The sequence below is a fragment of the Triticum aestivum genome, chromosome 3A (genome assembly GCF_018294505.1).
Source record: "Triticum aestivum cultivar Chinese Spring chromosome 3A, IWGSC CS RefSeq v2.1, whole genome shotgun sequence".
NCBI classification, from domain to species: Eukaryota; Viridiplantae; Streptophyta; class Magnoliopsida; order Poales; family Poaceae; genus Triticum; species Triticum aestivum.
The window spans coordinates 518,806,226-518,877,971 of NC_057800.1; the positions used below are offsets into that span (position 1 = coordinate 518,806,226).

Sequence of the window (71,746 nt, forward strand, 5' to 3'; positions counted from 1 at the left end):
AACTTATATCTTTTGGCTTCGATACTATGAATATGTGTATCACTACTATCAAGATTTAGTAAAAATAGACCACTCATCAAGGGTGCATGACCATAAAAGATATTACTCATATAAATAAAATTACCATTATTCTCTTATTTAAATGAATAACCGTCTCGCATCAAACAAGATCCAGATATAATGTTCATGCTTAACGCTGGCACCAAATAACAATTATTCAGGTCTAAAACTAATCCCGAAGGTAGATGTAGAGGTAGCGTGCCGACGGCGATCACATCGACTTTGGAACCATTTCCCACGCGCATCATCACCTCGTCCTTAGCCAATCTTCACTTAATCCGCAGCCCCTGTTTCGAGTTGTAAACATTAGCAACAGAACCAATATCAAATACCCAGGCGCTACTGCGAGCATTATTAAGGTACACATCAATAACATGTATATCAAATATGCCTTTCACTTTGCCATCCTTCTTATCCACCAAATACTTGGGGCAGTTCCGTTCCAGTGACCAGGCCCTTTGCAGTAAATGCACTCGGTCTTAGGCTTAGGTCCAGACTTGGGTTTCTTCACTTGAGCAGCAACTTGCTTGTCATTCTTCTTGAAGTTCCTCTTCTTCCCTTGGCCATTCTTCTCGAAACTGGTGGTCTTATTGACCATCAACACTTGATGCTCCTTCTTGATTTCTACCTCTGCAGCTTTTAGCATCGCGAAGAGCTCGGGAATTGTCTTATCCATCCCTTGCATATTATAGTTCATCACGAAGCTTTTGTAGCTTGGTGGCAGTGATTGAAGAACTCCGTCAATGACGCTATCAACCGGAAGATTAACTCCCAGCCGAGTCAAGTGATTGTGGTACCTAGACATTCTGAGTATGTGTTCACTGACAGAACTATTCTCCTCCATCTTAAAGCTGTAGAACTTATTGGAGACTTCATATCTCTCAATCCGGGCATTTGCTTGAAATATTAACTTCAACTCCTGGAACATCTCATATGCTCCATGAAATTCAAAATGTCGTTGAAGTCCCGGTTCTAAGCCGTAAAGCATGGCACACTAAACTATCGAGTAGTCATCATCTTTGCTCTGCCAGACATTCATAACATCTGGAGTTTCTCCTGCAGCGGGTTTGGCACCTAGCGGTGCTTCCAGGACGTAATTCTTCTGTGCAGCAATGAGGATAATTCTCAAGTTACGGACCCAGCGTGTAGTTGCTACCATCATCTTTCAACTTAGCTTTCTCTAGGAACGCATTAAAATTCAATGGAACAACAACACGGGCCATTTATCTACAACAACATAGACATGCAAAAATACTATCAGGTACTAAGTTCATAATAAATTAAAGTTCAATTAATCATATTACTTAAGAACTCCCAATTAGATAGACATCCTTCTAATCATCTAAGTGGTCACGTGATCCATATCAACTAAACCATGTCCGATCATCATGTGAGATGGAGTAGTTTTCAATGGTGAACATCACTATGTTGATCATATCTACTATATGATTCACGCTCGACCTTTCGGTCTCAGTGTTCCGAGGCCATATCTTCATATGCTAGGCTCGTCAAGTTTAACCCGAGTATTCTGCTTGTGCAAAACTGGCTTGCACCTGTTGTATGTGAATGTAGAGCTTATCACACCCGATCATCACGTGGTGTCTCGGTACGACTAATAGTAGCAACGGTGCATACTTAGAGAGAACACTTATACCTTGAAATTTAGTGAGAGATTATCTTATAATGCTACCGACATACTAAGCAAAATAAGATGCATAAAGGATAAACATCACATGCAATCAATATAAATGATATGATATGGCCATCATCATCTTGTGCCTTTGATCTCCATCTCCAAAGTATCGTCATGATCACCATCGTTACCGGCTTGACACCTTGATCTCCATCGTAGCATCATTGTCGTCTCGCCAACTACATGGTGATTGCATTTCATATAATAAAGCGACAACCATATGGCTCCTGCCAGTTGCCGATAACTGTGTTACAAAATATGATCATCTCATACAACAATTTATATAATCACGTCTTGATCATATCACATCACAACATGCCCTGCAAAAACAAGTTAGATGTCCTCCACTTTGTTGTTGCAAGTTTTACGTGGCTACTACGGGCTTAGCAAGAACTGTTCTTACCTACGCATCACAAACCACAACACGGTATAGTGATTGCTTTTTGATCTTCAGAAAGAACCCTGTTCATTGAATCCGATTCAACTAAAGTTGGAGAAACTGACATCCGCCAGCCACCTATGTGCAAAGCATGTCGGTAGAACCAGTCTCATGAACGCGGTCATGTAATGTCGGTCCGGGCCGCTTCATCCAACAATACCGCCGAATCAAGAAACAACTAGTGACGACAAGCAATATGTATATACCCACACCCACAACTCCTTTGTGTTCTACTCGTGCATATAACATCTACGCGTACACCTGGCTCGAATGCCACTATCGGGGAACGCAGTATTTCAAAAAAATTCCTACGATCACGCAAGATCTATCTAGGAGATGCATAGCAACGAGAGGGAGAGAGTGTGTCTACGTACCCTCGTAGACCGAAAGCGGAAGCATTTAGTAACGCGGTTGATGTAGTCGAACGTCTTCGCGATCCAACCGATCAAGTACCGAACGCACGACACCTCCGTGATCTACACACGTTCAGCTCAGTGACGTCCTCCGAACTCTAGATCCAGCTGAGGTCGAGGGAGAGTTTCTCAGCACGACGACGTGATGACGGTGATGATGAAGTTACCGACGCAGGGCTTCGCCTAAGCACTACGACAATATGACCGAGGTGGAAATCTGTGGAGGGGGGCACCACACACGGCTAAGAAATCAACTTGTGTGTCTATGGGGTGCCCCCCTCCCCCGTATATAAAGGAGTGGAGGAGTTGAGGGCTGGCCTCTTATGGCGCGCCCTAAGGGGGGGTTCCTACTCCTCGTAGGAGTAGGTTTCCCCCCTTCCCTAGTTGGAGTAGGAGAAGAAGGAAGAGGGAGAGGGAGGGAAGGAAAGGGGGGTCGGCCCCCCTCCCAATTCGGATTGGGCTTGGGGGGCGCCCGCCTCCCACTTGGCCGCCTCCTCCTCTCTCCCACCATGGCCCATTAAGGCCCATTAACTCCCCGGGGGGTTCTGGTAACCCCCCGGTACTCCGGTAAATACTCGATACACCTCGAAACCATTTCGGTGTCCGAATATAGTCATCCAATATATCAATCTTCATGTCTCGACCATTTCGAGACTCCTTGTCATGTACATGATCTCATCCGGGACTCCGAACTACCTTCGGTACATCAAAACTCATAAACTCATAATACCGATCGTCATCGAACGTTAAGCGTGCGGACCCTACGGGTTCGAGAACTATGTAGACATGACCGAGACTCATCTATGGTCAATAACCAATAGCGGAACCTGGATGCTCATTTTGATTCCTACATATTCTACGAAGATCTTTATCGGTCAAACCGCATAACGACATAAGTTGTTCCCTTTGTCATCGGTATGTTACTTGCCCGAGATTCGATCATCGGTATCATCATACCTAGTTCAATCTCATTATCGGCAAGTCTCTTTACTCATTCCGTAATGCAACATCCCGCAACTAACTCATTAGTCACATTGCTTGCAAGGCTTATAGTGATGTGCATTATCGAGAGGGCTCAGAGATACCTCTCCGACAATCGGAGTGACAAATCCTAATCTCGATCTATGCCAACTCAACAAGCACCATCGGAGACACCTGTAGAGCATCTTTATAATCACCCAGTTATGTTGTGACATTTGATAGCACACTAAGTGTTCCTCCGGTATTCGGGAGTTGCATAATCTCATAGTCATAGGAACATGTATAAGTTATGGAGAAAGCAATAGCAATAAACTAAATGATCATAGTGCTAAGCTAACGGATGGGTCATGTCAATCACATCATTCTCTAATGATGTGATCCCGTTTATCAAATGACAACTCATGTCTGTGGTTAGGAAACTTAGCCATATTTGATTAACGAGCTAGTCAAGTAGAGGCATACTAGTGACACTTTGTTTGTCTATGTATTCACACATGTACTAAGTTTCTGGTTAATACAATTCTAGCATGAATAATCAACATTTATCATGATATAAGGAAATATAAACAACAACTTTATTATTGCCTCTAGGGCATATTTCCTTCAACATCGTGGTTCATCCAATGAGATCATCGTGGAACATGTGGGAGCCAACATGGGTATCCGGATCCCGCTATCGTTTATTGCCGGAGAGATGTCTCGGTCATGTATGCATGGTTCCCGAACCCGTAGGGTCTACGCACTTAAGGTTCGGTGACGCTAGAGTTGTTATGGGAAATTGTATGTGGTTACTGAAGGTTGTTCAGAGTCCCGGATGAGATCCCGAAGTCACGACGAGTTCCGGAATGGTCCGGAGGTGAAGATTTATATATGGGAAGTCCAGTTTCAGTCGCCGGAATAGTTTACGGGGTTATCAGTATTGTACCGGGACACCGAAAGGTGTCCGGGGGTCCACCGGGCGGGCGGGACCACCTGCCCCGGGGGACTTAATGGGCTGAATATGGGAGGGAACCAACCCCCAGTGGGCTGGTGCGCCCCCAAGGGCCGAAGGCGCCTAGGGTTGTAAACCCTAGGGGGAGGGGGCGCCTCCCACCTTGCTTGGGGGGCAAGTCTCCCCCTAGCCGCCGCTACCCTCTGGATGTATCTAGGGGGCCAGCCCCCTCTTCCCTTCCCCCTATAAATAGTGGGGGGGAGGACAGCCGCACCCCTTTCCCTGGCGCAACCCTCCCCTCCTCCTCCTCCTCCTCCTCCTCCTCCGTAGTGCTTAGCGAAGCCCTGCCGGAGAACCACGAGCTCCACCGCCACCACGCCATCGTGTTGCCGGAGTTCTCCCTCGACTTCTCCTCTCCCCTTGCTGGATCAAGAAGGAGGAGACGTCCCCGGGCTTTACGTGTGTTGAACACGGAGGCGTCGTCCGTTCGACGCTTGGATCGGATCTTCCGTGATTTGAATTGCCGCGAGTACGACTCCATCAACCGCGTTCTTGTAACGCTTCCGCTTAGCGATCTTCAAGGGTATGAAGATGCACTCCTTCTCTCTCATTGCTAGCATCTCCTAGATTGATCTTGGTGACACGTAGGAAATTTTGAATTATTACTACGTTCCCCAACAGAGTATCTTTGCAATCCTACTATTACGATTTGCTTCATTTCTTTCTTGAAATGTTTTATGAACAGTTTGAATTTATTCTTTTGGAAGGCACACAGCTGCTTAAGTAAACACGTCAGGCTTCTCTCTCCATCCCCTCTTCTAGTTATTTTTTGTCATGTCCCTTAGCATCACATAGGTGCTATGATATTAAATTATGGTTATTTAATAAATGATAAAACATGTAAACAATTTGATTAGCTTAGATTGGATGCCAAGTTTAGCAGTGGTGCTGTTTTTTCTTAACCTTTAGCATATATTCCCAACAAAAACATGGAATTGAAGTAGGATGGTGAGGGGGAAGAAGTGGGAGATAGATAGAGCTACATGTAATGAAACAACCAGCTAAATGTTGTCCTCGAGGGCAGAGCTCCTTTTCAACAAAAACGTGGAATTGAAAAAAAAGGGACATTAGGGAGGAGAAGAAAAAGGAAAGGTACAACTCTACTTGTATGTCTAAAGGAAGAGGATGGACTTCGAGAAAAACAAGGTGGGTCAAGGTTGATACTTGACATGGAGAGGATGTAGATGGAGATGTTGAAGGCATGAGAGCATATGAAGCTTGAGAAGATGAAGGCGAGGGACAACATTGAGTTTGAGAGAGAGAGAGAAGGTGAGGATCGCATGGATCACTGAGGAGTCGAGGACATGTTGGCTGATACTAGCCTCATGGATAACGATGTCGTGGATCACCATCATGCGCAAAGACATCAATGTGTGCAAGAAAGAAATCCTTGATTCATTTGTTTTATCAGCTATGTATGAATTATTGAATTAGCTGTCGCCGATCACATTTGTTGTTGGGTTGTTTGACTTGTTAGTTATTTAATTGTTGAACTGTTGTGTGCAATATTTATTGTTGAATGTGTAGTGAATATGATGAAAATATCATTTTAAAGGGAAGTATACTTTTTCTCCCTCAACTTTTGACGGGGTCTAGATTCGGTCTCTCAGCTCCGAAACCGGACAACTTACACCCCCAATTACTAAAAATGGACAAGGTTCGTCCTTGGTCTCGGTTTTGGTGCTGACTCACCCCGGTTTAGACCTATGCTGACTAAAATTCGCATAATTTTTCAAACCCATGAACCTTTTAAAATTCACATACTCTTTTCAAATCTGCGTAGGTTTTTCAAGTTCATGTATTTTAAAAAAAAACATACTTTTTCTCAAATTCGTAAACTTTTCAAAAATTTGCGTACTTTTTTCAAATCCACTTATTTTTTTCTAAGTTGTAACCTTTTCAAATCCGAGTACTTTTTCCAAATCCATGAATTGTTTTTGAAACACACATACTTGTTTTAAATCCGCATACTTTTTCAAAACATTACGCGGACTTGGAAAAAGTACGTGAATTTGAGTCGGCACGGTCAAAACTGGGGTGAGAGAACACCAAAACTGGTCAAAATTGTGACCACTGACATATCTTGTCTGATTTCAGTAGTCGACGATGCAATTTGCCCGCTTGCAAAGTTAAGATATCAAATCTAGACTCCGTCTGTTTCGGGGAAAAAAAAACTAGACTCCGCCAAAAATTGAGAAACAAACAATATGCTTTTCTCTTAAGAAAATAACGCGAATAAATGAAAATAGAGGAAATGGGAGCAGACAAATGAAGAGGCACGAAATGAGGATGCCGTTGTAGTGACAGATAAATGGGGCTTGAAGCTTGATGGGGCTTAAATTAGGCATTTGCCTTTGGAGATGCTCTGCAAAGATATGATTGTGTCACGTATCTTCCCCATTTAATCCAAAAAGCAATTAAAAAGAAACTTTAATAAGTAGGAGTAGATGCCAGGCATTATCTCGATTATATACTATATCACTAAGCTCCCTAGAAATGAAGGCATCTCATTCAATTAAGGTCATCAATTTGGAATTGGGTCACCAATTTTGACCAGATCAATAATCTCTCACATAATTCTTTTAATTCACTATGCTCTCTAATTTTGGAGCTCTCTCATTGCTTTGCATTGAGAAATTCAATTGGATTTGATTCATGATTTTAATTGGGTAAAGATTTTTCCAAATCAATCGGAAGCAACCGGCATATAAAATCATATCAATCCCAGACACCCTCTTATCACCTAGAAAAAAGAAGGCTCAACATGTGATACTTTAGCACCAATATAGTACTTGCAACCATCATCAATTTTTTTTCCACATAAGTATGAGTTGATCAGCAGACAACACAAAATCACACCGCGAAAAGCCTACCAAAACATCACGTTATATGAATAAAAAAAATCTCTACAAAGATTTATATTTAAAAACCCGAGGGAAGTAGTATAATATTTATTATTCCCACTATGATCAACCAATGCAGCCACAGCCGTCTGTCTACCTGAGAAACAAGACACGATTTCATTCACTCACCTTAAATAATTGACGCATAAACCATTTCCATCTCCGTTTCATCACCACGAATTCCCAGCAGAAAAAGCATCACACCGAAAAGTCCCGAGCCTTCTCCTCCTTCTCCCTCTTTCCCCTTCTCCACGCTTCGCCGCTTGCCGAATATTTTAAACCTCCATCCGACCAGCTCGCCCGTCGGCTTCTGCCTTTCCGGCGAGAGGAAACGGTTTTCTTAAACGCGCGAGCGAGACCGGTCCACCCACCGACTCCGTCAGCTTTCCAGCGCCGGGAGCTCTCCGATGGCGTCCCACATCATTCTCCCCAAGGAGGAGGAGGAGGAGGAGGAGGTGGAGGAGGGGCTGGGCGTGGCGGTGGAGGCGGACCACGACTCGCCGGAGCCGCCGCGGTACCGGCACTTGCAGCCGGCCCAGAAGGCGCTCCCGTTCTCGGCCACGTGCGTGCGGATCTCCCGCGACTCCTACCCCAACCTCCGCGCCCTGCGCAACGCCTCCGCCACCAGCCTCCGCGACGACGACGCCGCCTTCGCCAAGCTCGACGAGGGCGACTACGGCTACGTCCTCGACGACGTCCAGCACCTCACCGATTACCTCCCCGAACTCCCCGTGAGCGCCGCCACCCACTCCCCCTCCCCTCCCCTGCTCCCGCTTTGCTCCGCTGCCGGATTCGGTGGCCCCGCTACCGCGGTGGAGCTTTTCTAGAACTGCGTTGTTGCTTGTCAGGGAGAGGACGTGATTTTGCTTCTGGATGCGCGTATATCTCTTATGCTTTGCTTTGGTTCTGCCATTTGTGGCGAGCTTCGCCGTCACTGATTACGCAGCATTTGATAATTTAGGCGCCCCCTTACATTTTCCAAGTTTTTGGGTGGCAGTTTGTAGATTGGTTGTGCGTGAGATCCGTTTTGGGACACTTACATAGTGCTGATCTGATGATATTTGGCGAGTGACCCCATTAGCTGGATATATGATCCGATAACATAGTAGTAGAACACTTGGAGATTGTAGATTCCTGCCTAAATCGACGCTGTTTTGTTGATATCTTGTTTCCCGACGTCTTTGTTCATAGGCGACGCTTGTTAGATTTGCTGTTTCATACTTGTGGATGCCTGGATCTGAGTTTTGATCCGATCCGGGCTGAATGGAGTGTGGCTTCACTTTACAAATATTCGATTGCCTTTCCCTTGCTCCTGTAGACCACCTGCGTATGCATTCATGGAATGCAGGGTACATAGCAATTCATTATTTATTTTTGGCTTCAATAACATGTTAAAATGAAGTGAATCGATTTCAAGGTGACATCATGAGAATTAAGCTGACGGTTTCCTTTTTTGTCCTTCCTGACAGACTTTTCCTAACCCATTGCAAGATCACCCTGCCTATTCAACTGTCAAGTAAGGATTTACCATCAGTTTGCTGTTGTTGTCACCTGCGCAAAATCTCTTGTGCTCATTACATATCTGATAAGCTAAATAAACGCTCTCTTCACATATTTACCAGGCAATATTTTGTCAATGCAGATGATACCGTACCTGAAAAGGTAAAAAAAAAAGTTAAAGCAGATTTTTCATACGATAATAATTGTTTAAGGTGGTAATTGGTGAAATGACATGTTATTTGTGCCACAACAGGTGGTTGTTCAGAAGAACAGTCCATGTGGAGTTCACTTCCGTCGTGCCGGGCCTCGCCAGAGGGTATGATGCCTTAAATATGCGCCTATATCATTTAAGGGCAATGCATTGTCTACATATATCTGGTATAAATTTCGAGCCTTATCAGGTCTACTTCGAGCCAGAAGATGTGAAAGCATGCATTGTGACGTGTGGTGGCCTTTGCCCTGGGCTCAATACTGTCATTAGAGAGTTGGTGTGTGGCTTATCCCACATGTACAATGTCAACGATGTCTTCGGAATACAGGTTTGTATTGTTGCTATCCCAGACGACTGGTCCATGTCGTATCTTTGTTTGGAAAAGAAGACCACATGTTCCTTGATCCTTGGCCTGTTAAACATTTCCCAGGAATTAATAGACATTTGCATTTGCATTTCATGCCAGTGCGGAAGGAGCAAAACCCCTGTCATTTTACTTCAGATTTAGTTAGGAAATTATTTCCACTGTACTACACTTATAATAACTGCATGTTCTGAAGTCCATGAACTTCATTATGTCACATGAGTCTAGAATTTGTTCGATTACATGGGAACTTTGTGCCACCTAGTGTTTTTGCCATGACAGTGAGTAAGCATTGTAGTGCAGTGTAAGGGGGCCTCCCCACAATATTGTATCGTTCGGCCATGTACTCTGGTTCGTTGCTTTATTTATAAAGTGGGGCGAAAGCCTATTTCGAAGGAAGCATTGTAGTGCAGTGGTGTAAAGCAATTTCTAAACTGTAGCTATTAAATCTATATCTATGCATGGTTCTTTAACTTCGAAAGCATGGTTCATTTTCTATTACTTATGTCGTAAGCAATTTTGTAGAATGGATACAAAGGCTTCTATTCGAGCAATTATCTTCCCATGACACCAAAAAGTGTCAATGATATCCACAAAAGGGGTGGTACAGTTCTTGGAAGTTCACGTGGTGGTCATGATACCCATAAGATTGTCGACAACATTCAAGATCGTGGAATTAATCAGGTATGTGTCTGTTGTAAGCGTTGTTTATACGATCTACCTTATTTCAAAGTTGAGCAAGTTCTGCATGTGTACCTTATCTAGGTTTACATTATTGGAGGAGATGGAACTCAGAAGGGAGCATATGAGATATTCAAGGTAATCACTATCAACAGTATATCGACCACATTTATGTAGATATCGTCTCAAAGGCTCATATTTTAGAAGTCATTAATACATTATTATAATATTTTTTAGTGAAAATATAATTGGAGTATCGACTGAGATGTTCACATTTCTTGACTCAGTTTCTAACTTTTGGAATTGCTGATAGGAAATCCGGAGACGTGGTCTAAAAGTCGCCGTTGCTGGTATCCCCAAGACTATTGATAATGATATAGCGGTAATATATGACTGCTTGCTTTTCTACAACAAAGATGCTTTTACTGAATACCGGTTGATTTGGGAGATCAGTATGCAGGGGATGTGAATTGATACTGATTATTGTAATATATTAATTCTTAGGTTATAGACAAGTCCTTTGGTTTTGACACTGCTGTAGAAGAGGCCCAACGTGCCATTGATGCCGCTCATGTGGAAGCTTCAAGTGCTGAGAACGGAATAGGCTTGGTGAAACTGATGGGTCGCTATAGTGGTTAGTTCTCTTAGTTCCTAGCCCATCCTAATATGGGTCCTTGCTGCTGCTGACTGCTGAGTTCTTGAATCATTTGCCACCTTGCCCCCTTGCTGTTTCTTCCTTCAAGGGTAGAAGAGCAGGCCAAAAAGGAGTTACCTTATCTTTCGCTGATCTGCTCCAATTAACTAAAAAATGTTTAGTGGAATGTTCATTAAGTACTTATCCCTTGTGCGTCACAATGGATTTTTCTTTATTTATTTATTTTTAGCTATTGCATTATGCGGTTCTTAGTCCTCAATGTGATGATTCCTTGCTAATGCAGGGTTTATTGCAATGTATGCTACGCTGGCAAGCAGAGATGTGGTGAGTTAGTGCCTTCTATGCATATCTGAGCTATTCCAAACAGCACTCAGTTGTTTTTTTAAGCCTTATATTTTTCTTTTCTTTTTACTTTGACTGTGTTAGACCAGACGCATCACCAATGTTCAGATGTGTCATTCTTCTTCTCCATAATTTGTGTTACTATTAGCTGGATAACCTGGATTTTTTTCTGTCTTCTGTAGGACTGCTGCTTAATTCCTGAATCTCCGTTTTATTTGGAGGGGGAGGGTGGACTCTTTGAGTATATAGAAAGGAGGCTGAAAGAGAACAACCACATGGTCATTGTAGTGGCTGAGGGAGCAGGACAGGATCTCATTGCCAAAAGTATACCTGTAGCAGATCAGCTAGATGCATCTGGAAATAAGCTGCTTCTTGATGTTGGTCTCTGGTTGACTCACAAGATTAAGGTGAATATAATTTCTTTTATAAAACGAGTTTACATGATATTACTTCATTTCCATTTCACCCTCTGCTGATATGCTACTTTGCGTGTATTTTGTGCATATACATTTTCTGTTGACACTAGAACTGCTAGTACGTGCACTAACGGATGTGTCACTTGAGGTTGCCTTTGGAACATGTATACCATAGGAAGGGTTGAACCAGGCCTTGGATTGGGAAATCACGTGAAATATTTTTGTGAGGTTATGGCGCTTTGCAAAAGCCGTGTTATATGTTTAGTGTGAACTTCACTAGTTAAGTAAGATAAATTAGTTTATCTGAATATCCACATACTATTTCAATCTAATATGGTATTAATGTCTCAGTGAACCGACATGTTTATCATTGTTGTTCCCAGTCGTATGAATTACTATGGTGCCGATAGCAAAGCTAATATCACAGTGAACCTTCATATTTGTCATTTTTGCTTTCAGTCTTGCTTCATACGGATTATTAGTATGGTGATATCAAAGCAGGCTTTTTCTTGGACCTCACTTAAGAATTCTCTAATGTATACTTTGTCATTTCCTTGTAGGATCATTGCAAGAGCAAAAAGATGGAGATGACCATTAAATACATAGGTAACAATCTTTTGTTTGCGTCTCTACATCAGATTGTACAGTGGTATATCATTTTGTTGAGTGTGACATCAGCAGCCGGTTATTATTACTGACAGATCCAACCTACATGATCCGAGCCATTCCAAGCAATGCTTCGGACAATGTGTACTGCACACTGCTGGCACACAGTGCCATTCATGGTGCAATGGCAGGATATAGCTTCACAGTGGGAATGGTCAACGGCAGGCATGCATACATACCATTTCATGTAAGTATAACTTTCATATGCCCCTATCAAGTTACTTTTGACTATGGTGTAGTATGGGACTCTCGCTTCATCATGGAAAATGGGGGTATTTGCTTCAGGGCCATCAATATTTCATATGGCGAGTCATAGTTTCTGTCACGGTTTAATTCTGGCATTCACAAATTGTGAAACGATGTGGCAAATGGCGATTTTTTCTCCGCTTGCATATCATTCCATTGATAGAAGAGCGAAAAAAATTTGAGCGAGAGTATAACTTGACCTTGAACCCTGCAATCATCATAGGTGGTAGCATAGTCCAAAACACAAGAGTATAACTTGGTCGCAGTGCCTTCCATTTAGCTGAAATCTGCAACTCAGAAAGCACCAGTCAAAACGCAAATGTCGTGCACTTTGTTTGCAACTTTACATCCACGCTGCTGTATTAAGTTGGCCGACCTTGGATTGAAGTTCAACTCGAAATTTTTCTTTATCTTTGGTCTCCCTAAGATATTCGTGGACTCGGTGTGTGGGATACGAGAGGAATGGGAAGTTTGGAGAGATCCACACCTCTTAGAATTATTCTGAATGGAGCATAATGTTCTCAACATTTTTCACCTCTGATGCACACTGGATATTACTTGATCAATTAGAATAACTTGAAATTTCATCTGGACAACAGAGGGTAACATCAACACGGAACAAGGTCAAGATCACGGACAGGATGTGGGCAAGGCTGCTGTCTTCAACAAACCAGCCAAGCTTCCTGAGCAAGGAGGATATCATGGAGGCACGAGAGGCCGAAAGGTTGGCCAACAGGCTACCTGTGCCTGCGGGCAGCAGCGAGCATACGAAGAAACACTCTGCGTCGGTACTGTCAAACGGTGAGAAATAGACAATAGCGGCACGAGTTTTTTTAAAACTTCGGGAAATTTTCTATGGTTCTTGTTGTGCACAGTAGTAGCTGTAGTCGCGGTCTGAGCCCTTGTTTCACCCGGTTCTGCCCCGATGTGTTTGACATGAATGCTGCTGATGTAGAGTGGGTAATAAACGCACGCTGCTATGGTATTTTCATCATCAAAACATGTGTCGTGTTCGAGTTACCCGTTGTGGACGTCAATCTGCCCTAGCTAGCTAGTTTTCTCTTTCTTGAAGCAAGTTCCTACCCATTCTTCGGTCGTTCTGAGAGATGGTGCAGGTGGCATGCTCTTCGTGTCAGTCGGTTTGCATATACTGGGGCAGTAGTTCCCAAGAAGCAACGATCGGCGCACGTTCCGTTCCTGCATCTCTTACCTGTGATGGCGATGTCACGGGAGGATTGCTTCTTTCAATGAGTTCGCTCGCGTCGACCGTCAGCACTTTTTTTTTTTTTGAGGGTAATACCGTCAGCACTTCAATGGGTTCTGCTTCGAGCTCTTGACGTGTTTACCGTCAGCGGGTCTGTATGATTCACTTCTGGATGGTTTTCTCCTGTTTGATACCCTCTACGTTTTGCATGCAAGAAGCCTCCGGCGATGTCCAAGGAGCGCCCACGTTGACGTTGTCACAGCTGCACCAGCCTGCCACCGCCGTTACGGTTCCTGCACCACCGCCATCCGCGACGGCTGGCACGGCCAGCGTGACAGTGATCGACCCCGACGACGATAGCGGCGCAACCGGACCTCGGGAAGAGACGCCGGAACGAGAGACCGGATCATGGCAAGAGGCCGAGGAAACTGGCCGGACACGGGACGAGAGGCCTATGCAGCCGGAGACGCCGGAGCGCATGGCGCCGCCGCCGGGAAACGCGTTGCACGCACGTGCCGACGAGACGGCAGCACAGGCGGCGCAGGACGTAGACGCGTTCAAACCTGACGACGGCTGCACCACGCCACCGCCGGCGCACGGCTCGGATGACGACCGCGTGGCGGCGAGCACGAGCGGCAAGCGGGCGGGCGTGGCCGCCGCCAGGTCGAGGCTGCTCGCGTTCCGGTCGTTCGCGCGGGGCAAGAAGGGCAACAGGTCTGGGGACGCGCCGTCGCCGGGAGAACACCTGCCGGCGCACGGTAAGGCGTGGGAGGAGGCCGGTGCGGATGACAAGGACAAGGGCCAGGCGAGGTGGAAAAGGTTTTGGAAGTGAACGTGCCGTGCTGTCGGTGTCGCGGTGGGTTTTCATTGGTTTGTCTCCCATTGTAAATATAAGGGCTTGTGGCATATCATATTGTTTGTTCATTCTTTTTCATGCAGATATTTTTTCTTTTCTTTTGCGAAAAGACACAGATATATTACAGGTCCTTTCCTCCCATGAATTGATGACATGGTTGGTGTAATACACTACTACTACTAGATGGTATCCTGCACATGCTGCAAGGGTCTGTGGAGGAGAGTTGATGCACCAGACAAATATTGGAAGTCATGAAAACTGAAACATATATATGTTTATCAGAAACGCGTCCAGTCAACTGTTTGACCGGACGCTATCCACCGCATCGTCCGTGCGCCATGTGCTCCTGATCGAACCGTCTGCAAGATGTCATTTGTTGCAAGACGCGTGAGTACAACACAAACTACATAGCAGACCACACCCGAAAAAAATGTTTGGGGTCGCAACAAGGGGCTTGTTGCAAAGGATCGACGAGCAGATCGAACACAAAAAAAAATGTTAGGGGGATTTGCAACAAGGCTCATTTTGCACAGTGTTGAACATAACAAGAGACTCTGCAAGCAGATTGGCCACAGAAAGGGAACGTCCAAGGAATTTGCAACAAGGTCCATGTTGCAAAGCGCTGAGCACAATATGAGGCTTGTTGGTAAGGCCCAGCGTGATTTGCAACAAGGATCATGTTGTAAAGCGCTCAGCGTAACACGAGGCTTGTTACAAAGACTTGCCAATGGCTGCCACATTGAAATAAATGTTGTTTGAGGATTGCAACAAGACTCCTATTGCAAAGTGCCGAACGCAACACGACGCTTGTTACAAAGACTTACTAATGGCTGCCGCCTGCCGTGCAGAAAAAAAGTTGTTCGAGGGTTGCAACAAGACTCATGTTGCAAAGTGCCGAACGCAACACGAAGTTGTTGCAAAGGTTCAGCGAGCAGATCAGGCATAGAAAAAAAATGGGAGTGCCTAGGACTCATCTAGATGAGATATAATTTGGTCCCATTCACCTGAAAACAAAAACAGATAGAAATGGTACTACAAACCACGTCAGCACACACGCATCTTATAGTATCAATCCAATGGCTATAAAAGTGAATGAGACATAACTAAAACTCAGCTAGATGAGTTCTAGCAAAGCCGGAAAAAAATTGTTCAAGGCACTCCAACAAGGCTAATGTTGCGAAGCACTGAGCGCAACACGAGGCTTGTTGCAAAGGTACATCAAGCAGAATTGGACGACTAGCATACAACATAAAAAAAGCTGTTCAGGGTTGCAACAAAGCTCGTGTTGCAAAGCATTGAGCGCAATGAGACTTGTTGCAAAGGCCCAGCGGCTCACGAAAAGGGAGCAGACAGAAGGCGCACCCGCTTTTGGAGAAGCTCCTCCAGCAACCCCCAGGCCACGGCGAGTATGACAAACCAATTTCTACGCAGTCAACAAACCGAGCCTCGCGCGATTCTGACCCTCACTTTAGTTTATCCAGTCACTGCACAAAGTTCATTCGCTTTTTAATGCATACAAAATCATAGTAGCATCTCTATAACGCAGATTACATGTGTTCTGCGATACATCTACTCATCATTGCATAAGAAGAACAGAATCAGATATCGCAGGAACCACGGATGGGGAGACATGCCCACTCAAGGTAATCGAGAATATACAACCCTGAATAAGATCACCTGAAGTTCCCAAAGTGCTGCTGCTGCTGCTGCTAGAAAATGCGGCTTTCACCACCTGCTCCCGTGGAGCGTGGAAACTCAGGAGTGCCTGTTGCTGCCTCCATGTACCATGGAACAGTTTCTGGGGCTTTCTCCTCAGAGCCGTTGCTGAGCCGCCTAACGACCCTGGCATCTGAAGGATCAACCATCTTTGCTGCACATCACCAAAAGTAGAGAGCGATCATGAGCTACTTAGCTACAGTCAAGAAATGCAGGAATGATATCTAGCGCAAGATGCCAGTCTTGAACTATCTTACATTGCTTTTCTGCAACAAGCAAAAAAGATCAAGGTTTGTGGGTAACTGGAACCACAAGTCGACAACTCATGTTCTTTATATGTACTAATTGCAACCATAACTCATGTTATAGCATTGCTAATGATTTTGCAACAGGGATGCAGAAATTCGGGGGTATGGGCAGCCACGTGGGTATGAAAAGTCAAAAGGACAAATAAATCGTCATTAGCAGAGTATAAGGATACTTACGGGCAGCTAAATTCAAATCAATCAACCCACGGCTCAAAGAGTCGGCCCAAATGCTAGATTTGCCCCGAAAAGTCTCTTTCTTCACAGCTGGTTTTGATGCTGCCATGGAGTCCTGCTTCTGCTTTGCGAGTGACTCGTTCATGGATTTGGTGACACTTGCCGTGCGTGATCCCTCATGCGACGCAAAGGCGCCAAAGTTCAACTCCTCCGAAGGACTGCAATCAGAACTCTTGCTGGCCCCAGGAGAACCATGTGTTGGTTCAGTAACAGCTGACCCTTTACTTGAAGACCATACACCAGAAGAGTTTGATCCATTGAAACGCTTCACCGGAATTCCAGCCAAAGGATCGAAAGCTGTGTCACTTGAAAGCTTTCCTTGTGAGGATTTGCTTGGGGTGCCACGCACTGAGAACTCTGTTTCCGAAGGGAATATTGCGGCAAAGGATGGGTTGAAGGGATCAAAAGCAGACGCAGAGGGCTGCGCAGGGGAAGAAGTTTTTTGCTCTATATGTTTATTGGGAGCACCACGTACTGAGAACTCCATGTCTGCAGTAGCTGAGCCACCAAAGGATGGCCTGCCAGCAAATAGATCAATGTTGCCCTGCAATGGCATTTGAATGCAGATAATTAGTTGGAAAGTATGCAAAATGGCCAACCTGTAGAAACGTTTTATCATAAAAATGAAGTGTGAGTGTCAATTATACAGTCCAATAGCCTGCTTAGATTATGAATCTTCAGAATTACTGCATTGTCCTATCACCATTTTTGTGAAACTAAGTATATCATATTTAAGTGGGATTTTTATTGCAAATAACTGTAAGAGATGAAAAACAATTTGTGCTACAAAGATATTGCTAGGTAAGGATAACTTTTGAAGAAGGTCAAGAAAACAAACCTGAGGGTGAGAACCACTTGACGTTGCTGCCTCCAATGGAGCTGACTGGAAATCTGCAAACGCAAACAAATCAATTTCCGGCACAGCAGCACTACCAGCGTTTGGCATTAATCTTGGCCCAAAGAGATCCAAATTATTGGAGCTCACATTAGCTGTTCCAGCTGCACTCCAAAAATGAAGGTAAGTGAGGACAACACTACGGTGAGTATGTCAAATAAAAGAAAATGCATAGAACTTTGCGTCTCGGCTAAATAATCAAGCAAGCGCTATGGTGAGTATGTTTGATAAAGTTAAGAAATAGCTGACGGCACTATGGTGTGTAGTTCAAACAAAAGAAAATTCAAATAAGAACTTTGGCTCTTAGCTAGGTAGTGCGGTAAGCAGAATGATAAGTGATGCCAGCATAATAGGCACATACCATGTTAAACAAAGTGTATAACAATGGGTACAGCGACAAGGAAACCGTGGTAATCATACAATCTAACCAAACTTTAGAGATGGTAAGGAAGAAATAATGACCAGATGTGGAAGATCCTCGTGGATTGAACTCGTCGCCATCATCCTCATTCTTTCCTTTCTGTGAACTTGGAACAGCAGGTGTGGCACACGGATTCGACATCGATTTGGAGCCTCCTTTTGCTAATTTAGAGCTATTTGCACTCTTAGTAGTAGTTTCTTTTGACCTTTGTCTAGTGCTGCTGTAACTTGGCTTATTATTGTTCTTGCTCAATTCTGTGCCAGTGTGTCTATCCTTGAACGAGGCGGTTTCCCTCGAACCAGCTGTGCTCCCGTAGCGACTACCAGAGGAGTAGGTGCCACTGCCAAATGATGCTGCGCTTGATTTGTATGATGACATTCCAGTTGATGACACCCCCAAGTACCTGAACATATGATCCATGCAAATTGCAAAATTTGAGATGCACAGGGAAAGGCAAGAAGGGTTATGTTTACATAATGCACGACAAGTCGACGGCGAATGCAATGCAGTACTTGTCCCTCGTAGAAGCAGCCTTCTCCCTGGCTTGTTGAAGCTTTTCCCTGTCATCCACAATGACCAGAACAGCTTCGGCCTTCTTGCGCACATTGAGCCCAACGTCTTTTCCACCAGGCTCCACAAACTCGAATGTCGTGAGTTTCTTCACAAATAAAATCATCATCAGGGCGAGGTAAATAATAGTATATACACAAGTATACACTGAAACGAGCCACAGCAGCGCATACCGCAATCTGTGAGCTGTTGTCGATAATTTCCTCGGCTGCGCGCTCAGTGCCATTGGCCAGAAGATACTCAGCCACAGCCAGCGCCTGTGCAAGTGGAACAAACATCCTGTCAGTAAGGAACAATCCAGAACGGATAATTCCAGCTCGAGATCATCACCTTATACAGGTGACGCCAATTTGCGTCGGTGTTGCCCAGCCGTTGCCACAGCACCTTCATGATTATTTGGCATTCGCCGCTGAAAGCAGAGCGACGACTCGATCAAAATGTGCAAAAAAACTCAATACCCTCGATTTAAAGAGATCAAGTGAGGAGAATTGGAATTGGAGCGCTTTGCACTGACATATTCTTGGTGGCCCGTGCGATGTCCGCCATGTCTGAACCGTGAGGCCCCCACGGCTCATCGCTGGTCGCGTCAAGAACCTATCGGGTACAAAATTTCAGGAAGATGGTAAAACAGCACAGATACACCATGGACATTTCTTCCTTGCTACGGCGGAATTACACGGGCGAATGAATGAAACACGATCGATCAGACCTTCTGCTCGATCTCTGGCACCTTGAGCACCTTGAGATTGACCTCTCGCTTTCTGCGCAACAGGGGATCGGGCCCGAGGTCAGCGCGCACGGGGAAAAGAAGAAAAGAGCGCCAGGCACGATCATCAAATCAAGACGAGAAAACAAAAGTAGGGCCTTACATCTCCCGGACGGTGTGATCGAGCGCCTTCATGATCCCATCCATGGCTGGGCTGGAGACTTGCAACCCCGCCGGCGGAGGAGCGGTGGCGGTGGCGGTGGCGTGGCGACGCCAAGACGGAGACGGGGTCCGGAGAGGAGCGCCGCGGAATAATAACGACGCTGGCGGCAGTCAGCGCCCGGACCGGGACACTGTCTGTGTGCCCATCGCACTGGACTCTGTCTCGGACCGTCTCCCCCCTTGGGCTCGTTCGCGTGTGCGGTGTGAAAGCCCAACTGCTGGCGGGCCACATTTTCTACTCCTGGACATCTTCGCCTGAAGTTGCTCAGAAAAAAAAAGGTACATTTTCTCCTGAAGCTGATATTCGGACGCGGAAAAAGGTGTAAATACAACACCTATCTCCGATATAAAAAAAGAAACAACAATCTCCAATTTTGCCTATATAAGTACTCTCTCTGTAAAGAAATATAAGAGCGCTCAGATCATTATACAGAGGAGTAGTAGAGTGATAAACAAATAATGGATTGAATCACATCAAGAAGCTATTTGTCCCAGCGACAAATCATGCTGCATAACAAGCCCAATAATGTCAGCAAAAATGAAACGCCAATCACGGCAGACTCCCGAAAGCGGCATCAACTACATTCTAATCCCTACATATCTGGACATGAAGAAGCTGGAATCGGCATCATGTCTCTTTTCCTCTCTGACTTTGAGACAGATCAACTATGGGTGTGAGGAAGGGGCGCCATTACAGCCGCTGTCGTCTTCCTCCTCCGCGTCTTCGTGTTCTGCCGTCGCTACATCATCACCTTCCAGTTTGACATCGGCGCTCTCTTGTGGAGGAGAGGGCGCAACATCGAAACCATTGTTTTCCTCACATGTGGACATGGGTTCCACCACCTCTACACCATGTTCCATTTCGGCAGCATGTCCAGCTTGATCAACATCCTCAGTGTGCTGTGGAATATCAAAGTCTTCTGCCTCACAGTTCTCAATGGCCAATGAAGCCGAGTCACAGTTTTCGTGCACGTCCAGTAGCAAACTGTCGACGCGGTGGTTTTCCCCACCCATAGGTTCAAAGCCCAACGTAGCCTGCTCCACCGTGTGAAGGTCCTCATCTTCCAGGTATTCACCCTCTTGATTGTCACATATAATGTTCTGTTCAGCTTCAAGCAAAAGTAGAGACTCATGATGGGGAGCAGCAGAGCCACAATGTGAGCCGGTGACTGAATCAAAAGGTGGAGCCTCTGGGCCACCCCTTTCCTTGATCTCACCAAGATCACTGAGGACATCTTCAAAGCCATGCAGAAATTCAAACACTAAGGCTTGTGTGGCCGTATCAGCCGTGGATGCCATGGCTGTCTTGGCCTTCTTCATCATACCATGCAGCTTATCAACCTACAGGAAAGAATTCATCTTCAGTAATGATTCAGTATGTATGAACTACTTGGACAAGCTTCAATTCAAATCGTATTATTATATCTAGAGATAAAACATTAGTTCAGTCAACTGTGAAACCAAATCATATAAATTTGATGCATAAGTTAGGCTTACCGCTTTACGGATCATAGGAGACTTGGCTTTGTACTGAAGATCGGAAGAATCATCGGGTGGGGATAAAAGTCCTGCTTCAGCATCATCACCGGTCGATGGCACAAGATATCGCCGTGTAGCTCCAGAGTACCACTGCAGATACTCGTCATAAGATGACAAATCAAACTGCTCAGTCTCCCGAAATATGCGCTGTCGCCGTGCTTCCCATTCCTGAATATACTCATGATGTGTCTCTTCCCAATTTTCACGCTCTCTACCACGTCGGCTAATACGATGTAATGTCTGTAGGGTAGGTCGAAAAGGTGGCGGAATGCATTGACGAAGCCCGAATTGCCGCATCACTCGCTCAGGCAGATACATCTCAACAATAGGAAAATTTATTAATGGTGCTTGAGTAATCCACAGGTCAGCATCTTTTGTACAAAGTGGTGGTAAGCTCGAGGACTCAATGAGCATGTATGGTTCCCATTTCAACTGATCTGCTCGCTGCAGATTTAGCTCATCCCTGTACTGCTTAAGACAGCGGGTAGCATTCTCACTTTGTGCGCGAGCACCCACCCAACGGAAGCCAATTGGGGGCAAGTCCTGTGGGATGTCTGTCTCCGCGACTGAGGAAGATCGAGCCAATGGCCTGCCAACATGAGAGTGCTCCCAACTCCAAAGCTGCAAGAGAAGCAATGAACCACCTATATTCTTCATGTTGTGGGAGGAGGCAGCAGAGCAAAGAGCTCGGTAGAGGAATGCGAGGGCTGCGGAACCCCAGCTGTATGTTCCAACAAGAGAAAGATCAGCAATCAATGGAAGATATATCAGACTCATCCTTCCTGTCCCGTCTGGAAAGAGCACTCCACATAAAAGGCTCAGGATGTATGCTCGAACATGCCTCTGTACCGTATGATCATCCGCCCCTTCTGGTAACTCATAGAAGTGCTTCTTCAGCCATTTGTAATGCAAGAAGGATTTTCCAGGCATTGATTGAACTCTTGGATCATGACCTAGACAATCAAGGACCATCTGCCCATAATCATGATCAGTACTAGAACAAACCGGTCGGCCGTCAATAGGAAGAGCAAACAACATGGCAACATCTTGAAGCGTAACTGTCATCTCCCCAGAAGCCAAGTGAAAGCTGTGGGTCTCTGGCCTCCAACGCTCAACAAGAGCAGTAATCAAGGCTTTGTCCAATTGAGGCATTCTCTGGCAGATTTGTGAGAGACCAAGCAATCCAGCATCCCTCAAATAAGGACGATACCTCTCATGAAATTTCAAGGGTTTGTGGTGACGCAACTTCAACTGCTCCAGGGCCTGCAATAATAGAGAATATAGGTTCAATGCTATTGAAGAAAAAAAATGCTCCTTCAACTACGAAATATGACAAAGTTTTTTGTCCTTAGATTAACCTGATCGCCAAAAATTGCATCCGAACGGTGGTTAATCTTAGGATTGAGTAGTGTACTGGATGAAGGCTCTGCAGGCCCTGCATAACAAGCAACATGGACTTGTTCGGGAGTGAAACCAACATTGTCCTCTCTATCAGAAGTGGTACTCGGCGAAGAAGGCGCAGATGTTTCATGATGATCCATTTCATATTCTGCCACAGAACATCTGCCACGGCCCCGGCCCCGGCCACGACGTGCACGTCCTCTTGCCCTTGAAGACATGGACTACTCTGCAAACAAATAATCATTACATCAGTTGCCAGAATGTCATAGAAGCCCCTAGGAAGATCAGAAATTTTGGATGGAGGGTGGCTACGAACACTCTAGCAACAAAGGAAAACAAGTGGAAAAGAACTCTTGTGACGGATGCCACTTGTAGCATCTGTGGGAATGGTAATGAGGATGAGTACCATGCAGTGATCATGTGCACAAAGAGTAGGGGCCTAAGGTCAGCCATGAGAGAATCCTGGAATCTACCGCCAGAACAAAAATCCAGGCACACAGGTGATGATTGGCTACAAGTGCTCCTGGACTCTGTAAATGAGGACATGCGAGCTAAAATCCTGTTGCTTATATGGCGCTGTTGGTTCCTCCGGGAAGATTGTGTGCGCAAGGACGGTAAGGAAACAATCAAACGGTCTGTTCATTTCCTAACACAGTATGAGGAGGAGCTGAGAAATGCAGAAACTTCAGTTGAGTGGAAGAGAGGGAAGAACACCTGTGTCAGGGAGGTGACCACGCCGGGATTGCCACCTGCCCAGGACATAAAGTGGAACCCTCCAACGCAAGGAACTGTCAAACTCAACGCTGATGCGGCTTATTTGTCCGAAACAGGTGAAAGTTCCACTGGTGCTGTTGCCCGTGATTTCAGGGGCTGTGTACTCTTCTCTTGCTGCAAAAAACTGCCATTCTGCAGTAGCGTGGAAGAGGCCGAGGCCAGAACCGTCCTTGTCGGCCTCCAGGAGCTGGCCAAGATTTCAAATGGCCATGTAATCATCGAGACGGACAGCCAGTTCACTGTCAAGGAACTGTCGACGCAGACTCCCACGCGCTGTCCCTGCTATGGCACCATGATGGATATTCGTCAGGCTATGTCCTCCTTCTCGGAGAGCTCTGTCAGATACGCGGAGAGAAGCAGAAACTCCCTGGCTCACAATCTGGCTGCACTGACTAGGAGTGTAGGAGATATTCGGTTGACTGCAGATGTCCCGACTAGTTTACGATCCCTACTGATATCTGAATATCCTAGTCCTTCTGAGTAGGCTTGTCTACTTCAGATCTCAAAAAAAAAAAGCCATAGATGATCACAGCAAGAAAGAAAATCCAATGGACGGTGTGAGCGCTGCTCATTCTGTTAAGATTTAAAACCATAGCTTATATACAAGAAAGGAACTCTGCGCAAAATGAAACGAAGCATATACAATCAAAAAAGGCATATGCTTAAAAGATATGGCATCCATCTTCTATTAGAAATCTTTAGCACGGTCTAATCTGTCAACTGTGAGTTATTTTCCCCTTCAAATGTTGCTCCACGGAACTAGCTACTTGCAATGACCAACTGAAACACTAAATCTCAAATCTAAATCTTCTTATTTATGGAGAGAGCAACTCCTAAACATGTGTATAGTCTGACTGAGCAATTTTCTTCATCCTCAGACAAGAAACCAGCATTTTACAGGCTTACAGCTGACCAGTGTCCCATTTTTATCTATTCAGACAAAAGGGATTTTCATTGAAACATCTGGACTATAGGAGGCCACAGGTTCGACAAGAACAGGTTCAACAGAACATAGTAGCGCCACTGCCCCCATTACATATCAAGTTATCCGTATCAACCCACTATTCCCTTGCTCAAAACACTTGAATAATCTGCGCACCAGACCAGAGCACGCGCAATGGGACAACAGCGTGCGCCGAGATCCAAGGGAGGGGAGTAAAATCCAGGCGTGGGTGCGAGAGCGGGCTTACCAAATCAGGCTGGCGAGGTGGCGCCGGAGGAGGCGGGGGAGAAGCTCCTGATCCCCCGTGGATTTTTGCTTTCCGTGAGAGGAGAAGGGAACCCTAGAAATTTGCTTTCCAGGGGCGGAGGCGGCGAAGCGGAAGCCGTGACCCGCAGTGGAGCTGCGCACGCACCTGGTTGCTTCCGCAACAAAGAAAGAGCGGCTCCACCAGCTTCTGGGCCGGAGAGGCCGAGCCCAAACAGACGGCCTTTTTCGGGGATTTTTCCAGCCCCAGCCGCTCCAAAAAAATATTTTTCCAAAATAAAGAAACCAATCAAAAAAAAGGTCTGAAAAGGGGTTTACTCCTAGATCCCTATATGAAGTTGTTAATGTTAGGGGTGTGCAACCAATATATATCTTCCTGGCATTTGGCATATCAAAGTACTCCCGAGAATTCAGGGTTTTCTAAGGCTTTTCTCTAAAAACAAAGTCATGACATGTTGAGAAGGGGAGGAATAGCCAAACCTCTTGTGTGCTTTTTTTTTCTGAGATTGAATCTATCTACCATCACTTTTTTGAATACATGGTTGCTAGACAAATGTGGAATGATGTAGAGAAAACCTTCCATGTGAACATTCATGATTTACTAGAAGAGTTGGGCGCGCTTTAGGCTATGAATATTTACTCATGGGTGGGGCAAGCTCTTCTATTCTTGTTCATGGTTTCTCTTGGCTGGTTCATCTGGAGGGGAGGGGGGGTGATACGTCTCCAACGTATCTACTTTTCCAAACACTTTTGCCCTTATTTTGGACTCTAACTTGCATGATTTGAATGGAACTAACTCGGATTGACGTTGTTTTCAGCAGAATTATCATGGTGTTATTTATGTGCAGGAGCAAACGTTCTCGGAATGACCTGAAACTTCACGGAGCCATTTTTCAGAAAATAAGAAAAATACCTGCAAAAGATGAAGGCCAAGGGGCCCACCACCTCTCCACGAGGGTGGGGGGAGGGCGCGCCCCCCTACCTCGTGGGCCCCCTGTTGCCTCTCCAACTCCAACTCCATATATTGAGTTTCGGGGAGAAAAAAATCAAAGAGAAGAAATCATCATGTTTTACGATACAGAGGCGCCGCCAAGCCCTAAAACCTCTCGGAAGGGCTGATCTGGAGTCCGTTCGGGGCTCCGAAGAGGGGAATCTGTCGCCATCGTCATCATCAACCATCCTCCATCACCAATTTCATGATGCTCACCGCCGTGCGTGAGTAATTCCATCGTAGGCTTGCTGGACGGTGATGGGTTGGATGGGATCTATCACATAATCGAGTTAGTTTTGTTAGGGTTTGATCCCTAGTATCCACTATGTTCTGAGATTGATGTTGCTATGACTTTGCTATGCTTAATGCTTGTCACTAGGGCCCGAGTGCCATGATTTCAGATCTGAACCTATTATGTTTTCATCAATATATGAGTGTTCTTGATCCTATCTTGCAAGTCTATAGTCACCTATTATGTGTTATGATCCGTTAACCCCGAAGTGACACTAATCGGAATACTTACCGATGATGACCGTAGTTTGAGGAGTTCATGTATTCACTATGTGTTAATGCTTTGTTCCGGTTCTCTATTAAAAGGAGGCCTTAATATCCCTTAGTTTCCGTAAGGACCCCGCTGCCACGGGAGGGTAGGACAAAAGATGTCATGCAAGTTCTTTTCCATAAGCACGTATGACTATGTTCGGAATACATGCCTACATTATATCAATGAACTGGAGCTAGTTCTGTGTCACCCTAGGTTATGACTGTTACATGATGAACCGCATCCGGCATAATTCTCCATCACCGATCCATTGCCTACGAGCTTTCCATATATTGTTCTCCGCTTATTTACTTTTCTGTTGCTATTGCTATCATCACTATAAAATACCAAAAACATTACTTTTACTACCGTTACCTTTTGTTACCGCTATCACTACTATCATATTACTTTGCTACTAAACACTTTGCTGCAGATATTAAGTTTCCAGGTGTGGTTGAATTGACAACTCAGCTGCTAATACTTGAGAGTATTCTTTGGCTCCCCTTGTGTCGAATCAATAAATTTGGGTTGAATACTCTACCCTCGAAAACTGTTGCGATCCCCTATACTTGTGGGTTATCAAGACTATTTTCTGGAGCCGTTGCCGGGGAGCATAGCTCTATTCTTTGAGTCACTTGGGATATATATCTGCTTATCATTATGAAGAACTTGAGAGATCCAAAAACCAAGATCTATCCCTCAACTACGAGGGGAGGTAAGGAACTGCCATCTAGCTCTGCACTTGATTCACCTTCTGTTATGAGTAAGTTTGCGACACCTACACCTGCTTCTGCTATTCGTTCTAATATGTCGCATGTTATTGATGATGCCACTTCTGCTATGCATGATATTTATGATGAAACTACCTCTATACCTGATACTACTGTGCCACTTAGTGATTTTCTTGATGAACAAATTGCTAGGGCTAGAGAAATTGAAAATATTGAATCTGATGATACTGACGAAAGTGATGATGGAGAATCCCTTGTTATTCCTAAGGGTTATGTGTTTGATCAAGAAGCTTCTTTCGCTATTTTAGCTTGCAAAAATAGAAATGAACTCAAAAAGTTACTAGCTAAATGGAGTAAGCAATCTCTAAATGTTAGAATGAAACCTGAACCTGCTTTTGCTACTTCACCTATTTGTGTTACTGATAAGGATTATGAATTCTCTGTTGATCCTGATATAATTACTTTGGTTGAATCTGATCCTTTTCATGGTTATGAATCTGAAACTGTTGTGGCACATCTTACTAAGTTGAATGATATAGCCACCCTGTTCACTAAAGATGAGAGAACTCGTTACTTTTATATTCTTAAAATATTTTCGTTCTCACTAAAAGGTGATGCTAAGATATGGTTTAATTCTCTTGATCCTGGTTGTGTGCGTAGTCCCCAGGATATGATTTATTACTTCTCTGCTAAATATTTCCCTGCTCATAAGAAACAAGCTGCTTTAAGGGATATATATAATTTTGTGCAAATTAAAGAAGAGAGTCTCCCGCAAGCTTGGGGGAGGCTTCTCCAATTACTTAATGCTTTGCCTGATCATCCTCTTAAGAAAAATGAAATACTTGATATCTTTTATAATGGACTAAGCGATGCCTCCAGAGATTACCTGGATAGTTGTGCTAGTTCTGTTTTCAGGGAAAGAACACCGGATGAAGCTGAAATTCTATTGAATAATATGTTGACAAATGAAAATAATTGGATACCTCCGGAGCCAATTCCTGGGCCTATTCCTAAACCAACTCTGAAGAAGATGGGTATTCTATTTATCAGTCCTGAAGATATGCAAGAGGCAAAGAAATCTATGAAAGAAAAAGGTATTAAATCTGAAGATGTTAAGAATTTACCTCCTATTGAAGAAATACATGGTCTTAATTTACCGCCTATTGAAGAAACATATAATCTTAATTTTGGGGAACGTAGTAATTTCAAAAAAATTCCTATGCACACGCAAGATCATGGTGATGCATAGCAACGAGAGGGGGGAGTGTTGTCCATGTACCCTCGTAGACCGAAAACAGAAGCGTTTGCACAACGCGGTTGATGTAGTCGTACATCTTCATGATATGTCTCCAACGTATCTATAATTTTTGATTGCTCCATGCTATATTATCTACTGTTTTCGACTATATTGGGATTTATTTTCCACTTTTATATTATTTTAGGGACTAACCTATTAACCGGAGGCCCAGCCCAGAATTGTTGTTTTTTGCCTATTTCAGTGTTTCGGAGAAACAGAATATCAAACGGAGTCCAAACGGAATGAAACCTTCGGAAACGTGATTTTCTCATCAGATAAGATCCAGGAGACTTGGACCCTCCGTCAAGAAAGCCACGAGGCGGTCACGAGGGTGGAGGGCGCCCCCCTAGGGCACGCCCCCTGCCTCGTGGGCCCCTAGAAGTTCCACCGACGTACTCCTTCCTCCTATATATATCCACGTACCCCCAAACGATCAAATACGGAGCCAAAAACCTAATTCCACCACCGCAACTTTTTGTATCCACGAGATCCCATCTTGGGGCCTGTTCCGGAGCTCCGCCGGAGGGGGCATCGATCACGGAGAGGTTCTACATCATCATCCAAGCCTCTCCGATGAAGTGTGAGTAGTTTATTTCAGACCTACGGGTCCATAGTTAGTAGCTAAATGGCTTCTTCTCTCTTTTTGGATCTCAATACAATGTTCTCACCCTCTCTTGTGGAGATCTATTCAATGTAATCTTCTTTTTGCGTGTGTTTGTTGAGACCGATGAATTGTGGGTTTATGATCCAGTATATCTATGAATAATATTTGAATCTTCTCTGAATTCTTTTATGTATGATTGGTTATCTTTGCAAGTCTCTTCGAATTATCAGTTTGGTTTGGCCTACTAGATTGGTTGTTCTTGCCATGGGAGAAGTGCTTAGCTTTGGGTTCGATCTTGCGGTGTCCTTTCCCAGTGACAGAAGGGGCAGCAAGGCACGTATTGTATTGTTGCCATCGAGGATAACAAGATGGTTTTTTTTATCATATTGCATGAAACTATCCCTCTACATCATGTCATCTTGCTTAAGGCGTTACTCTGTTTTTAACTTAATACTCTAGATGCATGTTGGATGGCGGTCGATGAGTGAAGTAATAGTAGTAGATGCAGAATCGTTTCGGTCTACTTGTCTCGGACGTGATGCCTATATACATGATCATACCTAGATATTCTCATAACTATGCTCAATTCTATCAATTGCTCAACAGTAATTTGTTCACCCACCGTAGAATACTTATGCTCTTGAGAGAAGCCACTAGTGAAACCTATGCCCCCCGGGTCTCTTTCTCATCATATTAATCTCCATCACTTTATTATTGCTTTGCTTTTACTTTGCTTTTACTTTTTACTTTGCATCTCTATACCAAAAATACCAAAAATATTATTTATCATCTCTATCAGATCTCACTTTCGTAAGTGACCGTGAAGGGACTGACAACCCCTAAGCGCGTTGGTTGCGTTGAGCTATTGTTTTTGTGTAGGTACGAGGGACTCGAGTGTAGCCTCCTACTGGATTGATACCTTGGCTCTCAAAAACTGAGGGAAATACTTACACTACTTTGCTGCATCATCCTCTCCTCTTCGAGGAAATCCAACGCGGTGCTCAAGAGGTAGCACTTCACGATCTGATCGATCAAGTACCGAACGTACGACACCTCCGAGTTCAGCACATGTTCAGCTCGATGACGTCCCTCGAACTCCGATCCAGCCGAGTGTTGAGGGAGAGTTTTGTTAGCATGACGGCATGGTGACGATGTTGATGTTCTACCGACTCAGGGCTTCACCTAAGCACCGCTACAGTATTATCGAGGTGGACTATGGTGGAGGGGCACCACACACGGCTAAAAGATCAACTTGACCAATTGTTGTGTCTATGGGGTGCCCCCTGCCCCTGTATATAAAGGATCAAGGTGGGTGCGGCCAGCCAGGGAGAGGGCGCGTCAGGAGGAGTCCTACTCCCATCGGGAGTAGGACTCCCCCCTTTCCTAGTTGGAATAGGATTCGGGAGAAGGAAAGAGAGGGGGGAAGAAGGAAAGAGGGGGCCGGCCCCCCTTGCTCTAAACCAATTTGGTTTGGGCCTTGGGGGGGTGCCCCACACTCCCCTTGCTTCCCTCTATTTCCACTAAGGCCCATGTAGGCCCATTAAGCCCCCGGGGGGTTCTGGTAACCTCCCGATACTCCGGTAAAATCCCGATTTCACCCGAAACACTTCCGACATCCAAACATAGGCTTCCAATATATCAATCTTCATGTCTCGACCATTTCGAGACTCCTCGTCATGTCCTTGATCACATCCGGGACTCCGAATAATCTTCGGTACATCAAAACATATAAACTCATAATATAACTATCATCGTAACGTTAAGCGTGCGGACCCTACGGGTTCGAGAACTATGTAGACATGACCGAGACACGTCTCTGGTCAATAACCAATAGCGGAACCTGGATGCTCATATTGGCTCCCACATATTCTACGAAGATCTTTATCGGTCAAACCGCACAACAACATACGTTGTTCCCTTTTTCATCCGTATGTTACTTGCCCGATATTCGATCGTCGGTATCTCAATACCTAGTTCAATATCGTTACCGGCAAGTCTCTTTACTCGTTCTATAATACATCATCCCACAACTAACCCATTAGTTGCAATGCTTGCAAGGCTTAAGTGATGTGCATTACCGAGAGGGCCCAGAGATACCTCTCCGACAATCAGAGTGACAAATCCTAATCTCAAAATACGCCAACCCAACAAGTACCTTTGGAGACACCTGTAGAGCACCTTTATAATCACCCAGTTACGTTGTGACGTTTGGTAGCACACAAAGTGTTCCTCTAGTAAATAGGAGTTGCATAATCTCATAGTCATAGGAACATGTATAAGTCATGAGAAAAGCAATAGCAACATACTAAACGATCGGGTGCTAAGCTAACGGAATGGGTCATGTCAATCACATCATTCTCCTAATGATGTGACCCCATTAATCAAATGAAAACTCATGTCTATGGTCAGGAAACACAACCATCTTTGATCAACGGGCTAGTCAAGTAGAGGCATACTAGTGACAATCTGTTTGTCTATGTATTCACACATGTATTATGTTTCCGGTTAATACAATTCTAGCATGAATAACAAACATTTATCATGATATAAGGAAATAAATAATAACTTTATTATTGCCTTTAGGGCATAATTCCTTCAGTCTCCCACTTGCACTAGAGTCAATAATCTAGATTACACAGTAATGATTCTAACACCCATGGAGCCTTGGTGCTGATCATGTTTTGCTCGTGGAAGAGGCTTAGTCAGCGGGTCTGCAACATTTAGATCTATATGTATCTTGCAAATTCCTATGTCTCCCACCCGGACTAAATCCCGGATGGAATTGAAGCTTCTCTTGATGTGTTTGGTTCTCTTGTGAAATCTGGGTTCCTTCGCCAAGGCAATTGCACCAGTATTGTCACAAAAGATTTTCATTGGACCCGATGCACTAGGTATGACACCTAGATCGGATATGAACTCCTTCATCTAGACTTCTTCATTTGCTGCTTCCGAAGCAGCTATGTACTCCGCTTCACATGTAGATCCCGCCACAACGCTTTGTTTAGAACTGCACCAACTGACAGCTCCATCGTTCAATGTAAACACGTATCCGGTTTGTGATTTAGAATCGTCCAGATCAGTGTGAAAGCTTGCATCGACGTAACCATTTACGATGAGCTCTTTGTCACCTCCATAAACGAGAAACATATCCTTAGTCCTTTTCAGGTATTTCAGGATGTTCTTGACCGCTGTCCAGTGATCCACTCCTGGATTACTTTGGTACCTCCCTGCTAGACTTATAGCAAGGCACACATCAGGTCTGGTACACAGCATTGCATACATGATAGAGCCTATGGATGAAGCATAGGGAACATTTTTCATTTTCTCTCTATCTTCTGCAATGGTCGGGCATTGAGTCTTACTCAACTTCACACCTTGTAACAAAGGCAAGAACCCTTTCTTTGCTTGATCCATTTTGAACTTCTTCAAAACTTTGTCAAGGTATGTGATTTGTGAAAGTCCAATTAAGCATCTTGATCTATCTCTATAGATCTTGATGCCCAATATATAAGCAGCTTCACTGAGGTCTTTCATTGAAAAACTCTTATTCAAGTATCCCTTTATGCTATCCAGAAATTCTATATCATTTCCAATCAGCAATATGTCATCCACATATAATATCAGAAATGCTACAGAGCTCCCACTCACTTTCTTGTAAATACAGGCTTCTCCAAAAGTCTGTATAAAACCAAATGCTTTGATCACACTATCAAAGCGTTTATTCCAACTCCGAGAGGCTTGCACCAGTCCATAAATGGATCGCTGGAGCTTGCACACTTTGTTAGCTACCTTTGGATCGACAAAACCTTCTGGTTGCATCATATACAACTCTTCTTCCAGAAATCCATTCAGGAATGCAGTTTTGACATCCATTTGCCAACTTTCATAATCATAAAATGCGGCAATTGCTAACATGATTCGAACAGACTTAAGCATCACTACGGGTGAGAAGGTCTCATCGTAGTCAATCCCTTGAACTTGTCGAAAACCTTTTGCAACAAGTCGAGCTTTATAGATAGTAACATTACCGTCATCCTCGGTCTTCTTCTTGAAGATCCATTTATTCTCAATTGCTTGTCGATCATCGGGCAAGTCAACCAAAGTCCATACTTTGTTCTCATACATGGATCCCATCTCAGATTTCATGGCCTCAAGCCATTTTGTGGAATCTAGGCTCACCATCGCTTCTTCATAGTTCGTAGGTTCATCGTGATCTAGTAGCATGACTTCCAGAACAGGATTACCGTACCACTCTGGTGCGGATCTTACTCTGGTTGATCTACGAGGTTCAGTAGTAACTTGATCTGAAGTTCCATGATCATCATCATTAACTTCCTCACTAATTGGTGTAGGTGTCACAGAAACCAGTTTCTGTGATGAACTACTTTCCAATAGAGGAGCAGGTATAGTTACCTCATCAAGTTCCACTTTCCTCCCACTCACTTCTTTTGAGAGAAACTCCTTCTCTAGAAAGGATCCATTCTTAGCAACGAATGTCTTGCCTTCGGATCTTTGATAGAAGGTGTACCCAACAATTTCCTTTGGGTATCCTATGAAGACACATTTCTCTGATTTGGGTTCGAGCTTATCAGGTTGAAGCTTTTTCACATAAGCATCGCAGCCCCAAACTTTCAGAAATGACAACTTTGGTTTCTTGCCAAACCATAGTTCATAAGGCGTCGTCTCAACGGATTTTGATGGTGCCCTATTTAACGTGAATGCGGCCGTCTCTAAAGCATATCCCCAAAATGATAGCGGTAAATCTGTAAGAGACATCATAGATCGCACCATATCTAGTAAAGTACGATTATGACGTTTGGACACACCATTACGCTGTGGTGTTCCGGGTGGCGTGAGTTGCGAAACTATTCTGCATTGTTTCAAATGTAGACCAAACTCGTAACTCAAATATTCTCCCCCACAATCAGATTGTAGAAACTTTATTTTCTTGTTACGATGATTTTCAACTTCACTCTGAAATTCTTTGAACTTTTCAAATGTTTCAGACTTATGCTTCATTAAGTAGATATACCCATATCTGATTAAATCATCTGTGAAGGTGAGAAAATAACGATATCCGCCACGAGCCTCAACATTCATCGGACCACATACATCTGTATGTATGATTTCCAATAAATCGGTTGCTCTCTCCATAGTTCCGAAGAACGGTGTTTTAGTCATCTTGCCCATGAGGCACGGTTCGCATGTACCAAGTGATTCATAATCAAGTGGTTCCAAAAGTCCATCAGTATGGAGTTTCTTCATGCGCTTTACACCGATATGACCTAAACGGCAGTGCCACAAATAAGTTGCACTATCATTATCAACTGTACATCTTTTGGCTTCAACATTATGAATATGTGTATCACTACTATCGAGATTCATCAAAAATAGACCACTCTTCAAGTGTGCATGACCATAAAAGATATTACTCATATAAATAGAACAACCATTATTCTCTGATTTAAATGAATAACCGTCTCGCATAAAAAAAGATCCAGATATAATGTTCATGCTCAACGCTGGCACCAAATAACAATTATTTAGGTCTAATACTAACCCCGAAGGTAGATGTAGAGGTAGCGTGCCGACCGCGATCACATCCACTTTGGAACCATTTCCCACGCGCATTGTCACCTCGTCCTTTGCCAGTGTTCGCTTAATCCGTAGTCCCTGTTTCAAGTTGCAAATGTTAGCAACAAAACCAGTATCAAATACACAGGTGCTACTGCGAGCTCTAGTAAGGTACACATCAATAACATGTATATCACATATACCTTTGTTCACCTTGCCATCCTTCTTATCCGCCAAATACGTGGGGCAGTTCTGCTTCCAGTGACCAGTCTGCTTGCAGTAGAAGCACTCAGTTTCAGGCTTAGGTCCAGACTTGGGTTTCTTCTCCTAAGCAGCAACTTGCTTGTTGTTCTTCTTGAAGTTCCCCTTTTTCTTCCCTTTACCCTTTTTCTTGAAGCTGGTGGTCTTATTGACCATCAACACTTGATGCTCCTTCTTGATTTCTACCTCTGCAACCTTTAGCATTGTGAAGAGCTCGGGAATTGATTTATTCATCCCTTGCATATTATAGTTCATCACGAAGCTCTTGTAGCTTGGTGGCAGTGATTGTAGAACTCTGTCAATGACACTATCAAACGGAAGATTAACTCCCAGCTGAGTTAAGTGATTATGGTACCCAGACATTCTGAGTATATGTTCACTGACAGAACTATTCTCCTCCATCTTGCAGCTATAGAACTTATTGGAGACTTCATATCTCTCAATCCGGGCATTTGCTAGAAATATTAACTTCAACTCCTGGAACATCTCATATGCTCCATGACGTTCAAAACGTTGTTGAAGTCCCGGTTCTAAGCCATAAAGCATGGCACGTTGAACTACCGAGTAGTCATCAACACGTGACTGCCAGGCATTCACAATGTCTGCAGTTGCTGGCGCAGGTGATACACCTAGCGGTGCTTCCAGGACATAATTCTTCTGAGCAGCAATGAGGATAATCCTCAAGTTACGGACTCAGTCCGTGTAATTGCTACCATCATCTTTCAACTTTGCTTTCTCAAGGAACACATTAAAATTCAACGGAACAACATCATGGGCCATCTATCTACTATCAATCATAGACAAGCAAGATACTATCAGGTACTAAGTTCATGATAAATTTAAGTTCAATTAATCATATTACTTAAGAACTCCCACTTAGAAAGACATCCCTCTAATCTTTTAAGTGATCACGTGATCCAAATCAACTAAACCATAACTGGTCATCACGTGAAATGGAGTAGTTTTCAATGGTGAACATCACTATGTTGATCATATCTTCTATATGATTCACGCTCGACCTTTCGGTCTCAGTGTTCCGAGGCCATATCTGCATATGCTAGGCTCGTCAAGTTTAACCTGAGTATTTTGCGTGTGCAAAAACTGGCTTGCACCCGTTGTAGATGGACGTAGAGCTTATCACACCCGATCATCACGTGGTGTCTGGGCACGATGAACTTTGGCAACGGTGCATACTCAGGGAGAACACTTTTATCTTGAAATTTAGTGAGAGATCATCTTATAATGCTACGGTCAATCAAAGCAAGATAAGATGCATAAAAGATAAACATCACATGCAATCAATATAAGTGATATGATATGGCCATCATCATCTTTGTGCTTGTGATCCCCATCTCTGAAGCACCGTCATGATCACCATCGTCACCTGCGTGACACCTTGATCTCCACCATAGCATCGTTGTCGACTCGCCAATCTTATGCTTCCACGACTATCGCTACTGCATAGTGATAAAGTAAATCATTACAGGGCGATTGCATTGCATACAATAAAGCGACAACCATATGGCTCCTGCCAGTTGCTGATAACTCGGTTACAAAACATGATCATCTCATACAATAAAATTTAGCATCATGTCTTGACCATATCACATCACAACATGCCCTGCAAAAACAAGTTAGACGTCCTCTACTTTGTTGTTGCAAGTTTTACGTGGCTGCTACGGGCTTAGCAAGAACCGTTCTTACCTACGCATCAAAACCACAACGATAGTTTGTCAAGTTGGTGTTGTTTTAACCTTCGCAAGGACCGGGCGTAGCCACACTCGGTTCAACTAAAGTTGGAGAAACTCACACCCGCTAGCCACCTGTGTGCAAAGCACGTCGGTAGAACCAGTCTCGCGTAAGCGTACGCGTAATGTCGGTCCGGGTCACTTCATCCAACAATACCGCCGAACCAAAGTATGACATGCTGGTAAGTGATGTCTACTACACAACCTTCTTCTTGTAGACGTTGTTGGGCCTCCAAGTGCAGAGGTTTGTAGGACAGTAGCAAATTTCCCTCGAGTGGATGACCTAAGGTTTATCAATCCGTAGGAGGCGTAGGATGAAGATGGTCTTTCTCAAGCAACCCTGCAAGCAAATAACAAAAAGTCTCTTGTGTCCCCAACACACCCAATACAATGGTAAATTGTATAGGTGCACTAGTTCGGCGAAGAGATGGTGATACAAGTGGTATATGGATGGTAGATAAAGGTATTTGTAATCTGAAATTATAAAAACAGCAAGGTAACTAATGATAAAAGTGAGTGTAAACAGTATTGCAATGATAGGAAACAAGGCCTAGGGTTCATACTTTCGCTAGTGTAAGTTCCCTCAACAATACTAACATAATTGGATCACATAACTATCCCTCAACATGCAACAAAGAGTCACTCCAAAGTCACTAATAGCGGAGAACGAACGAAGAGATTATGGTAGGGTACGAAACCACCTCAAAGTTATTCTTTCCAATCAATCCGTTGGGCTATTCCTATAAGTGTCACAAATAGCCCTAGAGTTCGTACTAGAATAACACCTTAAGACACAAATCAACCAAAACCCTAATGTCACCTAGATACTCCATTGTCACCTCAAGTATCCGTGGGTATGATTATACGATATGCATCACACAATCTCAGATTCATCTATTCAACCAACACAAAGGACCTCAAAGAGTGCCCCAAAGTTTCTACCAGAGAATCACGTCGAGAACGTGTGCCAACCCCTATGCATAGGTTCCCAATGTCACGAAACCCGCAAGTTGATCACCAAGACATACATCAAGTGTTCTCAAATCTTTAAAGACTCAATCCGATAAGATAACTCCAAAGGGAAAACTGAATTCATTACAAGAGAGAAGAGGGGGAGGAGAAACATAGGATCCAACTATAATAGCAAAGCTCGCGATACATCAAGACCGTATCATCTCAAGAACACGAGAGAGAGAGAGATCAAACACATAGCTACTGGTACATACCCTCAGCCCCGAGGGAGAACTACTCCCTCCTCGTCATGGAGAGCACCGGGATGATGAAGATGGCCACCGGAGAGGGATTGCCCCCTCCGGCAGGGTGCCGGAACAGGGTCCCGATTGACTTTTGGTGGCTACAGAGGCTTACGGTGGCGGAACTCCCGATCTAATCTCTGTTCTGGAAGTTTTAGGGTACGTAGGTATATATGGGTGAAAGGGGTACGTCGGTGGAGCTACGGGGGCCCCACGAGGCAGGGGGGCGCGCCCTAGGGGGTGGGCGCGCCCCCACCCTCGTGAGCACCTCCCATATCTTCTGACATGGGGTCCAAGTCCATCAGGTGGGTTTCCTTCCAAAAATAACTTCTCCAGTTGATTTCATTCTGTTTTGACTCCATTTAATATTCCTTTTCCTCGAAACACTGAAATAGGCATAAAACAGCAAATCTGGGCTGGGCCTCTGGTTAATAGGTTAGTCCCAAAAATAATATAAAAGTGGATAATAAAGCCCAATATTTCCCAAAACAATAGATTATATAGCATGGAGCAATCAAAAATTATAGATACGTTGGAGATGTATCAAGCATCCCCAAGCTTAATTCCTGCTCGTCCTTGAGTAGGTAAATGATAAAAAAGATAAATTTTGATGTGGAATGCTAGTTGGCATAATTTCAATGTAATTCTTCTTACTTGTGATATGAATATTCAGATCCGTAAGATTCAAGACAAAAGTTCATATTGACATAGAAATAATAATACTTCAAGCATACTAACTAAGCAATTATGTCTTCTCAAAATAACATGGCCAAAGAAAGCTATCCCTACAAAATCATATAGTCTGGCTATGCTCTATCTTCACCACACAAAATATTTAAATCATGCACAACCCCGATGACAAGCCAAGCAGTTGTTTCATACTTTTGATGTTCTCAAACTTTTTCAATCTTCACGCAATACATGAGCTTGAGCCATGGATATAGCACTATAGGTGGAATAGAGTGGTGGTTGTGGAGAGAAAAAAAGAGGGGAAGATAGTCTCACATCAACTAGGCGTATCAACGGGCTATGGATATGCCTATCAATAGATATCAATGTGAGTGAGTAGGGATTGCCATGCAACGGATGCACTAGAGCTATAAGTATATGAAAGCTCAAAAAGAAACTAAGTGGGTGTGCATTCAACTTGCTTGCTCATGAAGACCTAGGGCAATTTGAGGAAGCCCGTCATTGGAATATACAAGCCAAGTTCTATAATGAAAGATTCCCACTAGTATATGAAAGTGATAACATGAGAGACTCTCTACTATGAAGATCATGGTGCTACTTTGAAGCACAAGTGTGGTAAAAGGATAGTAACATTGTCCCTTTTATTTTTTATTATTTTTTTGTTTGGCCTTTTTTTGGCCGTTCCTCTTTTTTATTGCCTTTCTCCTTTTTTGGGACAATGCTCTATTGAATGATGATCATCACACTTCTATTTATTTACAACTCAATGATACAACTCGATACTTAGAACAAGATATGACTCTATATGAATGCCTCCGACGGTGTACCAGGATGTGCAATGACTCAAGAGTGACATGTATGAAAGAATTATGAACGGTGGCTTTGCCACAAATACTATGTCAACTACATGATCATGCTAAGCAATATTAACGGTGGCTTTGCCACAGTTACGGATTATTTTCTATTAATTTTCAAAGTTTTATTCATTTTCTGAATTTAACTTAATTCAAAAATAAATGTAAAATACTATGTGCACCTAGCTCTGGGTACACAAAAGTGTACCAGAGGGGCTGACATGCGGGCCAAGGGGTACCCAATTGACCAGTCAAAGTTTGACTGGTCAACAGGGGTGGGGCCCCTGTCATTGTCTGCCTAGTTAACTAACAAGATTAGTTGAGACTAATGAAGCAGTTAACGGGTTGATTACCAGGATTAATTAGGTTAATTAATTGGTTATACTGATTAAGCTTAATTAGTTTAATTAAACCAATTTAATTATCTTAATTAATTTTGCTAATTAATTAATTATCATTCTTTATATATTTTTTAATTCGTTTTTTGTTTTACTGGGCTGGGCCCACGTGTCATTGTCCCAGGCCACAAACGGGTTAACGGGCGCGGGCGTGGGTACTGGACCCGGACACGGGGCGATGTGTGGCGCGGCGTCACACAGGGCAGAAGCGGCGGGGCGAGGCCAGCACGGGCCGACCGGAGCAGTGAGCGGCAGGTGGGCGCGACGCGGCGAGCAGAAGGCGGGCACGGCGCGCTAGCAGCGGGCGGAGTGCAGTAGCAGCAGCAGTGTGCGGGAGCTGGGCGAGGCAGGGAGGTGCGGTGGCGACACGGGGACAAAGGCGGGGCGCGGCCCCAAGCGACATGCGCGGGCGGGAGCGCGACGACTGCGGTCGAGCGCGGCGACGAGTGCTGGTGACAGCGGCGAACAAGCTAGGGTAGGGGGGGGCGGAGCACAGAGGAAAGAGGAGGGCGCGAGGCTCACAGTGAGCCGGAAGGGGATGGCAGTGGGCTTGTGGTGGTGCTTGAGGCAGCGAGGTCAGGGCGGAGATGGCGATGGTGATGCGAATCCCGACGAGGTCGGGGAGGCTGCGGCGGCGAGCTTCAGGACGGAGCTCCAGGCGGCGGCTTGTTGCTCCTCGGGCAGCGAGAAGACACAGGAGGATGAACTTGGCGCCGGGGATGACGTGGAAGCAGCCGGATCCATCCGGGAACGGGAAGGGGCAACGGAGGCTGGCCGAACTTGCTCGTTGGTGCGGCGGAGGTCTGGGCCGAAGGACGTGGAGGCGCGAATCCAGCCAAGTCCTGGGCGAGGACGTCGACGCAAGGACGGGGGGGGGGGAGTTGCGGGGTGGAGGCGATGGTTCCTCGGGGGCGGGCGCGCCGGCAGGGGTGGGGGGATCCGGCGCAAGGAGCGTGGCGGCGCTGGAGAAACGAGAGGGAGTGGGGACAATCCTCTATTTTATTGCCTTTTTTTGTTTGGCCTTTTTTGGCCTTTCCTCTTTTTTATTGCCTTTCTCCTTTTTTTGGGACAATGCTCTATTGAATGATGATCATCACACTTCTATTTATTTATAACTCAATGATACAACTCGATACTTAGAACAAGATATGACTCTATATGAATGCCTCCGGCGGTGTACCAGGATGTGCAATGACTCAAGAGTGACATGTATGAAAGAATTATGAACGATGGCTTTGCCACAAATACTATGTCAACTACATGATCATGCTAAGAAATATGACAATGATGGAGTGTGTCATAAATGGAACGGTGGAAAGTTGTATGGAAATATATCTCGGAATGGCTATAGAAATGCCATGATAGGTAGGTATGGTGGCTGTTTTGAGGAAGGTATATGGTGGGTTTATGGTACCGGCGAAAGTTGCGCGGTACTAGAGAGGCTAGCAATGGTGGAAGGGTGAGAGTGCGTATAATCCATGGACTCAACATTAGTCATAAAGAACTCACATACTTATTGCAAAAATCTATTAGTTATCGAAGCAAAGTATTACACGCATGCTCCTAGGGGGATAGATTGGTAGGAAAAGACCATCGCTCGTCCCCGACCGCCACTCATAAGGAAGACAATCAATAAATAAATCATGCTCCGACTTCATCACATAACGGTTCACCATACGTGCATGCTACGGGAATCACAAACTTCAACACAAGTATTTCTCAAATTCACAACTACTCAACTAGCATGACTCTAATATCACCATCTTCATATCTCAAAACAATTATCAAGTATCAAACTTCTCATAGTATTCAACACACTCATAAGAGAATTTTATTATTCTTGAATACCTAGCATATTAGGATTTTAAGCAAATTACCATGCTATTTAAGACTCTCAAAATAATATAAGTGAAGCACGAGAGTTCATCTATTTCTTCAAAATAAAACTATCACCATGCTCTAAAAGATATAAGTGAAGCACTAGAGCAAAAACAAAACTACTCCGAAAGATATAAGTGAAGATCAATGAGTAGTTGAATAATTATGCAACTATGTGAAGACTCTCTAACATTAAATAATTTCAGATCTTGGTATTTTATTAAAACAGCAAGCAAAGCAAAATAAAATGACATTCTAAGAATAGCAAACATCATGTGAAGAAGCAAAAACTTAGGATCAACAAAGACTAACCGATAGTTGTTGAAGAAGAAAGGTGGGATGCCAATTGTGACGCCCCCAATTCAATCGTACACTAATCATACACGCAGACGTGTACGATCAAGATTAGGGACTCACGGGAAGCTATCACAACACAACTCTACAAATAAAATAAGTCATACAAGCATCATATTACAAGCCAGGGGGCTCGAGGGCTCGAATACAAGAGCTCGATCATAGACGAGTCAGCGAAAGCAACAATATCTGAGTACAGACATAAGTTAAACAAGTTTGCCTTAAGAAGGATAGCACAAACTGGGATACAGATCAAAAGAGGCGCACGCCTCCTGCCTGGGATCCTCCTAAACTACTCATGGTCGCCGTTAGCGGGCTGCACATAGTAGTAGGCACCTCCCGAGTAGTAGTAGTCGTCATCGACAGTGGCGTCTGGCTCCTGGACTCCATCGATGGGTCGCAGCAATCGGGTATAGAAAGGGGGAAAAGAGGGACCAAAGCAACCGTGAGTACTCATCCAAAGTACTCGCAAGCAAGGAGCTACACTACATATGTATGCATTGGTATCAAATGGATTAAGGGTATCATATGTGGACAGAACTGCAGAATGCCAGAATAAGAGGGGATAGCTAGTCCTGTCAAAGACTACGCTTCTCGTAACCTCCATCTTGCAGCAAGAGAAGAGAGTAGATGGTAAGTTCACCAAGTAACATCGCATAGCATAATCCTAACCGATGATCCTCCCCTCGTCGCCCTGTGAGAGAGCGATCACCGGTTGTATCTGGCACTTGGAAGGGTGTGTTTTATTAAGTATCCGGTTCTAGTTGTCATAAGGTCAAGGTACAACTCCAAGTCGTCCTGTTATCGAAGATCACAGCTATTCGAATAGATTAACTTCCCTGCAGGGGTGCACCACATAACCCAACACGCTCGATCCCATTTGGCCGGACACACTTTCCTGGGTCATGCCCGGCCTCGGAAGATCAACACGTCGCGGCCCTACCTAGGCACAACAGAGAGGTCAGCACACCGGTCTAAATCATATGGCGCAGGGGTCTGGTGAAGGAAATATGCCCTAAAGGCAATAATAAAGTTATTATTTATTTCCTTATATCATGATAAATGTTTATTATTCATGCTAGAATTGTATTAACCGGAAACATAATACATGTGTGAATACATAGACAAACAGAGTGTCACTAGTATGCCTCTACTTGACTAGCTCGTTAATCGAAGATGGTTATGTTTCCTAACCATAAACAAAAGAGTTGTTATTTGATTAACGGGATCACATCATTAGGAGAATGATGTGATTGACATGACCCATTCCATTAGCTTAGCACCCGATCGTTTAGTATGTTGCTATTGCTTTCTTCATGACTTATACATGTTCCTATGACTATGAGATTATGCAACTCCCGTTTGCCGGAGGAACACTTTGTGTGCTACCAAACATCACAACGTAATTGGGTGATTATAAAGGAGCTCTACAGCTGCAAAGGTACATGTTGGGTTGGCGTATTTCGAGATTAGGATTTGTCACTCCGATTGTTGGAGAGGTATCTCTGGGCCCTCTCGGTAATGCACATCACATAAGCCTTGCAAGCATTGCAACTAATGAGTTAGTTGTGAGATGATGTATTACGGAACGAGTAAAGAGACTTGCCGGTAACGAGATTGAACTAGGTATTAAGATACTGACGATCGAATCTCGGGCAAGTAACATACCGATGACAAAGGGAACAACGTATGTTGTTATGCGGTCTGACCGATAAAGATCTTCGTAGAATATGTGGGAGCCAATATGAGCATCCAGGTTCCGCTATTGGTTATTGACTGGAGACGTGTCTCGGTCATGTCTACATTGTTCTCGAACCTATAGGGTCCGCACGCTTAAGGTTTCAATGACAATTGTATTATGAGTTTATGAGTTTTGATGTACCGAAGGAGTTCGGAGTCCCGGATGAGATTGGGGACATGACGAGGAGTCTCAAATGGTCGAGACATAAAGATTGATATATTGGACGGCTATATTCGAATACCGGAAGTGTTCCGGGTGATTTCGGAGAAAACCGGAGAGCCGGAGGGTTACCGGAACCCCCCTGGGAGAAGTAATGGGCCATATGGGCCTTAGTGGAGAGAGAGAGAGGGGCTGCCAGAGGTGGGCTGCGTGCCTCCTCCCCCTTGGTCCGAATTGGACTAGGAGAGGGGGGCGGCGCCCCCCCTTTTTCCCTCTCCCTCCCCACTTCTTTCCCCCTCCTAGTAGGAGTCCTACTCCTACTAGGAGGAGGACTCCTCCTTGGCGCGCCATAGAGGGCCGGCCGGCCTCCTCCCCTAGATCCTTTATATACGGGGGTAGAGGGCACCCCAAGACACACAAGTTGATCTTCGTGATCGTTCCTTAGCCGTGTGCGGTGCCCCCTCCACCATATTCCACCTCGGTCATATTGTAGCGGTGCTTAGGCGAAGCCCTGCGACGGTAGAACATCAAAATCGTCACCACGCCATCATGCTGACGGAACTCCTCCCCGACACTTTGCTGGATCAGAGTCCGGGGATCGTCATCGAGCTGAACGTGTGACAAGAACTCGGAGGTTCCGGAGTAACGGTGCTTGGATCGGTTGGATCGTGAAGACGTACGACTACATCAACCACGTTGTCACAACGCTTCCGCTGTCGGTCTACAAGGGTACGTAGATCACACTCTCCCCTCTCGTTGCTATGCATCACCATGATCTTGCGTGTGCGTAGGAAATTTTTGAAATTACTACGTTCCCCAACAGTGGCATCCGAGCCTAGGTTTTATATGTTGATGTTATATGCACGAGTAGAACACAAGTGAGTTGTGGGCGATATAAGTCATACTGCTTACCAGCATGTCATACTTTGGTTCGGCGGTATTGTTGGACGAAGCGGCCCGGACCGACATTACGCATACGCTTACGCGAGACCGGTTCTCCCGACGTGCTTTGCACAAAGGTGGCTAGCGGGTGACAGTTTCTCCAACTTTAGTTGAACCAAGTGTGGCTACGCCCGGTCCTTGTGAAGGTTAAAATAGCACCAACTTGACAAACTATCGTTGTGGTTTTGATGCGTAGGTAAGATTGGTTCTTGCTTAAGCCCGTAGCAGCCACGTAAAACATGCAACAACAAAGTAGAGGACGTCTAACTTGTTTTTGCAGGGCATGTTGTGATGTGATATGGTCAAGACATGATGCTAAATTTTATTGTATGAGATGATCATGTTTTTTAACCGAGTTATCGGCAACTGGCAGGAGCCATATGGTTGTCGCTTTATTGTATGCAATGCAATCGCGCTGTAATGCTTTACTTTATCACTAAGCGGTAGCGATAGTCGTGGAAGCATAAGATTGGCGAGACGACAACGATGCTACGATGGAGATCAAGGTGTCGCGCCGGTGACGATGGTGATCATGACGGTGCTTCGAAGATGGAGATCACAAGCACAAGATGATGGTGGCCATATCATATCACTTATATTGATTGCATGTGATGTTTATCTTTTATGCATCTTATCTTGCTTTGATTGACGGTAGCATTATAAGATGATCTCTCACTAATTATCAAGAAGTGTTCTCCCTGAGTATGCACCATTGCGAAAGTTCTTCGTGCTGAGACACCACGTGATGATCGGGTGTGATAGGCTCTACGTTCAAATAGAACGGGTGCAAAATAGTTGCACACGCAGAATACTCAGGTTATACTTGACGAGCCAAGCATATATAAATATGACCTCGGAACACGGAGACCGAAAGGTCGAGCGTGAATCATATAGTTGATATGATCAACATAGTGATGTTCACCATTGAAAGTACTCCATCTCACGTGATGATCGGACATGGTTTAGTTGATTTGGATCATGTGATCACTTAGAGGATTAGAGGGATGTCTATCTAAGTGGGAGTTCTTAAGTAATATGATTAATTGAACTTAAATTTATCATGAACTTAGTCCTAGTAGTATTTTGCAAATTATGTTGTAGATCAATAGCTCGCGTTGTTGCTTCCCTGTGTTTATTTTGATATGTTCCTAGAGAAAATTGTGTTGAAAGATGTTAGTAGCAATGATGCGGATTGGATCCGTGATCTGAGGTTTATCCTCATTGCTGCACAGAAGAATTATGTCCTTGATGCACCGCTAGGTGACGGACCTATTGCAGGAGCAGATGCAGACGTTGTGAACGTTTGGCTAGCTCAATATGATGACTACTTGATAGTTTAGTGCACCATGCTTAATGGCTTAGAATCGGACTTCAAAGATGTTTTGAACGTCATGGAGCATATGAGATGTTCCATGAGTTGAAGTTAATATTTCAAGCAAATACCCGAGTTGAGAGATATGAAGTCTCCAACAAGTTCTATAGCTAAAAGATGGAGGAGAATCGCTCAACTAGTGAGCATGTGCTCAGATTGTCTGAGTACCACAATCGCTTGAATCAAGTGGGAATTAATCTTCCAGATAAGATAGTGATTGACAGAATTCTCTAGTCACCATCACCAAGTTAGTAGAACTTCGTGATGAACTATGATATGCAAGGGATAACGGAAATGATTCCCAAGCTCTTCGTAATGCGGAAATTAACAAAGGTAGAAATCGAGAAAAACATCAAGTGTTGATGGTAGACAAGACCACTAGTTTCAAGAAAAGGGCAGAGGGAAGAAGGGGAACTTCAAGAAGAACAACAAGCAAGTTGCTGCTCAAGTGAAGAAGCCCAAGTCTGGTCCTAAGCCTGAGACTAAGTGTTTCTAGTGCAAAGGGACTGGTCACTGGAAGCGGAACTACCCCAAGTGATTGGCAGCTAAGAAGGATGGCAAAGTGAACATAAGTATATTTGATATTGATGTGTACTTTACTAGTGTTTATAGCAACCCCTCAGTATTTGATACTAGTTCAGTTGCTAAGATTAGTAACTCGAAACGGGAGTTGCAGAATAAACAGAGACTAGTTAAGGGTGAAGTGACGATGTGTGTTGGAAGTGGTTCCAAGATTGATATGATCATCATCGCACACTCCCTATACTTTCGGGATTAGTGTTGAACCTGAATAAGTGTTATTTGGTGTTTGCATTGAGCATGAATATGATTTGATCATGTTTATTGTAATACGGTTATTCATTTAAGTAAGAGAATAAATTGTTGTTCTGTTTACATGAATAAAACCTTATATGGTTACACACCCAATGAAAATAGTTCGTTGGATCTCGATCGTAGTGATACACATAATCATAATATTGAAACCAAAAGATGCAAAGTTAATAATGATAGTGCAACTTATTTGTAGCACTGCCGTTTAGGTCATATTGGTGTAAAGCGCATGAAGAAACTCCATGCTAATGGGTTTTTGGAATCACTTGATTATGAATCAGTTGATGCTTGCGAACCATGCCTCATGGGCAAGATGACTGAAACGCCGTTCTCCGGAACTATGGAGCGAGCAACTGACTTATTGGAAATAATACATACTGATGTATGAGATCCGATGAGTGTTAAGGCTCGTGGCGAGTATCATTATTTTCTGACCTTCACAGATGATTTGAGCAGATATGGGTATATCTACTTAATGAAACACAAGTCTGAAATATTTGAAAAGTTCAAAGAATTTCAGAGTGAAGTAGAGAATCATCGTAATAAGAAAATAAAAGTTTCTACAATATGATCGCAGAGGTAAAATATTTGAGTTACGAGTCTGGCCTTCAGTTAAAACAATGTGAAATAGTTTCACTACTCACGCCACCTGGAACACCACAGCATAATGGTGTGTCCGAACATCATAACCGTACTTTATTAGATATGGTGCGATCTATGATGTCTCTTACCGATCTACCACTATCGTTTTGGGGTTATGCATTAAAGACAACTGCATTCACATTTAAAAGGGCACCATCTAAGTCCGTTGAGACGACACAATCTGAACTGTGGTTGGGCAAGAAACCAAAGTTGTCGTTTCTTAAAGTTTGGGATTGTGATGCTTATATGAAAAAGTTTCATCCTCATAAGCTCAAACCCAAATCGGAGAAATATGTCTTCATAGGATACCCAAAGGAGACTATTGGGTACACCTTCTATCACAGATCCGAAGGCAAGACATTCGTTGCTAAGAATGGATCCTTTCTAGAGAAGGAGTTTCTCTTGAAAGAAGTGAGTGGGAGGAAAGTAGAACTTGATAAGGTAATTGTACCTTCTCCCTTATTGAAAAGTAGTTCATCACAAGAAATCTGTTCCTGTGACTACTACACCAATTAGTGAGGAAGACTAATGATGATGATCATGTAACTTCTGATCAAGTTAATACTGAATCTCGTAGGTAAACCAGAGTGAGATCCGCACCAAAGTGGTACGGTAATCCTGTTCTGGAAGTCATGTTACTAGACCATGACGAACTTGCGAACTATGAGGAAGCGATGATGAGCCTAGATTTCGCGAAATGGCTTGAGGCCATGAAATCTGAGATGAGATCCATGTATGAGAACAAAGTATGGACTTTGATTGACTTGCCCAATGACCGGCGAGCCATTGAAATTAAATGGATCTTCAAGAGGAAGACGAACGCTGATAGTAGTGTTACTATCTACAAAGCTAGACTTGTCGAAAAAGGTTTTTGACAAAGTTCAAGGTGTTGACTACGATGAAATTTTCTCACTCGTAGCGATGCTTAAGTCTGTCCAAATCATGTTAGCAATTGCCGCATTTTTATGAAATCTGGCAAATGGATAAACAAAACTACATTCCTTAATGGATTTAAAGAACAGTTGTATATGATGCAACCAGAAGGTTTTGTCAATCCTAAAGGTGCTAACAAAATATGCAAGCTCCAGCGATCCATCTATGGACTGGTGCAAGCATCTCAGAGTTGGAATATACGCTTTGATAAGTTGATCAAAGCATATAGTTTTACACAGACTTGCGGTGAAGCCTGTATTTACTAGAAAGTGAGTGGGAGCACTACAGCATTTCTGATAAGTATATGTGAATGACATATTGTTGATCAGAGACAATGTAGAATTATTCTGCAAAGCATAAATGTTTGAAAGGAGTTTTTTCAAAGAAAGACCTCGGTGAAGCTGATTACATATTGAGCATCAAGATCTATAGAGATAGATCAAGATGCTTGATAAGTTTTTTCAATGAGTACATACCTTGACAAGATTTTGAAGTAGTTCAAAATGGAACAGTCAAAGAAAGAGTTCTTGCCTATGTTGCAAGGTGTGAAATTGAGTAAGACTCAAAGCCCGACCACGGCAGAAGATAGAAATAGAATGAAAGTCATTCCCTATGCCTCAGCCATAGGTTCTATAAAGTATGCCATGCTGTGTACCAGATCTATTGTATACCCTACACTGTGTTAAGCAAGGGAGTACAATAGTGATCTAAGAGTAGATCACTGGACAGCGGTCAAAATTATCCTTAGTGGAATAAGGAAATATTTCTCAATTATGGAGGTGACAAAAAGGTTCGTTGTAAAAAGTTACGTCGATGCAAGTTTTGACATAGATCTGGATGACTCTAAGTCTCGATCTAGATACATATTGAAAGTGGGAGCAATAAGCTAGAGTAGCTCTGTGCAGAGCATTGTTGACATAGAAATTCGCAAAATACTTACGGATCTGAATGTGACAAACCCGTTGACTAAAATTATCTCACAAGCAAAACATGATCACACCTTAGTACTCTTTGGCTGTTAATCACATAGCAATGTGAACTAGATTACTGACTCTAGTAAACCCTTTGGGTGTTGATCACATATCGATGTGAACTATGGGTGTTAATCACATGGTGATGTGAACTATTGCTGTTAAATCACATGGCGATGTGAACTAGATTATTGACTCTAGTGCAAGTGGGAGACTGAAGGAAATATGCCCTAGAGGCAATAATAAAGTTATTATTTATTTCCTTATATCATGATAAATGTTTATTATTCATGCTAGAATTGTATTAACCGGAAACATAATACATGTGTGAATACATAGACAAACAGAGTGTCACTAGTATGCCTCTACTTGACTAGCTCGTTAATCGAAGATGGTTATGTTTCCTAACCATAAACAAAAGAGTTGTTATTTGATTAATGGGATCACATCATTAGGAGAATGATGTGATTGACATGACCCATTCCATTAGCTTAGCACCCGATCGTTTAGTATGTTGCTATTGCTTTCTTCATGACTTATACATGTTCCTATGACTATGAGATTATGCAACTCCCATTTGCCGGAGGAACACTTTGTGTGCTACCAAACGTCACAACGTAACTGGGTGATTATAAAGGAGCTCTACAGGTGTCTCCAAAGGTACATGTTGGGTTGGCGTATTTCGAGATTAGGATTTGTCACTCCGATTGTCGGAGAGGTATCTCTGGGCCCTCTCGGTAATGCACATCACATAAGCCTTGCAAGCATTGCAACTAATGAGTTAGTTGTGAGATGATGTATTATGGAACGAGTAAAGAGACTTGCCGGTAACAAGACTGAACTAGGTATTAAGATACCGACGATCGAATCTCGGGCAAGTAACATACCGATGACAAAGGGAACAACGTATGTTGTTATGCGGTCTGACCGATAAAGATCTTCATAGAATATGTGGGAGCCAATATGAGCATCCAGGGTCCGCTATTGGTTATTGACTGGAGACGTGTCTCGGTCATGTCTACATTGTTCTCGAACCCGTAGGGTCCGCACGCTTAAGGTTTCAATGACAGTTATATTATGAGTTTATGAGTTTTGATGTACCGAAGGAGTTCGGAGTCCCGGATGAGATCGGGGACATGACGAGGAGTCTCGAAATGGTTGAGACATAAAGATTGATATATTGGACGGCTATATTCGGACACCGGAAGTGTTCCGGGTGATTTCTGAGAAAACCGGAGAGCCGGAGGGTTACCGAAACCCCCCGGGAGAAGTAATGGGCCATATGGGCCTTAGTGGAGAGAGAGAGGGGCTGCCAGAGGTGGGCTGCGCGCCTCCTCCCCCTGGTCCGAATTGGACTAGGAGAGGGGGGCGGCGCCCCCCCCCCCCTTTTTCCCTTTCCCTCCCCACTTCTTTCCCCCTCCTAGTAGGAGTCCTACTCCTACTAGGAGGAGGACTCCTCCTTGGCGCGCCATAGAGGGCCGGCCGGCCTCCTCCCCTAGATCCTTTATATACGGGGGTAGAGGGCACCCCTAGACACACAAGTTGATCTTCGTGATCGTTCCTTAGCCATGTGCGGTGCCCCCCTCCACCATATTCCACCTCGGTCATATTGTAGCAGTGCTTAGGCGAAGCCCTGCGACGGTAGAACATCAAAATCGTCACCACGCCGTCGTGCTGACGGAACTCCTCCCTGACACTTTGCTGGATCGGAGTCCGGGGATCGTCATCGAGCTGAACGTGTGCCAAGAACTCGGAGTTGCCGGAGTAACGGTGCTTGGATCGGTCGGATTGTGAAGACGTATGACTACATCAACCGCGTTGTCACAACGCTTCCGCTGTCGGTCTACAAGGGTACGTAGATCACACTCTCCCCTCTCGTTGCTATGCATCACCATGATCTTGCGTGTGCGTAGGAAATTTTTGAAATTACTACGTTCCCCAACATCTGGGCCCATCGCCCATTGCACACCGGCACGCTGCGTGGGCGGCCGGAGAGCAGACCTAGCAACCTCCATTACGCGGTCCAACCCGGCGCGCGCCGCTCAGTCGCTGACGTCACGAAGGCTTCGGCTCATACCACGACGTCGAGTGCCCATAACTGTCCCCGCGTAGATGGTTAGTGCGTATAGGCCATTGGCCAGACTCAGATCAAATACCAAGATCTCGTTAAACGTGTTATCTTGAAATAACTGCGAACGCCGACCAGGGCCAGGCCCACCTCTCTCCTAGCTGGTCTCAACCTGCCCTATCGCTTCACCACAAAGATCCACACAGAGGGCCGTTGGGACAAAGGTCCTTTCAGCCCCCAATCCGTGAATCACTCGCGGGTGCTCCACGAGCCGACCCGACTTTAGTCACCACATGTATCATGTATAAAGTATATAGCATATACCCGTGATCACCTCCCGAGTGATCACGACCCGATAGTATAGCATGGCAGACGGACAAGAATGTAGGGCCACTGATGATAAACTAGCATCCTATACTAAGCATTTAGGATTGCTGATAAGGTATCAGCAGTTGTAGCAACAATGAGAGGCTATGCATCAGAATAGGATTAACGGAAAGCAGTAACATGCTACACTACTCTAATGCAATCAGTATAGAGGAGAGTAGGCGATATCTGGTGATCAAGGGGGGGCTTGCCTAGAAGCTTTGTTGTACAGGGAGAAGGGTCGTCGGTGACGTAGTCGTACTCGGTGGCATCAGCGTCGGTCTCGGGGTCTACCGGAGAAGAAGAGGGGGGAAGAAACAGTAAATACGGAGCAAACAAAGCATTACAAAACATAACGAGGCAATACGCGGTGCTAGTTATGCCCTAACGCGGTAGGAGGTGATACCGACGAAGGGAGGAAAAATCTGGGAAAGTATGCCCGATGTTTCGCGTTTTCGGGCAGATGAATCGGAGGGGAAAAGTTGCGAGTTTGCTATGCTAGGGATGTGTGGCGGACGAACGGACTGCGTATTTGGATTCGTCTTGTTGTTCTGAGCAACTTTCATGTATAAAGTATTTTCATCCGAGTTACGGATTATTTTCTATTAATTTTCAAAGTTTTATTCATTTTCTGAATTTAACTTAATTCAAAAATAAATGTAAAATACTATGTGCACCTAGCTCTGGGTACACAAAAGCGTACCAGAGGGGCTGACATGTGGGCCAAGGGGGGACCCAATTGACCAGTCAAAGTTTGACTGGTCAACAGGGGTGGGGCCCCTGTCATTGTCTGCCTAGTTAACTAACAAGATTAGTTGAGACTAATTAAGCAGTTAACGGGTTGATTACCAGGATTAATTAGGTTAATTAATTGGTTATACTGATTAAGCTTAATTAGTTTAATTAAACCAATTCAATTATCTTAATTCATTTTGTTAATTAATTAATTATCATTCTTTATATATATTTTTAATTCATTTTTTGTTTTACTGGGGCTGGGCCCACGTGTCATTGTCCCAGGCGACAAACGGGTTAACGGGCGCGGGCGTGGGTACTGGACCCGGACACGGGGCGATGTGCGGCGCGGCGTCACACAGGGCAGAAGCAGCGGGGCGAGGCCAGCACGGGCCGACCGGAGCAGTGAACGACAGGTGGGCGCGACGCGGCGAGCAGAAGGCGGGCACGGCGCACTAGCAGCGGGTGGAGTGCAGCAGCAGCAGCAGTGTGCGGGAGCTGGGCGAGGCAGGGATGTGCGGTGGCGACACGGGGACAAAGGCGGGGCGCGGCCCCAAGCGACGTGCGCGGGCGGGAGCGCGACGACTGCGGTCGAGCGCGGCGATGAGCGCCGGTGACAGTGGCGAACGAGCTAGGGGAGGGGAGGCCGGAGCACAGAGGAAAGAGGAGGGCGCAGGGCTCACAGTGAGCCGGAAGGGGATGGCAGCGGGCTTGTGGTGGTGCTTGAGGCAGCAAGGTCAGGGCGGAGATGGCGATGGTGACGCGAATCCCGACGAGGTCGGGGAGGCGGCGGCGGCGAGCTTCAGGACGGAGTTCCAGGCGGCGGCTTGTTGCTCCTGGGCAGCGAGAAGACACAGGAGGATGAACTTGGCACCGGGGACGACGTGGAAGCAGCCGGATCCATCCGGGAATGGGAAGGGGCGACGGAGGCTGGCCGGACTTGCTCGTTGGTGCGGCGGAGGTCTGGGCCGAAGGACGTGGAGGCGCGAATCCAGCCAAGTCCTGGGCGAGGACGTCGATGCAAGGACGGGGGGAGGAGTTGCGGGGTGGAGGCGACGGTTCCTCGGGGGCGGGCGCGCCGGCAGGTGTGGGGGGATCCGGCGCAAGGAGCGTGGCGGCGCTGGAGAAACGAGAGGGAGTGGGGAGGGAATCGTGCGGGAGGAGTGGGGAAAGTGGGCGTGGTTCGGGGGGTTAGTGGGGGTTAGGGTTTCGGTCAATGGACCAAGGGGGTTAAGTGGTGGTGGGGGAGGGCCGGCCGGTTCGGGCGGCTGGGCCGGCCATCTGGGCCAAGGCCGAGTGTGGCCGGGGGGGTTGGCCTCCTTTCTTTCTTTTTTTGTTGTGTTTTTTATTCTATTTCTTTTCTGTTTTCCCTTTTTTTAGTTTCATAAAATTTAGAAATGACAACTAATTTAGTGCTATTTAATAGGTCACGGCCCCAAATATTTTGGCACTCCAAATAAGGTATTTCGCATTTGCCTTTTATTCTAAAAGCATTTTAGATAATTGTCTTATCACTGATTTAATTAACTTAGTGCATTTAAATATTTTATTAAAGATGATTTCTTCACCAACATTTATTATGGATTATTTGACACATTAGGAACAATTTAGTTTTGACTTTTGAAAACTTTAATTGTTTTGACTTTAATTCAAATTTGAATTTGGATCGGTTCTGAACTAACGTGAGATTATCAACAATAATCGAGGTGACGTGGCATCATTACCAGAGGGTTACTATAGCTTGATTACCCGGGCGTCACAATTTTCCTCCACTACAAGAAATCTCGTCCCGAGATTTAAGAGGGGGACTAAGGGGAAAATTCTGGTTACGAACTTCTAACGGGTCTTCTCGATCTTGGTTGCTCTTCTCGAAGAGGTCGATCCATTACGTTGAAGTCTTTATTTCTCTGCTCCAGTTCATCATGATCAAGTCGTCATCCTTTCTTCGGGATCTCCATCGTCCTACGAACGCGACCAAGGGAAAAACCCCGGAAGAACGCATCTCCACAAAGCTGGGCATCTGACGGTGAACTCAATGGGGAATACATAAGGTACCCCACGAGTTGTATTTTAGTGAATTCGTTGAGTGCAATATACGATGGTACCAAGTTTCAAACGGGTAGGCAATCGTTCGATGCTTGAAATGAAGTGTGAAAAGGGGTTCAGAGCAACGAGAATAAGTATTGCGTCTGATACCAGAATAGATCACTAGGAAGGTGGCTCGCGAATTAGCCACGAAACCAAGAGCAAGTAATAACTGTGTCAACAAAGTGTACAGGAGAGTCAGGTTTCGATCCTGTGGAACTGTGGGTTATGGGCCCACCATGTCGGTTAAAAGTAGGAAGGGCGGTGGCGCCTTGCACGATCATGTAAGTAAGACATGTCAGAGGGTAGCCTGTCGATTATGTCGGCAACAACGTCGATACCAAGGGTGAGGGACGAAGAGCACCATTTTCCTGCTCGTTGAACGAGGCGGACCAATAGGCAAAGTTCCCGTCCGTTGGTGGCTACCGAAATGTCATCAACAGTAGAAACAGGGTCTTACTGACACGGTTGTACACCAAGGTGTTTGACATAAGCAGAAGATTACTACTGCTTATATAATATAGATCACAAGAAGGGTTAAGCAAACCAAAGGAAAGGAAAGGTGATTACCAGGTTAAACAGGCAATGGAAAGGAAAATGTGCTTAAACACGTATATCAGGGGTATATCCTTTCCAAAGCCAAGCAGAGGATGATATCCAAGACAGGATATAAAGTAGAAAACCCTTTAAATAAGAGGAGAGAAATTTCATGACATTACCTTACCGGGTCATATAAAGACCAGTGTTATAACTCTTGGAAACATGTCCCAACCATCATATCTGACTGAGATTCAGATCTGATTGGTGTCAGGATACCTCAGACTCAGGATGCCTAAGAAGGAAGGGGTGCAACACAATTTTATGAGGTGGTGTTGCAAGATCCTCGAGGAATGAACTATGGGAGCAAGACCCGAATCAAGAGTTCATCATTAAACCAAGGAGAGGACGAGGAGGTGGCTGATGGACTCAGCGACAATTCATTGAGATTGACTAAAGATGGATTTCCACAGTTATGTGAACAAGGAGATAACATTCCTCAGATCAAATGTTATATTGATGTATGCTCGAGGAAAACATACACAATCAAACATTGGTTGAAAGGTGCACGCGAGATATGGGCTTAGGTAGCATGACCAATGCTAGAATGGTGATTCAATAATTAATAGTCTAAGAAGGAGTTGCCGACCATTAACTCCAAAGCAACAGGGTTGCTAGGAGTATAGAATCCATGTAGTATCGTTCACTTATTGGTATTACGGGTGGAAGCAACACGGGGACCAAGAAGAATGGTGATGGCGAGAAGCATCACTGTATCAAGAATCCTTAAGAGGTGGTGAAATTCCCACGACATTCTTGACATAAAAGGTGATAATATTCCAAGGTAAAGAAGGACAAATGCTGGATAGCAAGGAACTCAAGGCATAACACAAAACACGAACAAGTTTGTGTTGGAGGGAAGCAATAAAATGGCCGATGATAACACAAATCATCAAGGGCAAGAATGGCATTTCTCATCATGAATTCGATTGATATCTAGAAGAGCTCATAAGTTGATCACGACACATTTGTCGAGAGATTTCATGAAGATGTAATCGATCAGCGATGACATCAAGTCAACGAAATGATGAAGCGAAAAGTTATTGAAACCATAGGTACGACACAAACTTGAAATCAAGCTTGTTGTTCAAGGACAATTGATATGACGAGGAAGATCGACGTAAGATTAGCTCGCCATCGAAATTTTTGCTCTGGGAAGAAGGACCAGGTAGCACAGTTAAAATCGGCACGACAAGGATATAGCCAAGCAGGCTAGGGATGACGTGATCGAGTTCAAACTCGTAAGTAATGAAGGTTACCAAGAGCTGATTAATCACGGTGTGGACTTGAGTCAGTTATTGGTGTCTTTGAGTGTTTAATAACTCAGAGCCCGTGAAAAATTGGAATCAATGAGAATGTAGCACTTGATGAAGAACTCGTAAGAAGTTATGCAGTTCCATGATAATCTCGAGATACCAGGAGGTAATACTCGATGATAGATCAAAGTAGAGGTTGAACTAGAGTAATTCTCTGCAGAAGACAAGTGCTCAAACTTGCACGAGAAATAGAATCAAGGAGAAACATGGCCGGAACCACGTCCACAGATACAAGATGAAATTATAACAAGGGGGTAATTATTTTAAGTGAAGCTTCCATGATAAGGTATACATCGGGTCCATGGGCATGAACACAGGGTTCAAGGTCGACTCCCACTTGTTCAACGCATAACCTTTCATTCACCTCTCATATTTCAAAAATGACAATAGTTGTTGAAATTTTTACCTGGTGCAATACCAGATAAGTATGACCCGTGAAATCTTTTGGGTTCACACGGATTAGGGAAGTCATAGGTTCAACCCATCAGGGCATCTTAGGAACATATACCACAAACTTCGGAGTAAATAATACAACCTCGAAAGTAGAGCATGGTTCACAAAGCAGAGAATACAATTTACCAAAGGCATTATTTACCCATAGAAAGGCTCACAAGGTTATTCAGTATGAAGGACATGGTCGGTTAAAATCCGACAAAGGTTCTGGTGGTCCAGAAGGGATCTGATGTGAGCATCGGTACTCAACCAGAGGAAGAAAGAATGCAAGGAGGTTAGATTATAGAAACAACTGACTAACTCAAAGCTCAAATGCAAAGGAATTATGAATTCCAAGACAAGGGATCAGAAGCAATGCTCTGATTAGGGATGGATAAGTTGAGTAGCCTTAGGGGTACAATCGATGGCAATTTGATTGGTCGAAATCCAGCTCATCCTTAAAATGATGCCTGAGCCGAAAGGATAAATTCTAGGATCTGACTGAGGATTGCAAGCATTCGCAACATATTGAATCAATGGACTCAAAATCATAGTGACAAGGGCTGCCAATAAGATTACTATACTTATGGGATTAACCATAATGCAAGCAAGCAAGAATTTCAAGAGCAATAAGCTGCTAAGAATTTTCGAAAGATCGAATAGTACTTTGAAGACCTTAGTGAAACACATGAACAACTGAGGATGAGCGATACTTGGTAAGTGTGAGGAATTATCCGTAGGGGTATTGAGGTGGCAAGGAACTGCAAGGCAGTAGGCACAAGTATTCTCGGAACAATAGAGAGAAATTCGGGGTATCTTGTAATAACAAGATCAACGAGGAATGATTGTATGAATGGCAAGTGTATGTAGTTATCCATAGCGTTTGACGGTGGAAGGGAATTGCAAACATAATGAGCACAAGCTCTCGAGATAACATTGGAGAGTAACATCTGAATCTATTGGTGCAGCAGGCGATCATCTGTAATAAGGGGCTCTCTGGAAGGAAGTAATTATGAGAACCTAGAGTTAGAATTAGTAAATTCGTTTAACCCGAGTAGAAGATAGTTTAGAGTCCTAGAGTAAAGATCGAGGAGTAAAAGATCCTAATACCACCCAATGGCGACGTGGGCCCGTAAGCCACACAGCCATGTTAGTAAAAGTTTTTTTAATAACTAGACTCGACTTCAGCCAAGGAGTGTGGAAGGGGGATTCCTACAGGCAGTCGGCTCTGATACCAACTTGTGACGCCCCCGATTCAATCATACACTAATCATAGACGCAAACGTGTACGATCAAGATCAGGGACTCACGGGAAGATATCACAACAGAACTCTACAAATAAAATAAGTCATACATGCATCATATTACAAGCGAGGGGGCTCGAGGGCTCGAATACAAGACCTCGATCATAGACGAGTCAGCAGAAGCAACAATATCTGAGTACAGACATAAGTTAAACAAGTTTGCCTTAAGAAGGCTAGCACAAACTGGAATACAGATCGAAAGGGGCGCAGGCCTCCTGCCTGGGATCCTCCTAAACTACTCCTGGTCGCCGTCAGCGGGCTGCCCATAGTAGTAGGCACCTCCCGAGTAGTAATAGTCGTCATCGACAGTGGCGTCTGGCTCCTGGACTCCATCGACTGGTCGCAGCAATCGGGTATAGAAAGGGGGAAAAGAGGGAGCAAAGCAACCGTGAGTACTCATCCAAAGTACTCACAAGTAAGGAGCTACACTACATATGTATGCATTGGTATCAATTGGATTAAGGGTATCATATGTGGACAGAACTGCAGAATGCCGGAATAAGAGGGGGATAGCTAGTCCTTTCGAAGACTACGCTTCTGGTAACCTCCATCTTGCAGCAGGAGAAGAGAGTAGATGGTAAGTTCACCAAGTAACATCGCATAGCATAATCCTAACCGATGATCCTCCCCGCGTCGCCCTGTGAGAGAGCGATCACTGGTTGTATTTGGCACTTGGAAGGGTGTGTTTTATTAAGTATCCGGTTCTAGTTGTCATAAGGTCAAGGTACAACTCCAAGTCGTCCTATTACCGAAGATCACGGCTATTCGAATAGATTAACTTCCCTGCAGGGGTGCACCACATAACCCAACACGCTCGATCCCATTTGGCCGGACACACTTTCCTGGGTCATGCCCGGCCTCGGAAGATCAACACGTCACAGCCCTACCTAGGCACAACAGAGAGGTCAGCACGCCGGTCTAAATCATATGGTGCAGGGGTCTGGGCCCATCGCCCATTGCACACCAGCACGTTGCATGGGCAGCCGGAGAGCAGACCTAGCAACCTCCATTACAAAGGAAGTTGCGTTACGCGGTCCAACCCAGCGCGCGCCGCTCAGTCGCTGACGTCACGAAGGTGTAACGCCCTCGATGCGGCTATAGCTCCCACGTGCCGAGGCACGACTTAGAGAAATAACCGCATTGAAAGCAATGTCGCAAGTTAGGCAATCTTCACAACATCCCATGTAATATAAATAATAAAGGGGAGATAACATAGTTGGCTTACACTCGCCACGTCACACAAAGTGCATAAATAACATTACATCATCCAAACACTCATGGCCCGACTACGGCACCAAAATAAAAGATAACCCAACATATGACACGGTCCCGATCACCCCCAACTGGGCACCACTACTGATCATCAGGGAAAGACACATAGTATCGTTGAGAGTCCTCATCGAACTCCCACTTGAGCTCAAGTGCGTCACCTGGAGCGGAATCTTCAGGCCCTGCATCTGGTGTAATAGTAATCTGTGAGCCACAGGGACTCAGTAATCTCGCACCCTCGCGATCAAGACTATTTAAGCTTAATAGGAAAGGCAAGGCAAATATGTGGAGCTGCAGCAAGCGACTAGCATATATGGTGGCTATCCTGTTCGCAAAAGAGAGCGAGAAGAGGAGGCAAAGCGCGAGCGAGAAACTAGAGAAGAACCTGCGCGAGCATTACTCCAACACCGTGTTCACTTCCCAGATTCCGCCGAGAAGAGACCATCACGGTAACTCACACTGTTGATTCATTTTAATTAAGTTAAGGTTCAAGTTATCTACAACCGGACATTAACAAATTCCCATCTGCCCATAACCGCGGGAACGACTTTCGAAAGTTCAAATCCCTGCAGGGGAGTCCCAACTTAGCCCATGACAAGCTCTCACGGTCAACGAAGGAATAGACCTCCTCCCGAGACGTTCCGATCAGACTCGGTATCTCGGTTCTTCAAGACACTTCGACAGGTTAAAACAAATCTAGCAACACCGCCCGAATGTGCCGACAAATCCCGATAGGAGCTGCACATATCTCGTTCTCAGGGCATAATCGGATAAGCAATCCGTACAACTAAAACTAGCCCTCGGGTTTCCCCGAGGTGGCGCTGCAAGGGGCTCTAGGTTGGACCAACACTCAGAGGAGCACTGGCCCGGGGGGGCTTAAATAAGATGACCCTCGGGCTCCGGAAACCCAAGGGAAAAAGAGGCTAGGTGGCAAATGGTAAAACCAAGGTTGGGCATTGCTGGAAAAGCTTTAATCAAGGCAAACTATCAAGGGGTTCCCATTATAACCCAACCGCGTAAGGAACGCAAAATCCGGGAACATAACACCGATATGACGGAAACTAGGGCGGCAAGAGTGGAACAAAACACTAGGCGAGAGGCCGAGCATTCCACCCTTTACCAAGTATATATATGCATTAAGATAACATGGCAATATAATGATATCCCAACAAGTAAATAATGTTCCAACAAGGAACGGTCTCCAATCTTCACCTGCAACTAGCAACGCTATAAGAGGGGCTGAGCAAAGCGGTAACATAGCCAATCAATGGTTTGCTAGGACATGGTGGGTTAGAGGTTTGACATGGCAATTTGGGAGGCTTGAAAGCAAGTGGTAGGCATCATAGCATAGGCATAGCAAAAGAGCGAGCATCTAGCAAAGCAAAGATAGTAGTGATTTCGAGGGTATGATCATCTTGCCTGCAAAGTTGTCAGAGTTGACTGGATCCTCGAAAGCAAACTCAACGGGCTCCTCATTAGCAAACTCGTCTCCCGGCTCTACCCAAACAAGACAAACAAGCAAACGGAACACAATCAACCACATGCAAAGCTCAAACAATATGATGCAAACATGGTATGCTATGTGGGATGCGATGTGGGATGCATATGCAAGATTTGACAAGAGAATGAATGACCCTGGCCTCAACTTGGAAATCCAAGTGTGCCATTGGAAAGATGAGATGAAATCGGTTGAAAACGATATAAAGAACGCCGGAATCGGAGTTACGGTTTGGAAATGGCAAGCGATTCAAATATGACCACGTTCTGCGATTTATAGCAAGTAGCCATCTAAATGCAATAAGATGAACATGCTACAGCACTCAAACATGGCATAAAAATACATGGCAGGGGCGCGGCTCCTGCAGGGGCGCCAGAATCGTGAGGAGGAGGCCGGGGTGGCCGGATCCGATCGCCGGGGCGCCGCTCCCACGGCGGCGAACGGCGAAGGCGCGGGCGGTGTGGCGGCGAGGAGGCACGGCGGAGCGGGATCCGCCGGAGTTGATGGCGCGGCGGCGGCGGAGCGGGAGGCCGGCGCGGCGGCGCGGCGTCGGGGCGGTCGGGCGACCGCGGGTGGTGGCGCCCGTGCGGTGGCGGCGGTGGGACGGGCTTGCGGGGGCCCGCGATGGGCCTGGCGGGCGGCGCGGCTAGGCGGTGCGGGGAGGACAAGTGGCGGTGGCGGATTCGTCGGAGGGCGGCGGCTGGACACGTCCGGTCCGGGATGGACACGTCCGGCGGCTGGAGGTGGAAGAGGGCTAGGGTTCATCCGAATTTCAGAGGGGGAGGTGTTTATATAGGTAGAGGGAGCTAGGAGAGTCCAAATGAGGTGCGGTTTTCGGCCACGCGATCGTGATCAAATGCTCTAGATGATGGAGAAGGTTTTGGTGGGTTTTGGGCCAACTAGGAGGGGTGTTGGGATGCGACACACACGAGGCCTTTTCGGTCCCTCGGTTAACCGTTGGAGTATCAAATGAAGTCCAAATGGTACGGAACTTGACAGGCGGTCTACCGGTAGTAAACCAAGGCCGCTTGGCAAGTCTCAGTCCAATCCGGAAATGTTTAATCCCCACACATGAAAGAAAGGTAGAAATGACCATCGGAGGAGAACGAAGCGCCGGAATGCAAAACGGACAACGGGGAAAATGCTCGAATGCATGAGATGAACACGTATGCAAATGCAATGCGCATGATGACATGATATGAGATGCATGACAACGACAACAACACATGGAGACAAAAACCCGAACCCGAGAAAATAAAATAACTTAAGGCCGGAAACGGCAAGAGTTGGAGTACATATTGGGTAAATCATATCCGGGGTGTTACAACACTCCACCACTACGAAAGGATCTCGTCCTGAGATCTAGGACTGAAAGAATGCCGGGTACTCAGAACGGAGGTGATCCTCGCGTTCCCAGGTAGCTTCACGGTCGGAATGGTGTGACCACTTGACTTTGAGGAATTTGATTGACTTGTTGCGAGTCTTGCGTTCAGTCTCTTCAAAAATAGCCATGGGGTGCTCACGATAGGAGAGATCTTCTTGGAGCTCAATGTCCTCGAAGTTGACGGTGCGGTCAGGAGTCTTGAAGCACTTTCGGAGCTGAGAGACATGGAACACGTCATGAACATTTGCAAAGTTTGAAGAAAGCTCGAGTTGATAGGCGAGATCGCCTCTCTTGCTGACAATCTTGAAAGGTCCCACGTATCTGGGGGAAAGCTTCCCTTTGATACCGAAGCGACGAGTACCTTTCATAGGAGAGACGCGGAGGTAAACATGATCTCCGATCTTGAAAGCCAAATCACGGTGCTTACTGTCATAGTAGCTCTTCTGACGGGATTGGGCTGCTTTGAGGTTATCTCGAATGATTTTGCACATTTCCTCTGCCTCTGTGATTAAGTCATTGCCCAAAAGCTGACGTTCACCGGTTTCAGACCAGTTGAGAGGGGTACGTGACTTCCTGCCATACAGAATTTCAAATGGGGCCTGGCCCGAACTTGCTTGAAACTATTGTTGTAGGAGAATTCGGCATAAGGAAGACAATCCTCCCACTTCATGCCGAAGGAGATCACACAAGCCCTGAGCATATCTTCAAGAATCTGATTGACACGCTCGACTTAACCGCTAGTTTGAGGATGGAAAGCTGTGCTGAAGCGGATGTTGGTGCCCATGGCCTTCTGAAAAGAATCCCAAAACTTGGAGGTAAAGATGCTACCACGGTCTGAAGAGATCACTTGTGGGATACCGTGCAAAGAGACAATCCGAGAGGTATAGAGTTCCGCCAATTGAGTTGCAGTGATTGACTCTTTGATAGGCAGAAAGTGAGCCACTTTGGTGAGTTTGTCGATGACAACGAATATAGCATCATTGCCACGCTTGGACTTTGGAAACCTAGTCACGAAGTCCATCTCAATGTGGTCAAACTTCCATTCTGGAATGGTCCAGAGGTTGGAGGAGACCAACTGGCCTTTGGTGTTCTGCCTTCACTCTTCTGCAGACATCACATTCATTCACGAATTGAGCAATCTCGCGCTTCATTCGAGTCCACCAATAAGCCTTCTTGAGGTCCTGATACATCTTCGTGCTCCCAGGGTGGATGGAGAGGAGAGAACTGTGAGCCTCGTTCATGATCACTTTACAGAGGTCACCTTTGGGTACAACAATACGATCCTCGAAGAAGAGAGTATCCTTGTCATCAAGGCGGTAGCACTTGTACTTGGGTTGACTCTTGGCAATCCCAATCTTCACCTTTTTCACCATAGCATCAAGAAGCTGGGCTTGGCGAATCTGGTCTTTCAAGGTAGAAGAGACTTGAAGGTTGGCGAGGAAACCTTGAGGAACAACTTGCAGATTAAGTTTGCAGAAAGCTTCACAAAGCTCGGGTTGATAAGGCTTGAGAATCAGACTGTTGCAATAAGCCTTCCTGCTCAATGCGTCAGCAATCACATTGGCCTTGCCTGGAGTAGACTCGATACTCAGATTATACTCTTGAATCATTTCGACCCATCGAGTTTGCCTGAGGTTGAGATTAGGCTGAGTGAAGATGTACTTGAGACTCTTGTGGTCAGTGAAGATGTCCACTTTTCTTCCCAATAAGAGATGTCTCCAAGTCAAAAGAGTATGCACAACTGCCGCCAACTCAAGATCATGAGTGGGGTAGTTCTTCTCATTGGGCTTCAATTAGCGAGAGGTATAAGAAACAACTTTCTTCTCTTGCACCAACACTGCACCAAGACCTTGGAGAGAGGCATCACAAAAGACCTCGTATGGCTTGGATTCCTCAGGCGGAGTCAGAACTGGAGCAGTGATCAATTTCTCTTTCAAAGTGTTGAAAGCAATGTCACACTCCGGAGACCAAACGTACTTGACGTGTTTCTGGAGAAGATTAGAGAGAGGCTTCGCGATCTTAGAAAAGTTTTCAACGAATCTTCGGCAATAGCTTGCGTGACCGAGGAAGCTATGGAGTTGCTTCATGTTCTGAGGAGGTTCCCAATTCACAATTGCAGACACCTTCTCAGGATTCACCGCAATGCCCTTGGTAGATATGATATGACCAAGATAAAGAACCTCATCGAGCCAAAATTCGCACTTGGAGAACTTGGTGTAGAACTGGTGTTCCCTCAGCTTATCAAGCACCAAACGCAAGTGCTTGGCATGATCTTCCTTGTTCTGCGAGAAAACCATAATGTCGTTGAGATAGACCAAAACAAAGTCATTGGTGTAGGCGTTGAAGATGAAGTTCATCATGCGAGATAAAGTCAGAGGAGCGTTGACGAGGCCAAAAGACATGACAGTGTATTCATATGAGCCATAGCTTGTCCTGAAAGCCGTCTTGGGAATATCTTGCTCACGGATTCGAATCTGATGATAACCCATACGGAGATCAAGCTTGGAGAATACTTGGGCACCTTTGAGTTGTTCGAACAGCTCGTTGATGTTGGGAAGTGGGTATTTGTTCTTGATGGTCTTCTTGTTCAATGGACGGTAATCAACACAAAGTCGGTCTGTTCCATCCTTCTTCTTCACAAAAAGAACACCACAACCCCACGGAGAAGAACTAGGCCGAATGAGACCCATTCTCTCTTGAATATCGAGTTGCTTCTTCAGCTCCTTCAACTCTTCAGGTCCGAGCTTGTAAGGACGCTTGCACACTGGTTCCGTGCGAGGCTCAAGATCAATGACGAATTCAACTGGCTGGTGCGGAGGTATTCCTGGAAGCTCTTCTGGAAAGACGTCTTGATATTCGCAAACGACTGGAATTTGTGAGATGGCATCGAGTTCACCCTTCTCATTGAGAGAAAACAGACGGATGGTATTATCCCGAGCGGCAAAGACAATTACATCCTCAGACGAATGAGTCAATTGAATCTGCCTGGCAGCACAATCAAGATGCGCCTTGTGCTTAGAAAGCCAATCCATTCCGAGAATAAGATCAATATCCGAGTCACCAAGAACATTTGGAGAGGCCAAGAACTTATAGTCACCCAAAGTGATTGTAACATCCGAACGCATACTCGAGATGTCATTTGACGGGCCGGAGAGACAATAGCCAACAGTTTCGACAACACTTGAGTAACAAAATCATGCTTAGATGCAAAAGGTCTCGACATGAAACAATGCGATGCACCAGTGTCAAAAAGAACTCTTGCAGGAATATCGTTAACAGGAAGGTTACCCATGATGACATCTGACGAATCCTCTGCCTGAGCTGCGTTCATCAAGTTGACCTTGGCGTACTTGGGGTTATGCTTGACCACAGCTGTACTTGCCGATCTCACAGGAGGAGGAGGAAGACGCCTTTGATTGAAGCATTTGTTGGCATAGTGACCCTTCTGTTGGCACTTGTTGCACGTGACCTTTGAAAGCGAACGGTGATACGGAGCACTCGATCTTGCAGCTTGAGACGAAGTCTTGTTCTGAAAGCCAGGGTTGGGTGGGTGTGAAGATCCACTGCCACCTTTGCTCTTCTGCTGATACGGCTGACGGAACGGAGGAGGAGGAAGCCAATACTTCTGCTGCTTGGCCACTTGAGTAGAGGAAGACGGAGTAGTGCCTCTGACTCGCTTCTTGGAAGCATCACACCTCAGTTGAGCGGCCTCTTGCTTCAATGCCATGTTGTAGAACTCATCGTACCTCAAGGGCTCAAAGAGAACAAGAGCTAGCTGGATTTCTTCTCTGAGACCACCCCTGAACTGGTATATCATGCTCTTCTCATCAGGAACGTCCTGCTTGGCAAAGCGGGCGAGCTTCTGAAACAATTTGTTATAGTCATAGACAGACAAAGATCCTTGCTTCAGGTTGCGGAATTCCTCACGCTTGCTTTCAACCACGCTCTGGGGAATATGATGAGCTTTGAAGTATTGACGGAATTCATCCCAAGTGATCACACATCCACCTCTGGAGTCCTTGTACTACTGAAACCATTCTGTAGCTTGATCTTTGAGTTGGAAGGAAGCGAACTTGACGAAGTCCTCAGGCCTGACGTTACTGCACTCGAAATGCTTGCACAGATCCACGAGCCAATCGTCAACATCAGTTGCCTCAAGACAATTGCTGAAAGTCTTTGGCCCATTAGCAAGGAACTGGTTGAGTGTAGCAAAGTGATTCTGATTGTTGCCTTGGTTCCCTTGGTTGCCTTGATTGCGCTCTTGAAGAATTTGCATGATCAACTGTGTGTTTGCATTGGTTGCGGCCATCACAGCTTGCCATGCCTCCGGAGGAGGTGGAGGTGGTGGCGGATCTTGATTCTGATTCTGATTGGTGCTCTTAGCGGGAGCCATCCTGAAGAGGTTGACCACCGTTAGCACATAGATAGATAAATATTGAAGCTGAATCCAACGGAATGAAAATTGCAACATATAGTCTTCACATCCGAACAAAATGAACGAATGCATTCCTCTTGAAATGGTCACATATCCCTAAATTGAGAAGCCACTTAGAATTAGGTAGAGAAATAAATCAACAAGGTACGGATCAAGAACGAATACTCGATAAGAAATCCCAATCTCAAACCAAATATCCGTGGAAGAAGAACTAGAGCTACAAGAATTCCCACCTATGAAACTCCCAAACCTTTCCGGTTATGCAATCAGGTGTTGGGGATACAGGGGAAGCATAATATCTCACCCAAATCTAGCAAATCCTACATCCAGCTGTATCTATCCTTCAACACATAACCGAGAAAAACTTCAGAAACCATCTACCTCAACCTTCGAAAAGCATCCGTTATACAAGTTATGGCGATACTCCCGAACTCCCGCCCCAGTACTGGGTGGCGTCGAGGTTATCTCACGAACGAACTGCATAAAAGAGATTTTCAATGTCGGCGTACTAAACTCAGGTATTCCAGAACTGCAACGATAACATTATGATGACAACACCTCAGAGCTCAACTCCCCGGGACACTTCCACAAAACCCCTGACAGGAGGCACCAAGACAATGTTCTCATCATAAAACCATCGGAACGATTCAAAGATACCCGCGTGATCCTAAAAAAAACTTTTAGTGAAATTTGAGAAGAGAAGAGTCAAAACTCTACGTCAGGATGCCTTACCAGAGCAATGAGGAGACTGGGAAGTAAAAAGAATTCCTAAACTCTCCGATATATAATTCCTAAATGACTCAAAACATTTTTCTAGACACAACTCGGCTGCTAAAACGATCAAGCAATGGGGCTCCTAAGGTCGGGGAAGGTTCTGATACCAACTTGTAACGACCTCGATGCGGCTATAGCTCCCACGTGTCGAGGCACGACTTAGAGACATAACCGCATTGAAAGCAATGTCGCAAGTTAGGCAATCTTCACAACATCCCATGTAATATAAATAATAAAGGGGAGATAACATAGTTGGCTTACACTCGCCACGTCACACAAAGTGCATAAATAACATTACATCATCCAAACACTCATGGCCCGACTACGCGCCAAAATAAAAGATAACCCAACATACGGCACGGTCCTGATCACCCCCAACTGGGCAACCACTACTGATCATCAGGGAAAGACACATAGTATCGTTGAGAGTCCTCTTCGAACTCCCACTTGAGCTCAAGCGCGTCACCTGGAGCGGAATCTTCAGGCCCTACATCTGGTGTAATAGTAATCTGTGAGCCACAGGGACTCAGCAATCTCGCACCCTCGCGATCAAGACTATTTAAGCTTAATAGGAAAGGCAAGGAAAATATGTGGAGCTGCAGCAAGCGACTAGCATATATGGTGGCTATCCTGTTCGCAAAAGAGAGCGAGAAGAGGAGGCAAAGCGCGAGCGAGAAACTAGAGAACAACCTGCGCGAGCATTACTCCAACACTGTGTTCACTTCCCAGACTCCGCCGAGAAGAGACCATCACGGTAACTTACACTGTTGATTCATTTTAATTAAGTTAAGGTTCAAGTTATCTACAACCGGACATTAACAAATTCCCATCTGCCCATAACCGCGTGCACGACTTTCGAAAGTTCAAATCCCTGCAGGGGGTCCCAACTTAGCCCATGACAAGCTCTCACGGTCAACGAAGGAATAGACCTCCTCCTGAGACATTCCGATCAGACTCGGTATCTCGGTTCTTCAAGACACTTCGACAGGTGAAAACAAATCCAGCAACACCGCCCGAATGTGCCGACAAATCCTGATAGGAGCTGCACATATCTCGTTCTCAGGGCACAATCGGATAAGCAATCCGTACAACTAAAACCAGCCCTCGGGTTTCCCCGAGGTGGCGCTGCAAGGGGCTCTAGGTTGGACCAACACTCAGAGGAGCACTGGCCCGGGGGGGGGGGGCTTAAATAGGATGACCCTCGGGCTCCGGAAACCCAAGGGAAAAAGAGGCTAGGTGGCAAATGGTAAAACCAAGGTTGGGCATTGCTGGAAAAGCTTTAATCAAGGCGAACTATCATGGGGTTCCCATTATAACCCAACCGCGTAAGGAACGCAAAATCCGGGAACATAACACCGATATGACGGAAACTAGGGCGGCAAGAGTGGAACAAAACACTAGGCGAGAGGCCGAGCCTTCCACCCTTTACCAAGTATATAGATGCATTAAGATAACATGGAATATAATGATATCCCAACAAGTAAATAATGTTCCAACAAGGAACGGTCTCCAATCTTCACCTGCAACTAGCAACGCTATAAGAGGGGCTGAGCAAAGCGGTAACATAGCCAATCAACGGTTTGCTAGGACATGGTGGGTTAGAGGTTTGACATGGCAATTTGGGAGGCTTGAAAGCAAGTGGTAGGCATCGTAGCATAGGCATAGCAAAAGAGCGAGCATCTAGCAAAGCAAAGATAGTAGTGATTTCGAGGGTATGATCATCTTGCCTGCAAAGTTGTCAGAGTTGACTGGATCCTCGAAAGCAAACTCAACAGGCTCCTTGTTAGCAAACTCGTCTCCCGGCTCTACCCAAACAATACAAACAAGCAAACGGAACACAATCAACCACGTGCAAAGCTCAAACAATATGATGCAAACATGGTATGCTATGTGGGATGCAATGCGGGATGCATATGCAAGATTTGACAAGGGAATGAATGACCCTGGCCTCAACTTGGGAATCCAAGTGTGCCACTAGAAATATGAGATGAAATCGCTTGAAAACGATATAAAGAACGCCAGAATCGGAGTTACGGTTTGGAAATGGCAAGCGATTCAAATATGACCATGTTCTGCGATTTACAGCAGGTAGCCATCTAAATGCAACAAGATGAACATGCTACAGCACTCAAACATGGCATAAAAATACATGGCAGGGATTCATTCAAGAAGCTTAACAAAAGTCTAGCACTGAGCTACGGCCAATTCATCCATTAACAGGTTCACACAAGCATGGCAAAAATGCATATGGTAAACAGATCTCAGACTTGGTGAAATTAACACTTGTCTGGAATTTCAGATCAGATAGCACTCTTCGGAGCATGAAAACTATATGCTACAGGACCTAAACATGGCAAAGTAAAGCATGGCATGGAGCTACTCAAAGATCCTAACAAAAGTCCCTTAGAGACCTTGAGCCAAAAGGGATCAGAAAATACAATTGCAAGCATGTGAACATGGCAAAAACATAATCAGATCACAGACTTAGTGAAAACTAGAGCATGCTGAAACAGATATCAAGTAGGCATGTTTACGAGCTCGATGCACTCACTACAGAGAAAGTCATGACAAGCTAAGCATACGTCCATCAAGAATACACAAAATGCAAGCCAGACATGGCAAGAACAATAGCATAGCATGCACGGATCAACTACAACATCCTCGGCAAAATTGCTAACAAGTAGACAATCTGCCCAGATTCACGAAATGACAAAAGTAGAGCTCAATTGAATCAAGCTAGGGTGCTCCATAATTGCAAACAAAGACATGGATGGATAGAGCACTACAATATTAACAAAACATCTTTACTGATCATCCTCAAAAGAGGCGCGGATCACTAGGAAACAACATGAACATACGGCCATATGAGATAAACAGATCAAGGACTTAGTGGAAATGCTAAGTCCCTGACATCAGCATTAGCAAATGCCTCACTTTGCAAGCTCGTGCTAGTCACCACACACATCACAAAAATACATGGGTTGCACCTCTGGAAAGATGGCAAAACCCTTAACAAAACATTTGTAGAGCTCAAGGGCATGACATGCACACAATAATCATGGCAAAAATGACAAATAGCTAAATGGAGCAGCAGATGTGACAATTATCTCAAGCAGCACTCTTCTAACATCATTTCGGGCATCAAGATGAACTCAAATGAAAATGACGCAATGATATGAAATGATGTACTCTTTGAGACGAACATTTTGATATGCTATATGCCCAAAACGGAGTTATGGATGAGGAGTTATAGCACGATGAACATGAGCAAATGAGCTAGGGTTTCGGGGCAAAAGTCAACCCAAACATCCAGATCTAGATCCGCTTGCACGCAAACCGAGGAGATCACCGAAAGACGCTGTAGCTCGCCGGAGAAGAAGTCGAGGTGGCCGGACTTGCCGAGGTTCGCCGGAATCTTGAGGAGGAGGCCGGGGCGGCCGGATCCGGTCGCTGGGGCGCAGCTCCCGCGGCGGCGAACGGCGGAGGCGCGGGCGGTGTGGCGGCAAGGAGGCGCGGCGGAGCGGGATCCGCCGGAGTTGATGGTGCGGCGGCGGCGGAGCGGGAGGCCGGCGCGGCGTCGGTGCGGTCGGGCGACCGCGGGTGGTGGCGCCCGTGCGGTGGCGGCGGTGGGACGGGCTCGCGGGGGCCCGCGATGGGCCTGGCGGGCCGCGTGGCTGGGAGGCACGGGGAGGACAAGTGGCGGCGGCGGATTCGTCGGAGGGCGGTGGCTGGACACGTCCGGTCCGGGATGGACACGTCCGGCGGCTGGAGGTGGGAGAGGGCTAGGGTTCATCCGTGAATTTCGAAGGGGGAGGTGTTTATATAGGTAGAGGGAGCTAGGAGAGTCCAAATGAGGTGCAGTTTTCGGCCACGCGATCGTGATCGAACACTCTAGATGATGGAGAAGGTTTTGGTGGGTTTTGGGCCAACTAGGAGGGGTGTTGGGCTGCAACACACACGAGGCCTTTTCGGTCCCTCGGTTAACCGTTGGAGTATCAAACGAAGTCCAAATGGTACGAAACTTGACATGCGGTCTACCGGTAGTAAACCAAGGCCGCTTGGCAAGTCTCGGTCCAGTCCGTAAATGTTTAATCCCCACACACG

The 71,746-nt window shown here is 45.2% G+C and overlaps 3 protein-coding genes across 6 annotated transcripts; 1 reads left to right on the plus strand and 2 right to left on the minus strand.

Moving 5' to 3' along the window:
• The first annotated feature begins 7,653 nt into the window (after positions 1-7,653).
• On the plus strand, positions 7,654-14,815 carry LOC123061968 (ATP-dependent 6-phosphofructokinase 6). Its single transcript, XM_044485260.1, has 15 exons — positions 7,654-8,211; positions 8,950-8,996; positions 9,103-9,142; positions 9,234-9,296; positions 9,382-9,519; positions 10,081-10,239; positions 10,321-10,374; positions 10,550-10,618; positions 10,741-10,870; positions 11,175-11,215; positions 11,416-11,640; positions 12,210-12,255; positions 12,351-12,502; positions 13,161-13,362; positions 13,984-14,815. Exons 1-15 carry the CDS (start codon positions 7,888-7,890, stop codon positions 14,595-14,597), a joined length of 2,304 nt encoding a protein of 767 aa, XP_044341195.1. The 5' UTR covers positions 7,654-7,887; the 3' UTR covers positions 14,598-14,815.
• Positions 14,816-15,722: 907 nt separating this feature from the next.
• On the minus strand, positions 15,723-19,888 carry LOC123061970 (clathrin interactor EPSIN 1). 2 transcript variants are annotated; one of them, XM_044485262.1, is made up of 11 exons: positions 19,635-19,888; positions 19,475-19,526; positions 19,280-19,359; positions 19,096-19,174; positions 18,939-19,022; positions 18,708-18,853; positions 18,237-18,598; positions 17,718-17,878; positions 16,823-17,423; positions 16,299-16,491; positions 15,723-16,105 (listed from the first exon to the last, which is right to left on the minus strand). In XM_044485262.1, the coding sequence occupies exons 1-10, from the start codon at positions 19,676-19,678 to the stop codon at positions 16,331-16,333; spliced, it is 1,770 nt and encodes a 589-aa protein (XP_044341197.1). In that variant the 5' UTR covers positions 19,679-19,888; the 3' UTR covers positions 15,723-16,105; positions 16,299-16,330. The 2 variants fall into 2 exon arrangements, with proteins under 2 accessions (XP_044341197.1, XP_044341196.1); XM_044485261.1 differs by lacking the exon at positions 15,723-16,105 and having other exon boundaries at positions 16,107-16,491.
• Positions 19,889-20,089: 201 nt separating this feature from the next.
• On the minus strand, positions 20,090-24,781 carry LOC123061971 (serine/threonine-protein phosphatase 7 long form homolog). 3 transcript variants are annotated; one of them, XM_044485263.1, is made up of 4 exons: positions 24,598-24,781; positions 22,591-22,859; positions 21,191-22,495; positions 20,090-21,034 (listed from the first exon to the last, which is right to left on the minus strand). In XM_044485263.1, the coding sequence occupies exons 2-4, from the start codon at positions 22,849-22,851 to the stop codon at positions 20,360-20,362; spliced, it is 2,241 nt and encodes a 746-aa protein (XP_044341198.1). In that variant the 5' UTR covers positions 22,852-22,859; positions 24,598-24,781; the 3' UTR covers positions 20,090-20,359. The 3 variants fall into 3 exon arrangements, with proteins under 3 accessions (XP_044341198.1, XP_044341201.1, XP_044341199.1); XM_044485266.1 differs by having other exon boundaries at positions 22,591-22,854; positions 24,598-24,755; XM_044485264.1 differs by lacking the exon at positions 24,598-24,781 and adding an exon at positions 23,348-24,563.
• Between the last annotated feature and the right edge of the window lie 46,965 nt (positions 24,782-71,746).

What these genes read in the sequence shown, in the direction of transcription:
- LOC123061968 (XM_044485260.1), top strand. Translation starts at nt 7,888, where the DNA reads ATGGCGTCCCACATCATTCTCCCCAAGGAGGAGGAGGAGGAGGAGGAG. An exon ending in ACGATGTCTTCGGAATACAG is followed by an intron (nt 9,520 to 10,080) that starts GTTTGTATTGTT and finishes GCAATTTTGTAG; the next exon opens with AATGGATACAAAGGCTTCTA. An exon ending in TGCGTCGGTACTGTCAAACG is followed by an intron (nt 13,363 to 13,983) that starts GTGAGAAATAGA and finishes GCATGCAAGAAG; the next exon opens with CCTCCGGCGATGTCCAAGGA.
- LOC123061971 (XM_044485263.1), bottom strand. Translation starts at nt 22,851, where the DNA reads ATGTCTTCAAGGGCAAGAGGACGTGCACGTCGTGGCCGGGGCCGGGGC. An exon ending in ATGCAATTTTTGGCGATCAG is followed by an intron (nt 22,496 to 22,590) that starts GTTAATCTAAGG and finishes CTATTATTGCAG; the next exon opens with GCCCTGGAGCAGTTGAAGTT. An exon ending in CTCCTATGATCCGTAAAGCG is followed by an intron (nt 21,035 to 21,190) that starts GTAAGCCTAACT and finishes TCTTTCCTGTAG; the next exon opens with GTTGATAAGCTGCATGGTAT.
- LOC123061970 (XM_044485262.1), bottom strand. Translation starts at nt 19,678, where the DNA reads ATGGATGGGATCATGAAGGCGCTCGATCACACCGTCCGGGAGAT. An exon ending in ATTGGCGTCACCTGTATAAG is followed by an intron (nt 19,023 to 19,095) that starts GTGATGATCTCG and finishes CCACTTGCACAG; the next exon opens with GCGCTGGCTGTGGCTGAGTA. An exon ending in GCTGCTTCTACGAGGGACAA is followed by an intron (nt 18,599 to 18,707) that starts GTACTGCATTGC and finishes TCATATGTTCAG; the next exon opens with GTACTTGGGGGTGTCATCAA.